Source organism: Taudactylus pleione, unplaced genomic scaffold, assembly GCF_031769625.1.
Source record: "Taudactylus pleione unplaced genomic scaffold, aTauple2 ptg000360l, whole genome shotgun sequence".
Taxonomy (NCBI): domain Eukaryota; kingdom Metazoa; phylum Chordata; class Amphibia; order Anura; family Myobatrachidae; genus Taudactylus; species Taudactylus pleione.
The window spans coordinates 2,966,056-3,038,144 of record NW_028284761.1 but is presented as its reverse complement, the minus strand read 5'-3'; positions in this window follow the sequence as shown (position 1 = coordinate 3,038,144).

The window sequence follows — 72,089 nt, the reverse complement described above, 5'->3', positions numbered from 1 at the left end:
TTATGATCTGTAAAAATAGTCACTGGGTGCTTTGCGCCTTCTAATAAATATCTCCATTCCTCCAAAGCTAACTTAATAGCTAACAACTCTTGGTCCCCGATGGAGTAATTACTCTCAGCACTAGAAAACTTTTGTGAAAATAATCCACAAGACACTGTTCTCCCATCTGCAGCCACTTGAGACAATATAGCCCCAACTCCATAAGTGGAGGCATCCACTTCTATCATAAATGGTTTCTCAACATCAGGTTGAACTAGAATGGGGGCCACAGAAAAATACATCTTTGAGATTCTGAAAGGCATCCAATGCCTCTGGGGACCACACTTTGTGATTAGCCCCTTTTTTGTCACAGCAGCAATTGGAGCTACAATCGTTGAAAACGCTTTGATAAACTTTCTGTAATAATTGGCAAAGCCTAAATATCTCTGAATAGACTTTAATGAAGTGAGCAAAACCCAATCTTGAATAGCCTTTAACTTCTCAGGGTCCATCTGAAGTTCAGAACCGGAAATGATAGACCCCAAAAAGGGTATCACTGGGACTTCAAAAACACACTTGGAGATCTTACCATAAAGCTTATTAGCTCAAAGACGACTTAATACCTCTTTAACATGGGTACGATGATCAGAAAGATTAATGGAAAAAATCAAAATTTCATCAAGATAAACAATAACAAACTGATAAAGTATATCTTGTAAAATTTAATTCACAAACTCCTGGAACACCGCAGGAGAATTACATAAACCAAAAGGCATGACGAGGTTCTCATAATGGCCATCTCGCGAATTAAACACAGTTTTCCACTCATCACCCTCTTTAACTCTGATCAAGTTGTAAGCTCCCTGTAGATCTATTTTAGTAAACAGTCGATACCCCTTAACTCTGTCAAAGAATTCTGTAATGAGAGGCAAAGGATATTTATTTTTTACCGTGATCTCATTTAGCCCTCGAAGGTCGATACATGGACGAAGACCACCATCTTTTTTTCTTTACAAAAAAGAAGCCCACTCCAGCGGGAGATGAAGAAGGCCTAATAAACCCCTTTCGTAGGTTATCTTGCACATATTCCGACATGGCTTGAGTCTCAGGAACAGAGAGAGGGTATACTCAACATTTGGGTGGAATTTTACCAGGAATAAGTTCAATAGGACAATCCCAGGGATGATGCGGTGGAAGTTCGTCTGCCGCCTGCTCAGAAAAGACATCAGCAAATTCGTGATAAGGCTGTTGGAGAGAAGGTGGAACATCTACTTTCACTTAAGCCAATTGTACCACAGGAATCAAACAATTTAATTTGCATTTAGGACTCCAAGAAAGAATTTGAGAACAAGTCCAATCAATATAAGGGTTATGAAGAGTTAACCATGGTAAACCAAGAACTATATCATACATAGAAATGGGTAATACCAAAAACTCTAAACTTTCTTCATGCAAAGCTCCTACCCTCAACTTCACAGACATTGTTTGATGCGTAACATATCCATTAGAAATTCTAGTCCCATTAACAGCAGAAAGGGAACAAGAATGGGTTTATTTGACAACAGGAATTTTTAATTTCTGAACCAAAGACAATGAAATAAAATTGCCAGCTGCTCCAGTATCTAGCAACACAGAAAACTCTTGACATGAAGAACTAAAATCAGGAATGCTCACAGAAATTAACTTTCCTTTTAGGGGGATAAATTAGAAAGTACCCCTAGTTTGACTTCTCCTCCATCAATTAGGGATGATCGTTTCCTGGCCTTATTGGATATTTTGCCAAGAAATGTTCTGAGGATGCACAATACAAGCACAAATTAGAATGCCTCCTATGTTGCTTCTCAACTTCAGACAATTTAGCTTTATTAATTATGCATAGGCTCATCAGATGTACTATGAAAAGAGCAAGACTGGGGAAGAGAACTTTTAGAAACCTCAGAGCGACTCCTCTGAACCCCTCATTCTCGCATATGCAGATCAATTTTAATAGTCTATGAAATTAACTCATCCAAATTCTCAGGAAGATCCCAAGTCACCAACTCATCTTTAAGTCTCTCAGAGAGACCATTCCAGTATGCTGCTCTTAATGCCTCATTATTCCATTTAAGTTCTGCAGCTATAGTTTGAAAGAACCACATACTGACCAACTGGAGCTGTTCCTTGCTTTACTCACAAAATATCTACAGACGCGGCCACTGATCTCCCTGGTTCGTCAAATATCCTTTTGAAAGTAGAAACAAAAGCTTGGTAATTAGACATTAAGGCATCATTTCTCTCCCATAAAGGAGAGGCCCACTCAAGAGCAGCATCAGACAATAATGACATAATATAAGCCACTTTAAAACGAGAGGTGGTAAAACTTTGAGGTAACAATTCAAAATGGATCTCACATTGGTTGAGAAATCCTCTACATGTTTTTGGATTACCATCATAAGAGGTAGGAGTCGGTAAATGTAAATGAGAAGCAGAAACCCCTGATGTACTTGCAACAGGAATGTTAAGTTTATCAAGACGTGTGGAAAGATCCTGTAGACATTGCAAAACTTGAACTTGAGTGTTTTCCTGTACTTCCAAACGAGCAGTCAAACCCTGAAGCACCTGAACCCCAGTAACCTGTTCCATATCCGGATTCATTTTTAGGTCTGTGCAAACTTTCATGGCTGCCGACACTTGAGACTCTTGGGAGGAGGCAGGCCTACTAGGCACAATAAACTGGGGTAGCTTTAGGAATGACCTTTTCATGAAATCTCGATAGCACGGAATAAAAGTAAATAGAATTTATTCACATAAGAAATATAATAGTAACGTCTCACATAAAGTCTCAACAACTCTCAGATTCACATAAACAATAACGAGTATAGGAGAAAACCCCCAATATAGTCTTTAACACAGAAAAGTTAATATGGTAGGTAACCCCGAGTCCAGTGTGAGGCTAACACCTCAGGATGGTATAGAGGAGCTTCACCTGGGTGGAACCCTGTAGTGATGGAGATTTTGAGCCCTGTGATGTGGTGAAAGACAGAGCAGGGTTGAGCCCTGCTATACTGTAAGGTTGAAGCAGGGTTGAGCCCTGTGATGCGGTGAAGTCAGAGCAGGGTAGAGCCCTGTGATGCGATTAGGTCAGAGCAGGGTTGAGCCCTGTGATACGATGAGGTTGGAGCAGGCTTGAGCCCTGTGATGTGGTGAGGTCGGAGCAGGGTTGAGCCCTGTGATGCAGTGAGATTGGAGCAGGTTTGAGCCCTGTGATGTGATGAAATTGAAGCACGGTTGAGCCCTGTGAAGCGGTGTAGTTCCAGAACAGGGTTGAGCCCTGAGGTGTAACTAGAATCTGGAGCAGGGTTGAGCCCCGCGATGCAATGAAGGTTGAAGCAGGGTTGAGTCCTGTGAAGTGGTGTGGTACCTGAACAGGGTTGAGCCCTGTGTTGTGACTAGAATCAAGAACGGGGTTGAGCCCCGCGATGCAGCAATGATAACTGTAATGGTGCAGTTAAGAACTGTAATGAAGATGGATTTGATGTCCACAGGAGTGAGAGGAAACAGGTAAAGTAAATAGTGTAGCAAAAGATGAAACCACAGCAATGGAGCAGAAAGCAATTCTTAGGCAATGGTTATGCTGAGCTCTGTAGTGTGGCTGGTAACTGGCATCAGAAGCTAAGCTGGGACATGAGCAGAGATATAGCAGTCCACAGCAACCCACAGGCATAGCAGGGATCTGGCAGGAGTCCAAGAAAGTAACCCTTGCACCGACACTGAGACACAGTTAGTAACAGGCTTTATACTAGAGGTCTGTGATCCATAGGAAGTTCAGAACATGTGACCCAAACGGAATCAGGTTTGAAATAATGAGCAATCTAGGAATCCCACAACCTGACAACACCTTGGAAACAGATGATCACTTTAACTCTCTATTCCCTGTATGTGAAGAACGCCATCAAGCAGGATAGCTCCTCCAATGACCACAAAGGAACTTTGGAAAATGTAATCTATCTTTATGTACTGAAATAGTCGCAGTCCTGACATACTTACTTAGTTTGTACAGCAACCACCATGCTCGTTTTAAGAATCATCACCACTGACAATAGCTTTCTTCCTTTTTAAACTCATCCTAGACTATCACTTCTTCCTGCCCTCATCCTAGTAATATTAGTTCTAGGAGGCCCTCTCTCATTTCTACTAGTTTTTGATATCTTTTAACTTATGTATATCACGTTTTCCCTTCCTGTTTTTAACTTTATATGCACAAACTATATAATTAAAATACGTAAACTGTTACTACCTATTACTTGATGGCTTTAAATCACACTTGAAACTGTACATATGACAAAACTACAAAGCAATTAACCTGAAATAAAGACACAATACAAGATTTAATAAAAATATTTTATTCAATTAAATTAAATTACTAAAATATTGTCTCAGAGTGGCAAGAAGATGCTCCATATGGAGAAAACAGTCAATCTAATACTAAAGGAAAAATTTGAGGGCTGGTTTAACCCCACCCCTAAAGAAACTGGGCTAACAAAAAACCAATCTCCTTATTTAGCCAGTTCTGGCTCTCTCCCTAAGACAATAGGGCCAGGCCCACCACTAAGGGGCAGTATTGCCTAAATCTAAGGAGAAATGCCCAGAAACTATACTTGTGCCCTATGTGGCCACCAGCTAGCAGTGTCTGTCAGTCCAATCATGTTCAAGCCCTGCAGACCTCCGCTCTGTGCAAATCCAACCACCAAAGAAAATAAATGGTACACAATCAAGTCTAAACCCAAGATGAACTCCATCCAAGTGATTCAAGCTTGAAACCAACTCTGGGTGCCTTTGCCCTGAGACTGTCAAACAAATTTCACAATGGCATTATTATTCTTCTAGCAAACCCCATGCATGGCAGCACAATCCTAGAGCCCCTCCACAACCACTGTGGCACAATATCCAACCAAAACACTTAACATCAGCATTGATGGACACTTAATGTCAGCCTTGATGGACAAAATCAACTGTATCCCCCTTTGTGGTCAATAAGTGGTTACCCTCCATAACAACAATGGCACTACACTGCTTTATGTTTTTTGAAACTAAGAGAAGGCATGCAGACCACCGTATACCATGCATGCCTATTCACTGAACAGAACCAAACTTACATGGGGCCATCAACCATTCAGACCAAACTTATTACTCTGCCCAAAACTGAAATAAGTATCCAAAAATATAAATAGATGGGGGATCCCTGGGCACATGCATAACAGAGAAATTATACACATTAAACAGACTATACACAATAAGCGGAAAGCAACAAAATAATGCCCATTGGCGGAGGGGGTGAGCAAATGCAAGTAAAGGTGAAAACCTTTGAAAACTTTGGGTCTCCAAGCAGCAATCTGGTAACCATTGGAAAATAAATAGGAAGAACATTCACACCCCCAAATCTGGTGAGTAATGTTAAGGTTTGCTCATGCAAGGGAAGTGCTCAAACTAACACGCACCACTACTTATATAATCCTTGTACACAGCAGACTTTCACCTGGCCAAGGTATGAATGGAATCTGCTAAACAGTCCACTACAGAAGTACATGTAGCTGCCTCTGTCCTTAATGAATGGGTCTCATATACCAAGTTGTCCAGAACCAAATAACTTAAAGAGCACTTAAATACAGCACATAATTGAAACTTAGTCAATGGATGAGCATTAGCATGGAGTACAAACTAAGCTCCCCGATGAGGGTGATTCAAAAAAAATTGTGCAAGCCATACTGAACAAACCTAAAGAGATGGATATGGTTTCCATGAACCCCACCCACTCCTTCTGAGTTGGTTCATCTTGGAGCAATGAACGTTACATAGCATAAAGGAATCCCCAGTACAAAGCACAATAACAAACCCAAGGCTTCTCAGAGTCGATGAGGTCTTGATCCAAAAGGCACCCAAAATTCCATCAACAAAGGCAATATGCAACAACCAGAACTCAAGGTTGTCTGATATCAGGCTAAAATACATCAACCAGGGAATGGAGCAAAAAGATAGGACTTAATACCTGCAAGAACTTTTCCTGCACTCAACCCTGCTTTTGATTATAAATATTGTTTAGTGGGGTCCAATCATCCATTCAGTGTGGAAAAATTGGCAATGCTTATGGCATAGAAGCTCTATACTTGCCCATCTGATAATATTGCAATACAATCTGTAACAATAAATGTTGCTGATCCTTATTGGACACATCCCTACCAACAAAGAATTACATTGAATCTTCCAAACCCGAAGTGTACTGTAGGTCATGAAAGAGTTTGGATCAAGAGCTATGTTCCCAGTCCCTGCCATGCTGGCCTATAATCTTCCAAGCCCAGGTCCAAGGGATGGTGCACCATCCACCTCCTGCATATGCCCTAAAGCTGACCAAATCCACAGATACTGACCAAACAGATGCATGGTTTGGAGGTAAAAGTGGTGGAAAAAGAGTCACCATCTAAAGACACTCAACAGTTGGAGGTAGAGAAGAAGAATGAGTCACAACCAAAGTGTAAGATAACCCACCTTGTAACCAATGTCTGCTAGAAGATATCACCTGGACTAAAAGGGAAAGACTCAGATGGAGCCTATCTTCATACTAAGAAATTAAAAGTGGGACCTCTATAAGGGTAAAATGAATGGGCCATAAGCAAGGCAGTAGAAGGAGAAAGAAAGGAGTGAATGTTTGGAGCAGAAAATAAAAATTAAATCACAACCTTGGGCGCCGCTTCACACAGCTGCAGAAATAAAATTATGTGACAATTCACCAGATTTATCTATATAACATACGCATAAAAAATAATCTTACAGTTCCGCGCTTGTCTGTGTTCCAACATAGACACTGAAAAGAAAACGGACAAAAATAAGGAAAAAAGGAACTCAATAAATCAGAAACTTAATTAATAAGACACCCCAGGTGAGGGTTAAATTGTAAATGATGATGAAGTCCAATATTCAGAGAAGTTTTCACAAAGTCCAAACTCCCAGAGATAGGCACCTCACACGTGTCTTGATGATATCAATGATATGTTCTTACATGTATGCTTACTTTGAAAAGCTTGGTAAATTCATATACTGGTTTCTTTGGGTCCAATTTCAGCATTTCCTCTATTGGAACCTCATGTCCAAATCAATAGGACCCCAGGTAACCAAAAAAATAACATATGGAAATCACCAAAAATAGGAGATATAATACTTCTGGGTTTTATTATAAAAACATGAGAAACAAACGCATACCCTATTGTATGACAACATATACTGCGGCAGAAGATGGATCCCGGGTATACCACCTACAGTTATATTGAGTCCCAAAGGGTTTGTGAAGATCTTAAATGGAGACACTACCAATGCATTTCGATGCTACTGCGGCATCTTTTTCAAGATATGTGTCTCTGCAATCTAAATAAATAAACTCTAATAAAATACTTATAGAACATATTCCAACGTTCTCCCATTCAAGGGATGCAACTTACCCAAAAACAGGAGAACTCCGTTATGCGGCCGCCATTTTGGATCTGAAAACTACAGATCCCATGGGGCCATACAGATATTTATACACCTTTCAGTTTCCGGCGACTATGCGCATCCGCAGAGTCGAAAAATATAAAATAAGAAATCCCTTCAGTTTTGTGTTTAGATGGCAAAGTGACATACTTCCGCAGACACTCGCCATCAAGCACAGGGATAAATTTGAGCCTGATATCCAATACACATATGTAATAGGCCCGGGTCACGTTGCATTAGCTCCCGATCACATGACCCACAATCATGAACCAAAAAATGACCTCCCTACAGCATGCACTGGAATGACACACTTCCACAACCACCTGCCATCCAGTGCTGCTATGGATATAAACAAAATAGTAAAATGCTCATGCGCCATGGATCCATGTCATGTGACACACTTCTAATCACATGACCAAAAACATATAAATATAGAATGGTATATGTGGATCCAACTTGTACAGACCTTATATTTTATATAAAAATAAATAAAAATAAAATATCTAAAGAAGCCATTTATTTCGAACTCACTGTTAAGCCCATATGGTTTTAAAGTGCCCAATTCATAAATATGACGCATTTCAGTTTTCGCCAATCTAATATCCCTATCTTTGGTGCGCCAGTTGTCCTTCACCCATGAAATTCCACAACATTGTTTCAAACCTTTTACTGAACTAGAATGTTTCTCCTTAAAATGTGCTGAAAAAGGATGTTTGTTGCAACCTTTCAATATATTGCGTACATGTTCGGCCCAACGGATTTTTACCTGTCGTTTGGTTTTACCAATGCATGCTAACTCACAGGTACATATAATAACATCCACAACATAATTTGTTTGACACGTGATAAAATCTCTAATTTGGAAATTTTTTCCATTAATATGGACTTCTGTTATTTTAGATTGTGAGACCTTACATGCCTTGCACATTTGGCAGTCACCACACCTAAAAAACCCTTTATTCCTGGGTAAGAGATGTATACCATCCATGGGTAGAGCGCTGCTAACCACTTTGTCCTTAATATTTGGCACCTTCCTATATATCATAGTCGGTTTAGATGGTAAGATTTTCTTCAATATATCATCTTTGAGTAAGATGCCCCAATTTTTTCTAAGAATGTTTTCAATTTGTTTATACTTTTTATTAAATTTTGTACTGAAAGATACTTTGAAACTATTCGCACCTTTATGTTCATCTGTTTTTTTAGACTCATCCAATAAAATATCTCTATCGATGATGTCTATTTGTTCTAAATCCTTTTTTAACTTACATGAACTATATCCTTTATTTAGGAATTTTCTAGTCATGTCTTTCGCCTGGATTTGATATATCTTATCTTGAGAACAATTTCTCTTCAACCTTAATAATTGTCCCTTAGGGACATTATCTAACCAGAACGGAAGGTGATTGCTACTTTTATCTATATATGTGTTACAGTCCGTGGGTTTCGTATAATTGCTAGTCTCTATACCACCATTGACTACTTCAAATACTAAATCCAAAAAATTTACCAATTGGTTACTCACATTGAAGGTAAGGACTATATTCCATGAATTATTATTCAAATAAGTACAGAAATCCATAAGTTCTTTTTCCTCACCACACCACACAAACAGGATGTCATCTATATATCGCCACCAGTGCACCAGGCTCGCGCTCGATCTATGTCCAGACCAAACATAAAGATATTGGCCTATCTCTGGTGCCTATCTCTGGGAGTTTGGACTTTGTGAAAACTTCTCTGAATATTGGACTTCATCATCATTTACAATTTAACCCTCACCTGGAGTGTCTTATTAATTAAGTTTCTGATTTATTGAGTTCCTTTTTTCCTTATTTTTGTCCATTTTCCTATGTATGGACTGATACGAGGACAAACGGAGTCTTTTCAGTGTCTATGTTGGAACACAGACAAGCGCGGAACTGTAAGATTATTTTTTATGCGTTTGGAGCAGAATGCCCAAGGATAGAAGGCTGACAGAGAAGGGAAACCGAGGAGGGGGAGGGTGAGACAGAGTGGAGGGGCAAAATAGAATGTAATGTAATGCTATTACAGTGACTTTCCATTTGGGACAGAACCTCATTAGAATTAGTGCTGTCATCATTATGATTTTTCACTTTGCAAAGTAAAGTAAAGGATCTTTCATGGTTTGTGTGTATTGACTATTTTTACAGGTGCACTGCAATGGGCTCTATGTACCACAGCAAGCTGGAATTTGTGGTTCTTTAAGTGCCAGAATACCCTAGCAGCCATTTAAATTGGGCATGACATGATCAGCTATGAGATCTGCAGTAAAAAATTACAATAAATCTATTATTTATATAATTATTCACAACATGCCTACCGCCAAGGATTTTGAGTACTAGACCTAGAGCTTTCAGCATGTGGCTGGTTGTTTCTTGATGGGGGGCAACATTTATTTGTGTTTTGGATTCCTCTAGGTATTCCGGACATATGCCGACCGGCCAAAGTCTGGTTGGCACTGTGGCAGGTGGCTCCTGGCTTGTATTACACAATGGTGGTAATGAAAATGTTGTGGGGATCCCCTACTCTTTGTCCCCAATACTGGCATAGTCTGTAGCACTAATGCTGGTTTTATATTTGATGGGGAACCCATGCCTTTTTATTTTGTTTATTTATATATTCATTTATTTATTTATTTAACAAATGTTTTACATATGGTGCCAAGTTGGATAGCTGCATTTGTAGCTATTTTACTGACCAAAGGGACCTCTATTTTTTTAATGGGTTATTTTATGGTGCTTTTCTGGCGACTATAAAATTTGCAACCTTTTACATCTGATGACTTATATGTTTTTTTATAATTGGGATGATACACCCCAGTTCTGATTGATGCTAGCTTGTTTCTGGTGACTTTGCATCTATTCGCATTCTCTTACATGCAGTGAGTTGAAACACTCCAGAAAATTGCCATAATTGCAAGACATTTTCAAAGCTGGGGGCTATTACTTTCCTTCCAAACTGTGCAGGTGGCTGCCGTTTAGCCATGATATATCCTGCTGAGCGTACAGCTAAAACTAGTATACGAAAATCAAAAAGGTGCATTTAATTTATTGAAGTGACAAAAAATTGTGCTCCAGTGCAGGTCTACTGGCCAAATAACATTAACTGGATATATATACTGTACATAGAATGCAGCTTCCTGTAAATCATATATATGTTACAGAGGCAGTCACTGCTCGAAATATTGTAAGCCTCAGCTACAACTAATTTATTTTATTTCAGTGAGGAATACTGAAAATTTCAAAGATTAAAACTGTTAGTGTCTAACATTAAGCGGCGCAGAAATAGAAATATCGACACACAAAAAATTGGTTATGCCTTCTAATTGGACACTAAGGTGCTGAAATGTATCATGCACCTTTCTGTAGTATGATCTTCAAAGACCTGTGCATTGAAATTATTACTTCCCTTCCTTGCAATGCCACAAGTTGCTGAGTATTGCCTTTGAAGTTGTCAGTACGATAATTTAGTCCTAAGAAAGTTTATGGATTTCTCCAGCAATGAGTTCCTACAGAGAAAGAAGCAAGAGTCAGAAATGAATATTGTATCTGTGCATTGAATAAAATAATTATGAATTACCATTTCTTATCAGATAGGATCATTGTATCTCAAATGAAACAGTCAAATCTCAGGTGCACAACTCCAAATTATTAATAATATATAAGTGCAATAAAATGTTGCAATCAATAGAGGTTTTTAGCATAATCATGGCCAAGGTTATGGGCCTACCCACCATATCCAGGTAACCTCTTTAGGGTAGGTCCCTAACATACTTGGGTTCAAATCCAGAGCACAGGACCCCCCAAATGTATCTCAAATGAATCAGACATTTGGATATGTCTTTTTCTTGGTTATATTATTCATATTATAGAATTGCATGTTTTACAACTTTTAGCAAAATTATGTTTTATGATCACAGTTTGTAGAAGTAAGAAAACTCCATTACCATATCCAGTTTTGTAATTAAAACATAATGCAATCGTATATAATTTTTTTTCTTAAGGTCTGTGAAGTGGAAGACAAGACACGCGCCACCCTTCCAATGGTTTCTACTGCGCTAGATCTTGCCTGTCTCCAAGGGAGACAGGAAAGATCTAGCGCAGGAGAAAAGGAACGAGGACAGGGTAAGTGTGGCAGCAGGGGTGGGGACAGGGCTAGGGGGGTTCATGGAGATAGAGGGACGGAGCCGAACAATCGGGGCTGGGTAGGGGCAGACTGAGATGACTCGGTTCCCTTTACTAGTAAGCATAATAAAATAATTGATAAAAAAATACCTTAGCATATAATTTAAGTGGTATTTTTATTTTTTAATTCTAGTATATTAAGTTCATGTTCACACTATTTTAAGTGTCTGGCGCTGATGTGCCGCTAACAATATGGATTTTCTCCATGCTAACAGCTGCCAAATAATGCAATTTGTCCCAAATAAATGTTTTCATGTATACACCCTGCTGCTAAATGGGTGTAAATCAGTGGTGTGTGTGGTTCACATGTGCATGCCCTGCACACAGTGTAATTACATAACCTGTGACACTGGTACCATATTTACAAAGATATTATCAAATATATAGTGTATGCACATACAATAACAAATACTCTGAGTACTAAGTTAAAGTAATTGAAGCATTCTGTACCCTGATGTGATCATCTTTGGGTACAACTCTTCTTCACATGTACTGTATAATTTAGAAGAAAGAGAGGTGCGTGGCTAGGGTCCTATTGCATTTGGCAGAATTGTCTGTGAGCGCCGACCATCAGGTCCCCCAAAAAGCAACCCTGGCTCTGCATACTCCAATAAAAATCTGCTGCTCTTGCTAAGATGTAGAACCACATGTTGACCGCTAGGTCCCGGCTTCCCATCACTGCCTGTGGCTGATTAAAGCAGTGCACTGCTGACCCACATAGGTGACAGGTGCTATAGCCATGACGTCTAGGTTACAGGTGCTCCCCTAGCTGCTGTGATCCTGCTCCCAGCCATAAGGGAGGATGAGAGAAGTTGAGAAGCCTGCACTGATGCTGCTATTACCTGGCTTAGCTTTGCCTTCCAACCATTGCTGCTTGCTTCGGCCACCATCTTGGAAACTTCTCCTCCACATACCAAGCTGCCTCTCTGTACCCTGCAACTGCTGGCACTTTTCAGTAATTGGCTGGTCTCCACTAGCTGTCCCCTGGATTTCTGGCCTCCACTGTTGGTGATGCTGTGACCTTTGCACCCCATGGCAAACGGGTCTCTCCTGCACCTCAGAACAGACTCTACTCATCAGCCTGGAATGCCATTGTCTCCGGATCTCCGCAGGGCCAGCAACAGAAATCACGGGGCCCGGTACACACATTTTTAGGCCCCCTCCCCCGGGTGAAGCAGAAGGTGACACGGAGAGCATAACAGTTAGCGAAAACAGGGTGAGAGGGAGAAGCAGTGGGTGACAGTGTAAGGGTGAGTGGCAAAGGGTGACAGGTATGGGCTGAGAGCTCAGTAGGAGGGTGTAAAGAGATTAATTGGGTTGGAAGAGTTTCCTTGGACAAGAAGGGAAAGTATCAGGGGGAGGAGAGAGTGAGAGTGATGATGATGACTTTACCTTACCTTTCATTCTCTTGCCAACACAACAGGGTTCTCTGCACCTCAGCTGTTAGTACAGTAGGCAGTGGTGCAGCTGGGAGCAGGGAATGAGCGGCGGCAGCACTGGGGCTCTCAGGATGCTGTATGTGTGCAGTGTGATGGGTGCTGCTCACAGGTAATGCAGCCAGTTTCCTTACCTCTCTTTATTGCAGTTTGAGCCCCAGCAGAAGCCGGTGTAATCTCACATGACAGCCCTTCCTGCTTGATCAGCACTCTCTGTGCCACTACTTTCCACCAGGTCCGCATACCCTTTGCGCCGGGGCCAGTCACTACAGTGTGATGTCAGACCCCCTGCTACAGAAGTTTCAGAGAGGAGCAGGGGAGAGGAAGAAATTGTAGGGGAAAAGAGGGGAGGAGATGGTAGGGAAGGTTACAGCAAATGGCATTACAGTACTGCTGTCAATACTGCTGCAGGCACCCTCATTACCATGGGCCTCGGTGCAATGCACCGGCTGCACCGCTGGACATTATGCCACTGAGCCGGGGATGGACCATGCAGTGATGGGGCCCATATGTGCCTGTAGCAGAGCAGGCACATATGGGCCTCTGGGGCCCCTAGAATCTTGGGGCCTGGTAAGGCTGTGCCCCTAGTGCCCCCCTGTTACCGGGCTTGGCTCTCCGATCCTCCAATCTGTATGTTTTATACTGAGCATGTGACTACAGTGTACCTCCCCATCTTCACTTAGATGTCTCCCTAGCATCACTACGGGGAACAGTGACAACCTCCCTGCTTGGTCCAACATGCAACAGCTGCCGATGCTCTAATACTCTATGGGCCTGATTCACTACGGATCGCTATTCTGCTTATACACACGCAACACAGTTGCTAATATCAACGGTGATATGTAAAAGTTTGCATTCACATTGCAATCGCAGCCTACCATAAAGATGCCCACTTCCACTTACTCACATCCGTATACTTTGCCAACACAGCAAAATAATTGGTAACATTGGACCCATACGCACAGGTAAGGCAGGTCAGACCTCACTCTGGAATTGCTTACTTCAGCACACACTATGAGGCCTCAGGCTGCGTATGGTATCGCAGTGTCTAATATATGCATGCCCTTGCAATGCTGAATGCTGTTGAAACATACTAGCATGCCTGCATTCACCTGACTTCCCCCCCTTTCACCAACCACAAATGGCAAATGGCACTTCCTGTCAGTCACTCTGCCATGGGTCTGTGTATCCTCCGCGATCACTTTCCTGATCTCTGTGGCTAGTTCGCGCATTTGTGTAGTACGCCGATTGCGTACGTATAAGCAACTGCATTCCTTGCTGAATCAAGCCCTATGTCTGTATACCTAATATCACTATGAAGGACAGTGAATAGAGATGGCCTACCTTCAGGCTGACTTTACACATCATGTTGTCTGTGTTGCGACTATGGAGGACCACAGAGAGGTGACTGATGATTTCCAACATCCCATTTGAGATGTGGTAAAGAGGCAGGCTGCAGAGATCCAGATTCTGAGAGAGCAACTTGGATAATAGAGGCCATCAAAACAATTTGCGTATATGAGGCATCCCAGAAGATATCTCACCTCAGGGTCTCAGATGCTCTCACCAAATTTTTCAATTAAATCTAGGAGAAGATTCACCTTTGACTTAAGGCAATAGTGCTGAGGATTATATAAAGCGATAGAAACAACTGAAATTAATTCCTTGTCAGGAGTGAGACTGGGTAGTCCAAAGTTGAAGCAATAGTGCTGAGGATTATATGAAGCAATGGGAACAATGGAGAAGATAGTCCTTGTCAGGAGTGAAGTTGGTAGGCCAGTTGCAGCCTTGAGGGCTGGTTGATGTTTTGGCAAGGATGTGGTCTGGTGACCAAGTCGCAGTCTCGAGGACTGATGTTACTTGGCAAGTTTGTGGTTTGGGGACCAAGTCGCAGCCTTGAGGGCTGATTGACACTTGACGAGGTGGTGGTCTAGTGACCATGTCGCAGCCTTGAGGGCTGATTGATACTTGGCAAGGTGGTGGTCTGGCGACCACGTCACAGCCTTGAGGGCTGATTGATTCTTGGCAAGGTGGGGGTCTGGTGACCATGTCCACTCAGATACTTCAGTGTGACTGAGAGTCCCGTGAAGTAGATGCTGAAAGTCCACAAAGATGCTGATGTGCGGCTAAGTCTACGGGGACGTGAACAACAAAAGACAAATGTAGTAGTGCATTTGAGACTGCTGTAATGGTTAAAGCAGGATATCCAAACAGACCAGGAAAAGCATCTGAGACTGTAAATACATGCTGGACACGAGAATTGGAACACATAGAACTATGAAATTCCACCCACAGGAACCAGAAGGCACGTTCTGGACAACATCACCGGCATCTGAGCAACCAGTAAGTGGGAAAGAAAAAGGAGAAGGAACCAATCCGGTCAAGGCAGAGATGACTGAGTAGCCAGGCAGGAGTATTTCACAGAGCAGCCTCGCGTCATCCACGTCTCCTAGCAATGGTCCTGAGAGAGCTGCCCGAAGAATTGTTGTCCGACAAAACGCAGCAGCGGTTTGTGACATGACCCTACCGATTTGATCGTGTTCGATAAGGCCCATCTTGTATTACAAACCAGAGGTCCCGACTGTCCGAGGGTTGTGATTTATTGCTTCTTTTATTTCACCCAAAGGATGAGATCCACTGATGGCTTTGCAGATCAGATGGCCTGGAGTTCAATTGTCACATGATCGATGTGTTTCAGGACCTTTCCTGACACACCCTCCAAATGCTACTGTTTCACAATATAAAATACCATTGGGCTTATCCATATTGTCTAACATCTGCTAATGGTGCAGGTCGGCTTTCCTCAATACCCCAAAAGACATTGTCCCTTTCCCTTTCTGTTTGGCTCTGGATATTGCCCAGGTCTTTGTTCCAGATTGGCAAGACTGTTGTAGCTTCTTCCAGGTCTCTGAGATGCCGGCCCCTTGTTTCTGCTCCCTCTCCTGCTCCTCAGGTGGATGAGACTTGACTGTGCTGCCAGGACTCTATGCATCTGGCTGTTTACATGACTCCTTATTCATTGTTCCACTGGTATATGCACTCTCTCGAGGGGACCTTGTGTGGACTTGCCATTTATTCCTGATCCTCCTTCTTTGGAACACATGTGTTATGTTACCTTTCCTGGCCTATTTAGGAGTCTGGCAATTTTGATTATTTAATATTAATGCCCTCCATGGTCTTACATTGTTAATTGTCCTGTTGTCTGGTACAGTATGATGGACTCTCTGAGCCTCATTTTACCCTGGAGGGGGGGGGAGATATCTGATATTTTACAGTTCATAATTGATTGCTTTGTTGAAGTGCTTTAAATTTTGTCTGCATGTCTTTGTTGAAGTTTGGCATTATTGCTATATGTTCTCTCTTTGTGGGTATTGAATATTCTCTTGCCTTTGTCTTGAGCCATATTTTCAAAAATGTTCAATAATTCATTTTATGTGGGTTATCGCTATCACTTACCCCATGTTGCCCTCTACACAGCCAGATTTTGTTCCTGGGCCTAATGGCAAAACTGAAGTTTTCCAGTTTGATGCTCAGGAACAGTGTTTTTTCCTCTTTCTATTTTGTGTTTTGTGTTTCCTTTAGTGTCTTGTGGTGCTCCCCCTCTCCATCTCCTCTTGTTCTTTTGTTCTTTCCCTGTTACCTCCTCTGTTGCCTGGCTGCTACCTATTGTACATTGTATCTACATCTTATCACCCAGGGGTGGCCTACAGTTTATATCCTTATGCACTGTTTTTTCTGTTTCATACATATATGATAACTAATTTAAATATTGTCTCTGTTAATGTTAAGATCTCAACATTCCCATCCCAGGAGCTCTGTGAACTGTGGGCGGGGAAGGACGACATTGCCTTTCTCCCGGAAAAGAACTTCCAACATGATGCTGTCCCACCTTTCAGGAATAGGGACATCCCCTGTGGTTATTTCTACAACAACCCTGACCTGAACTTGTCCAATACACTGGCAAGGTATTCTGATAAACTTCATTGAGGGGGAATCCAACCGAGGCTATTCAGAAAAGGTTTAAGTTGCTTATTGAAAAATATCAAAGAAAAGGGACGATAAGTGAGGGGGAAGTTAAATTTATCATAAATGAACGACCAGCGGTCCCGGTGTTATACATACTGCCCAAGATACATAAGAGCCTTAACTGTCTCCTAGGAAGGCCAATAATTTCAGGAGTAGATTGTATCACGCAAATCTTTCTAATGGTGCATACACACGGTCAGATTTTTCTTCAGATCTGAATGATAACGATTTTAAAAATCATTCAATCTTTCATATCTGAAGGAAAATCTGAAATATCTGACATGTTTGAATGATGAACGATGAACAATGCGCGTTCCCGATGGTCAGATAATGATATCTGACGTCTGATGTGTTTGCAGTCAGACTTGGACGATTCCATTCATTTTAATGCAGTCAGAAATCGTTCAATCGTTCAAATCATTCAAATCTTTTGTAAAATCATTCAATTAATTCAATCGTCCATCTGACACATCTGACCGAGTGTATGCACCATAAGTTTATTGACCATTATTTAATGCCAGTAGTATTAACCAACAAATCCCATTTGAAGGATACTGGTGACTTATTAAAATTGGTGCAAAGCTTGAGCTGGGAAGAAGGGTGTTTTCTTGTGACAGTGGACGTTAGTTTGCTGTAAAATATAATATAATAAGCTATAAGGACAGCTTAGAAGCAATTAAATCCTTCCTAGAAACCTCCAATTCAGAAATAAATCTAGAAGAATTTCTACTTGAAGGTATTCAATTCATTCTCACTAATAACTTGTTCAAGAATGACTTTAACCTACAATGTACTGGTACAGCAATGCTAGGTTTGCTCCAAGTTTGTGAACATTTTTATGGGGAAATAGGAGCTTGACACCATATGGTGAAACAACCCCTTTGTCCTATCATAAATACATAGATGATATCTTCTTTATATGGAAGGGAGGACGAGATGAATTTGAAGCTTTTTGTTCTTTTCTAAATAATAACACTTGAAACATTGAATTAACCTTCAATATAAGTAACAGCAAGGTAGATTTCTTAGACGTAACAATCTATATCAAAGAGGGATGGATACATACTAAGAACTACACAAAAACCACTGACTAAGGGACGTACATAAGTACAGGCAGTTGCTATCACCATAATTGGTTGAGTTCAATTCCCAATAGTCAGTTTAAACGTCTAAAAAGGAATTGTAAAGAGGAGAATTTTTTTTAGATCAAGTTACCGATATGGATAATAAATTCCTGGCAAGTGAATATAGGAAAGAAAAAGTGAAACAAACTATTGAAGAGGTAACTAATAAAGAATTGTTAACTAAACAAAAATAAATGAAGAATAACAAATTCAAATGGGCCTACATAATATAGTACAATGTTCAACATAAAAACATAGAGAAAATATTAGGATAATATTGGGATCTTTTAAAAAAGGACCCAATAATAGGGAAAGATATCCCTGATAGACCGCTATGCATATACCGAAAGGCCCCCAATTTAAAATCTAGATTAGTTTTTGAGTGCCCTACCAAGTACATCGAAACTACCCTCAACCTTTACTTCCAGCGGCTTCCACAGATGTGGAGATTGCCAAGGATGTAAAATGGTTAAAATGAAGGATATCAATAATAAAAAGATCGCTGTGAAAGACTTCATAACTTGCAATACTAACCATGTAGTATATGTGATTAAGTGTGAGTGTAGGTATACTGTAGGTAGGATATCACGGCCGCTCAAAGTTCGCATAAGTGAACATATTTGAAACATAAAAAGGGGCTTAGAGACTTATGCCTTATCTATGCACTTTAAGAAAGTACATAACAGCTCAATATCTGCCATTCAAAGCTATTGTGGAATTAGACACATTAAGGGTTCCACAAGATGTAATAATGTTGACATAATACTTGCTAAAATGTAAATGCAGTTAATTTTCGAATATAAAACTTTAATACCGCTTGGATTAAACAAGGATTTTGAGCTGAAATGGTTCTTGTGAAAAAAAGGAAGGTTTAGTTTAGGTTTTATTGAAGTATATTTTATATATTTATGTACTTTTCACACACAGACAAATACGTTCGGTTTAGTGGGACATTTTCTAACATCTTTTATTATATGACTTTTTTAACATAGTTGTTTTCGTATACTTATATTAATTTTTCCCCCTTTTTTTTCTTTTTATGACCCCATTGCTCTGTTGAGTAAAACATCTAATATGGGAAATGAGAACATCATCATTATTATTCATTAAGAAACAAGCCTGCCAAATGAAATAAGCAATTACACCATGAAATCGCAATTACGTTCAGGACAACGAGAGTCATGTGATCGCAAGCTATAGTACACTATAACCATCTCCATTGTAACCAGGACAAGAGTGATGCTCATATGGAAGTCCCCTGAAACAAATTCGATGGAATACGGAATTCCCCAATGGGAATGTAACTGATTATTTTGAATTGGACTGTCCATATCACGGGTTCAACTATGTGAATCACCTTGTGACCGGGACATCAGGAATATCTTGACGAGACATGTAGTCCATTAATGGAGTATAAATTGGTGGCCTTCAATTGGACAATTCACATCACATGACCGGGAGCGGAGTTACATCCAATTGGACTGCACAATCATTTGACATGGAGGTAGGGATTATGGGATTTGTAGTAAATCATATTGACTTAATATAAAAGTGTGTTTTTTTGTACTTTATACTACTCTTGGATGTTTACGTTTATTAGAGCAGAATACTGTAATAAGACAAAACGTCTTTTTTATCTAGATTAATGTTTTAGCATAAGGAAAAACTTAATAAGATATATTATTGTTTGTGATAGAAATTGTCCAATCAGAGAGAAGGAGGAAGCTTAAATACCGGACCTGGCAAACACCTACCTATGTCTTGAAAAAGGTTTTTACAAACCGAAATGCGTTGACAAAGGAGGTGCCTGCAGTATCCTGATACAGACAGTGATTCATGAAAGGATACCCTTGGACTTGTTGAGGAACCTGGGTCTGTTTTTTTACCATCTACCTCTCAGGTCATATGTATATCCATTAAGAGTATCACCATTTGATCAGATGATGGATTGTTTACATAATTTTATTAATTGGAATTTGTTTTTATGTATACTCTTTAATAATAATAATAATAATAATAATTTTATTTATATAGCGCTTTTCTCCTAAAGGACTCAAAGTGCATTACATTTGCCTTTACAGTACAAAATACAAAATAAGCTTAAACAAGGGACATTAAATATTGTCTTTTATCTGGACCTACTTTTAAGTTTCTGGATATATACATTTTTATTAATCCATGAGAATACTTCATCAAAAAAGGAACGTGTGGTAAAGAAACCGTTATGTGCAGGGACCTAGAGGAGTCTAATGTAAGTACTCCTTATAAAAGAAGTGTGTGACGATCGATGAGATTACATCTAAAGATACCTTTGTGTGTATGATGCAAAATGATACAAATATAAGTGTGTATTTTGATGACAATAAGGAGCATGATAGACAGATCTCATTGAAAAGAAGCCTTTAAGTGCAGTAAACAAGACACATTTAATGTGAGTGTGTTCCTATAGGAAATCCTAGGAAGAATATCCCGAGTCATGAGGACTCAAGTCTCCTAGTGTGACATTTATGCAAATTGATGTGCATTCTGTTGAAACATATATATCGTCCTTCACTAGTGGGACATACTTACCTCTTTTAGTGCACCTCTTCAGAGTTCTTGTGGTGGTATATGCTGAATTTTAAGGTGTGGTGAAACTTATTGGTATTGGTTCAGAGGAAGGAGCCACCTCATTGGCGCTAGATATTAATTAATTCTTCTCTATTTTTTATTGTGCTGTGTGGCTCCCTGGACCCAGGGGTCTGTGTGCACTGCACACCCTGTACCTATTATAAATAAGCTAATGTATGGAAGTATCCTACTGGACAACACAACTAATAAAACACAATCTGGACTTAATAACTCAATCTAATACAATGTTAGTACATTACACTCCTGAAATACAGTATATCCTCCTGGTTACATCAAAGATCAGCGTACAGTACACTACTACAGTACATTATCCATATATCTGCCTAGTAACTCATGTTGGTTCACAAACGCAAAAAGCTTTATTGCCTCTTTTATAAGCACACCATGTAGTAATACTGAGAATACTGATTTCTGGTTATTCTCTTTCCATACAGACACATTAGCTGAGTGCACTTTTTACTACAAGATAAGTATATGCCACAATAATAGCAAATATTTATAACTTTAAACTGAATATCAATAGTTTTTAATAAATGCAACACTAAATGGGTTATCCAATTAGCCCCGATAACCCTTTTTTCTCTGAAAAGTTTTCACCGGTACAGTAAATAACAGATTCTGGATCTTCACTTCTTAAAATAATTCCCAAAAAATGTGTCCCCATCTGGTAACAGTGTAAAACCTAGTAACCCTGAACACTGATGTCTAGAATCCAAAATCACTTTACTAATACCCAGAACCAACTATTAAATCCTAATTACTAAATCCCAGTGACCTAGTTACCCCCTTCCCCTTACTCCCACATAACAATATTTTGTGGCCCAAACATACCCACCTCTTACACATTTAATATGTTGTTAACTAGTGACATTTTTTTCCCTAATTCCACAACTCCTTACAACCAACCTCTAACTTACTAATGGTTCTCAGCACTAAAACCCATTGTCACAAATTTACCCAGATCATTTATTGTAAAGACCTGATAAACAATAATTTACTCTTGCAAAGTAAATCCCCCTAAAAAACCTATACATTCATTGCCCTCCAATATCTATGTTAAATAACAAGTGCTGCTCCCTACCTATGGAATTCTCTCCCTATCCTTATCAGACTGTCCACTTCTCTTTATATCTTCAAATGGGCTCTCAAGACCCACTATTTCATCAAAGCCTTGGAGGTGGGGTGGGAGGAAGTAATTTGTTGGCATAAGAGGCAACGTGCTTTTGTTGAGTGAAGAGGGTGGACAGGAGAGTGAAAGGAGATGAGGTCAGAGATGTAAATGGGAGAGGAATGGATGAGGACTTTGTAAGTGAGTGTAAGAAACTTGATTTGGGCAACTGAAGGGGAAAGGGAGCCAGTGTAGGGCGTTTAGGAGAGGGGAGGCAGATGTAGAATGTTTGAAGAGGAAGATGAGCTTAGCAGCAGCTTTGAGGACAGATTGGTTTGAAGAGAGGTGGAAAGCAGGTTTGCCAGATACTGTAGGGAAAGGGTAAAGTAGTCCAATCTGGAGATGACCAGTGAGTGTTTTAGTAGTATTCTGGGTGAGAAAGGGTCTGATCTTGAAAACATTTTTGAGATGGAAATGACAGGATTGCGAGAGGTGCTGAATATGTGGTTTGAAGTAGAGGGAATTCTATGGGTCTGCATTGTGCTAATATGCAGCAATCTCTGGAAAGCTAAACTTTATAGGGATTCTGCAAAATAGGCAATGCCATCAATAGATGGCATTTGCTTTAGCGGCCAAGGAGCTTTTTTACACAAAAAATCACTGTAGAGGGATCCAAAAGATTGCACATATGCAGACAGATGATTGTGCATGCGCAATAAGACTCCCGGGTCCTAAACCTGAAAGTCTTCTCTTCACAAGGGACAGCTCTTATCGGAAGAGTTGTCCTGGCAGGTAAGTGTACCTGCATACCAGCCTCCCTTAGTGAGACAAGTTTCTTCAAGTAAAGTACAGATAAGTATTGGAGCGGACTCCCTTAAATAGGGAGGAGACCCAGGGACACAGGGTTGGGTACTGATTACCTCGCTTGTTCGAGGGGCCTGGGTCAGCTGTTGAGGGAGACAAATGTCTTAGTATTTTTCTTAAAAAATTTAAAGCCACATTGCCACACCTCCTGGATTTGCCTATGCCACTCACCCAGTACAAGGGCCCTTGTCAGCTCTCGATGGCCATAGGCAGACTTGTGACATCAGTACACAGTGGTGATATACTTTAGGCAAGTGGTGATTGCACCTGTGTGTGGAGCTCCTTGACCTCACAGTGGGAAAGAACCACCATGGTACCTGGACATTGCGATGGCAGTGATCAAAGGAAGCCAGTGAGCATTGGATTACCACTAAAACTGACCAGAATGCAATGACAACAGACAACTACCAGAAACTGCCCCTGTGCCTGTGCGATCATTTGCCTGTGGTGGTGAGTACTGTTTTGTGATACATGCAAGAATAGACCATGATGCTGTTTACTTTTTTGCAAGATATTTACATTAATACTATTATTTTATGCTATTTTTTATATTTTAGCATATCTTTCTATTAATTCAGAATATATTGAATTTTATTTAAATTGCATATTTAGGGTATATATTAAATAGTCTCACACACACATATATACTGTATGTAACATATATCTATAATTATTACTATGCAGGCTTCTGCTATGTTACTTTAGTACTATCATTTATATATTGCCAATAATAAAGTACAGTATGTGTTTGTATTATATTTTTAAGTGAGATAATATGTAAACATTATTAAAAAAAGGGAATTAATTTGTATATTATGTCCTATTTTTAGGTTTTATACATACTGTTTCAAAATTCATGGAAAGGGAAAACTGGAATAATGGATCCTTGCAGTCCAACACTTAGTATTATACCAACTAGATTTGGCCCCTTAGTGTTCACCACAAATTCTTGTGTATATTTAAAGGGGGTTCAGCTTTTTGACAACTGTAAGACCTAATACGCCAAAGAAGAGAAAAAGCGTTGTCCTGTTTGGCGCACTAATTAATAAAATGTAACCTTTATTAAATACAATTAAAATATGTAAGCTAAATCAGTGAAATATTTAAAAACAACAGGAAAGGCGCACATCCACATGCCGACTAGGGAAAGACAGTACGACTACAACATCATAATCGAACCGTTGTTCCCCATACACTGCAGTGCCGACACTGAATGATTAGTCGTTCAGTGTAGGCACCCTCCACCTTCCCCGAACATGGCCAATCTGTCGATATCGACAGATCAACCGGCATGTTCGGGCGATGATTGATATCGGAAATGACCAGCGGGAGCGCGCATCGCCGGTCGTTTCCGACATTGGCATGTCCGATTTGTGCCCGGTTAACGAGCGATATGATAACGATGTCGTTATCGTTCAATCGCTCTGTTTAATCAGGTAGTGGATGTGCGTCATAAGTGTATAAAAAAGGGAAAAAAGTTATTAAAAAAACAAATTGACCCACTGTGTGTTTATTTGTTGTTGTACATTAGCAGCATCTATGTTAGATTGGGTGTTGATTAATTTAATGCTGGTAATCCAGTTCAATAATAATATGTTAATATATCACACCCAATAAAGATATTTTATTCATACGAGGGCTGGCTACATTACACATGACATACTGTTGAAGCAGAATCTCCTCCAGCTATTTTCTCAATATAGTGTTATATGTGTAAACACCTAATGCATATTAGGCTGGTTATCTGAGCACGGAAGAACAATCTGAGATAATAAATCAGTATACTGTGATTTAAAAGTATTTGTAATCTACCAAATACCTTCTGTTAAATCAGCAGTTGATTACTGCCACAGAACAGTGTTATGTATCATAACAATACAATCATTGAGCTTTTGTGGACAGGTTAGTAATCATAATTGTTTATTAATCTCATTCAGGGACATTGTAGCTCTCTTTGTGTGGTTTATGGACTGCACCTGGTCATAGATAAAGCTAGTTTCAAAGCATTAATACAATGAATCTGCCTTTATTGATACTTGTGAATGTGATATATCAAGTTCCTTTTGTTAACTCAGCAATTAATTACTGCCACAAATTGATGTACATAAATACTGTACAATAATGATTGAATTAATGTTATATATTTGTTAATTTGTGAATAACCTAACTAAAATAATGACAAACTGATATTTTTTTAAGTTACACTTCATGTGGACATGCATATAAAGACAGGTTTAACTGATTTGTGAGTTATGCATACACACAGAGTTGATGAACGATGAACGATTGAACAATTTTTACAATGATTTTAACTATTTCGTCAACGATGAACGATTGAACAATTTCTGGCAGTATTAAAATGAATGAAATCGTCAAAATCTGACTGCAAACACAGTCGATGTCAGAGATCGTTATCTGACATGCAGGAACGCACATCGTTCATCAATGCATGCCCTACATGTCAACGCTATGAACGATTTAATGATTTTTACAATCGTTGTCGTTCATATCTGAAACAAAATCTGACCGTGTGTATGCAGCATTAAAACCAGCTGGTTTTATACTTGTTAAAAGTCTAGTTTTCTGAATTTTATTTCTGTGAAGTGTAAATAGAATAATGTACATAAAGTAAAAAATTGTATGCTATATATGTAATGTTAACAATGTAATGTTAACAATTTATTTAGAATAATGAAAATATAAAATTATATCCAGTTACAATGTTAAACCCCTGTAGAGTTCATCTGCAGCTTTTATCACCCAAAGATTTTTGTTTTGTGTAAAAATTGTATTTGTTAAATATAATGCATAATTTTATTCAAGCAGTTAAAAAAAATAAGAGAACAAAATCTGAAACAATATTAGTTTTCACATAGGTGGTATATAATTTTACTACATCGTTAGTTATTTAAGAAAAAAAAGATAAAGATGTAGGAAATTAGATATACAAAAGAGAAGGGTATCAACTTTACAATCTACAGAGTCTGTTAAGATATTACAAAGAGAGTAGTAAGTATTCTATCTTTTCAGTTCTTTCTAGCTCAGAATTTAAGTAAAAATACCAATTTCATAAAAAAAAATAAATCTCTTCAAATATATTCACCTAAACCAAATAAGTATACCACTAATTTTATTTTGCAACCACTAGCATTCATAATATTGGGTAACTTTTCTTGATGTTTTCAGGTACTGTATATTTACTATAGGTCGGTTTTGTATTTTTTATCGTTTTTCCATTGGTTTTGCAACCAAAACCAATAGTTAATAAATTTACCCCTTAGTCTGTTTTTGTGAGCCCTAATTAAATGTACATACAATTAGAGTTGTGCAAAGATTCCCATATTTTGGTTTTGGATTTGGATCTGGATTCATCATTGTGTTTTGGTTTTGGTTTTGAAAACCACCCTCAAGTGTTTTTGTTTTGGATAAAAATCTATTAAAAATCAATTAAATCAATAAAAATTTATATAAACAGTTAAAATGTCCAAATCCAAAACCCGAGTTCAGTTTTTAAATCCGAGTTCCAATCTGGCAACAGAACCAAACCAGGACTTGGTTTGAACTCGGACACAAAACTTAATCCAAACCTTGACACGGTTCTACTCAGAACCCATAAATTCAGGTATGTTCAAATTTTAGAAATACGGACCCCCACCTCTACCCTCCCATCTCTACAAATAATGTAGGTAGGTGGATTTGTATCAATTTCGTTTTCACACTTTTAAAATCTCATGTTAAAAACTTAAATATGCAATATTTTAGGTTTACTGTGAAATGTGATTGACATTTCCATATATGTTACAGTAAATAATTATATATTTGGGACTTTACATTCAGCATTGCCACTCTTTAGCGGGTCTCCTAAAATTGTGGAATCCACTGACATCACATCAAACTATGTTTAAACTCAGACTTAGGGCCTTATGTAATAGGCTGTGAGGTGCTGACACGAGCATGGTTACAGCAAGTTTGCTCATATTTTTAAAGTGGCAATAATTACAAAGACAAAAACAGGTCAGTCTTGCCTTTTAAATTGTTGCAGCTTTAAAAATATTGGCTAACTGTTGCAGATTTCTGCCAATGCCTGCCTTTCACAGGCTAAACTGGAGAAAGAGAACTGAACAGTGTGTACACACACAAATATACAACAATTCAGATTTTCATGATTCTGCCATTAGAAAGGCCAGACAGGTGGTATCCAAACTTAGTCTGAGAACAGTAGGGGTGTTGTGTTGTTCCTGTAATTGCAAACACTTACTATTAACTCCAACAACCTTACCTGTTGAGAGCCTCGGAGTCCAGGTACTAAACTCTGCACTAGTCATTCTATTAGCCTTATATAGAGGAACTTGCCATTCTTTTGGGTTTGCAATTTGGATATGTGCCCAAAGTTATTCATGTCCCACAGTTTACCAAGCTCCAGAACCTTCCAGTACCTTCATCAACCATCTTGTCTCACACAAACAGGTCGGCCTTCCTTTGTTATAATCTGAGATGAGTGAAGGCAGTTACACATTGTAACACATTTAATTATGCAAACTAAGAGAAATTATGGTGCAAATGCCTGTTATCAAGTACTGCAATATTCAATAGGCAGGGCATGTGCAGCCTTGACTAATCCCTGGAAAAATACACCCAAGACAGACATTTACGTGATAATGTTCTGCTATCACAAGCAAAAAAAAAAAGTAAAAACTTTTCATGGAGAAAATGACATAATAGTTTAAATTTCAACTATGAAGCATATACGAATATACAGATATATATATATAAATATATATATATATATATTTATATATATCAGTGATAACTGTAATACTACTATCTTATTTTATACAGAGCTAACCCACTGGGTGTAGTTTTGCAAGAATAAATATCTAAGATGACCCAGGATGAAAAAAATCTGGCCCCCCCTAGACTTTGCACATGCTGTCAAAACCACTGGTACTCTGGACCTCATTCAGAGTTGGTCCTTGCGGCCGCTCGGTCATACGCAACCGATGTTTGCTAAACTGCGCATGCGTAAAATTCGCAATGCGCGTGCGCATACTAGCTGTTACGATCACAAATTGCTCTCTCCTTAAGCACAGCCAGGTCGTTAGTTTGAGTGACAGGATGAGGCATTTGTGGGTGGTAACAGGGGAAGGTGCTTGTGAACGGGGGAGTGGAGATCCGGACGCAGGCGTGCCTGACTATGCAAACAGCGTTTTATGGGAGTGCATAATTAACTAAGTAGTGTCATGGCACATGTGACATTGGAGGTTTTTACACTGACTAGATCGTAGTGCTTAAGAGAGGGTATAGTCAACCTTAAGCTCTACGACCAGCTCCGATGGTTGCCGATGGTCTCGATTAATCCTCATATGCCTGCAGATGACGTGTATTGCGAACGATCCCATCTTAACGACCCAACTTGCGAGCACTTAATTTGCATATCCGGCCCCTTTTCCCTTACGACCGAGTGGCTGCAACGACCAACTCTGAATGAGGTCCTCTCTCCCTTTCAGACTCTCTACCTTTCTATAAAGCTTCAAATGGGCTCTCAAGACCCACTTCTTTATCAAAGCTATCATCCTAACCTACTGCTCCATGCTCTTTGCTCGCTGTCTCTCTCCTGTGTGTCACCCCTATCTGTATACTCCACCCCTATAAACTGTAAAATATAATCCTAACCCACTGCTCCATGCTCCTGGCTCACTGTCCCTCCCCTGTGCATGGCCATTACTAGGGGTGTGTGAGCAGTGTGGCCGCAGAGAGCACAGCGCGCTGTAGGCGGCACCACCTCCCACCCATGGCCCCTCTCTCTGGCTATCAGGGTGCCTAGAATGGCATCCTGCAGCCAGAATCTCTGCAGTAGTGCTGCCTAGATCATCCTTAGCATGCTTCAGACGGTCACAGCGCTGCCCTTACAGTCTCCCGGAGCATCCTGAGGATCACCAAGATCCTGAAGATCATCCTGTAATCAACAGAGATTTTGGCCCCGCCCCCTCCACATTGCACCAAGTGGGGGGGTGTGACCTGCACTGTGCACCAGGAGTGCTTCTCACGGCACTGTCCCTCTCTGTAAGCTCTCTCTATTTGCCCTTTCCCTTTAGATTGTAAACTCTTACGAGCAGGACCCTTTTCCCTAATGTGCTTTTTACCCTTTCTCACTTGGGGCCATATTCAATTGCCAGCGAAAAGCTGTTCTTGGCGAAAAATTTTCCCCGATGACGTCATTTCGCCTGTCGGAAACTTTCCACCCCATTCAATTGCAATGACTTTTCGCCTAAGCGGAAAGTCAATGCATTCAGATAGACAGAAAAGATTTGCCACTGACAGGAGGTGGAAAAAAGTGTAGTTTGGGGGTTTTGGGATGCAAAGTTGCAGGAACCTCCGTGCAGTGTTAGGACAGTCCCCCAAAGGTAAACTGCTTTAAAAAAAAGTAAAAAAAGACAATTAGAACATCCCCAAAAAGTACTTTTGTTTTGGGGGCAAAAAAGTGTGAAGTTGGGGGCCAAACATAAAAACTAGCGAAATAGACTCCAGGGGTGTCCCCAAGTATGCCCCAGGTGTTTATTCCTTTGCAGGTGTTTGTGGCAGGTGGTTTTTCCATGTTTATTAAAACTTCATTTTAGGTACCCCAAATTTGCTGGGACTAGTTGTTTTGAAGAAAAAATATTGCAAAATGCTATTCTTCATCCCAAATGCAAATATGCTAAATAGCACCTATTGAGACCACTTAAGTACCCCAAATACCTTCAGCAGGTATTTTCTCGTGTCCTTTGCAATTGAATAGGGCGAATCGTGGGGACGAGCACGGCACTTTTCCCGGAGGCAAAACTGGTGATGACGACAAAAAGTCCGGCATGCGAACAGTCCGGGACTTTCCGCTGGCAATTGAATACGGGCTTTATATCGCCATCTACTGCCTACAACCACCTACTGCACCAAACCTTTGGGTTTGGCCATTCCTCTGCTTATTTGGGTATTATGACGGCTGATGCAGCAATGTTTATAAACCTTGGCCATGTCCTGCAATGTTATGGACTGTAAGTAATGTTCTTCTTGCTTTATTTATACTGCTTCTGTTTATGTACTATGTAAGGAGCTGAAGACCCCTTGTGGCACCATATATATAAAGGATAATGATAATAATAATAATAATAATAATAATAATAATAATAATAATAATAATAATAATAATAATAATAATAATATTGATTTACTAAAATTAATTGTACTACAGTATCTCAGTCTGACATATTTGCATGTCATCTAGTCAGTATGGGATTTTTGGAAACAATTATGAGTTGCCTCAACACAATATTGTCCTCTCCTTGTGAGTACACTTCCACAAAATCTATAGGAATATTCACTATTATCATTCCTGTGATGATGCTCATATAATTTTGCTCATGTACTCACTTAACTTTAGATAAGGGCAATTGTAATTAAGATCTAGCAGTATTGGTTTATTATAACTAATATTAATAACATTGGGTCTGATTCTGAGACAGACCCAAGTAGAAATGCAGATGCATCTTGCAAGTGTCAGCAGACCATGCATACACCGCAAAAAAACCAATTGTAGGCTGGGCAGTCACCCGCACCGTGCATAGACACCCTGACGGAGGATACAAGAGTGGCCAGTTTGCTCTGTCAGTGAAATGTGCATTTATGAATGGCAACTGGGTGAGGACCTTGTGAACAAATCTAAAAGATCCATCTCATGGCACTGATACTAATATACAGTCAGGTGCATAAATATTGGGACATTGACAGAATTTTCATATTTTGGCCTCTATTCACCACCACAATAGCTTTGAAATGAAACAAAAAAGATGTGCTTTAACTGCAGACTTTCAGATTTAATTTGAGCGTAATTACATCCAAATCAGGTGAACTGTGTAGGAATTACAGTGGTTTCTATATGTGCCTCCCACTTTTTAAGGGGCCAAAAGTAATTGGACTATCAACTCAAAAGCTATTTCATGGACAGGTGTGGGCTATTCCCTCATTATTTCATTATCAATTAAGCAGGTAAAAGGTCTAGAGTTGATTCTAGGTGTGACATTTGCATTTGGAATCTGGTGCTGTCGACTCTCAATATGAAATCCAAAGAGCTGTCACTATCAGTGAAGCAAGCCATCATTAGGCTGAAAAATCAAACAAACCCATCAGAGAGATAGCAAAAACATTAGGTGTGGCCAAATCAACTGTTTGGAACATTCTTAAAAAGAACGAACGCACCGGAGACCTCATACCACCTCATCAGTGAAGCATGGTGGTGGTAGTGTCATGGCGTGGGCATGTATGGCTGCCAATGGAACTGGTTCCCTTGTATTTTTTGATGATGTGACTGATAAAAGCAACAGAATGAATTCTGAAGTGTTTCGGCCAATATTATATGCTTATATTCAGTCAAATGCTTCAGAACTCATTGGGCGGCGCTTCACAGTGCAGATGGACAATGACCCGAAGCATACTGCAAAAGCAACCAAAGAGTTCTTTAAGGCTAAAAAGTGGAATGTTATGCAAAGGCCAAGTTAATCCCCTGACCTGAATCTGATTGAGCATGCATTTCACTTGATGAAGACAAAACTGAAGGGAAAATGCCCCCAAAACAAGCAGTAACTGAAGACATTTGCAGTAGAGGCTTGGCAGAGCATCACCAGGGATGAAACCCAGCGTCTGGTGAAGTGTATGCGTTCCATACTTCAGGCTGTAATTGCCTGCAAAGGATATGCAACAAAGTATTAAAAAGTGAAAGTTAGATTTAGGATTGTTTAGTTTGTCCCATTACTTTTGGCACCTTAAAAAGTGGGAGGCACATATAGAAACCGCTGTAATTCCTACACCGTTCACCTGATTTGGATGTAATTACCCTCAAATTAAATCTGAAAGTCTGCAGTTAAAGCACATCTTGTTTGTTTCATTTCAAAGCCAATGTGGTGGTGAATAGAGGCCAAAATATGAAAATTCTGTCAATGTCCCAATATTTATGCACCTGACTGAATATAGGTATAGAGATGTGTGCAGACCCCCATGTTTTGATTTTGGTTTTAAATCACCATCTCAAATGTTTTGGTTTTCGACCTGGATTTCTTTGTTGTGGTTTTGCCAAAACTGCCCTCACGTGTTGTGGTTTTGCTTTTGGATCTGTATTTTTTTTTTAAATGATAAAAACAGCTAAAATCATGTCATTTGGGCCTGTTTTTTTTCCTACAGTATTATCATCATCAATAACGTTCATTTCTAGTCATTTTCAGTCAATTTTGACCATCTCATAGCTCACATTATTGTTTTCGCCAATATTAGCCAAAGGCTGCAGCAAGCTGCCAGGCTAAACTAAGCCACAGAGCAGCAGCGGCACAAACACACGGCGGTTTAAAATAATAAGGCACATCTAGAAAACATAGTGGCACTGCAGTGGTAGTCAGAATGGCAGTTTAATAAACTATACAAACCTAGAGAATGTTTTCATCTATCCAGTACTAATAGCGTAAAAGTAAAAGCCTAGTAAAAAATATAATAAATTGCCAACACACTTCCCCAAACAGAATATCACTGGCCTCGGGCCAGTACAGATGATAGCTGTAAGAGTAACGTCTAGTAGAAAACAAGCTCACTATCAAATTTACTCTAAACAGCAAATCACAGCCCTGAGACTAGTACAAGTGATTTGGGGTGGAGAAAAGATAACACATTTATTACTATAAGAAAAAGTAAATTTGAAACATGGAACACATTATTAAAAACCATGGTTTCAAATGTGAGTTTTCAAATGCAAACCAAATCCAAACAGTAAATCACCGGCCTTAGGCCAATAAAGGTGAGTCAAGCCAGGTGGAGGTGGTGGTGGTGGAGATTTCACATGCTGGTATCTATCTATGATGCTGGTAGCTCATGCTGGACTGCTTGTTATTTTTGAGAAAAAATAATTTCACACAGAAGAGGTGACTTTTTTTATCTTTTGCCCAGACATGACAATGCCCTTTTTATCACTGGTATGAAGTGCTAGCACTAGTGGCTGACTTACTTAATCAAAAACATCATAATCCTCCTGATTTTATTAACTTGTGCTTGTTCAACATATTCATCATCATTCTCCTTATTAGTACCAGATACACAATTATCTCCCTCATCCTGTTGCATATTTGCAACTTTCAAGGCAGCATCCTCAATTTCTATGTCTAAACCATCATCATCATTACTTTTACTACAACTCATCCTCACATTTGCAGAGGGTTCAGAAATAGTGGAAGGAGGCTTCTCTAGGGTTACAGTGTCATAATCAGAAATGTCATAATCACTCTTGTGGACACCCTTAGACTCTCCTCAGGAATCTGTGAAGTTTGTGAAAACACAATTTGTTCTTCAGCCTTAGGGTTCTTTTTGTACACTGATTTGCCTGTGTTATAGGGCTGACACATTTAGACTTAGTGCCTGAGTAACCACAGATCACTATTGTGATCACAGCTGTGATTACACACGCAGATCTGTTACAAAAATATGGCAATGTTTGCAACTGCTCACCCGGTATAGAGACATCCGCTAACGCTTTCATGCATCCTTCATATACAAAAGTTGAGTCCGCACAAGGTCAGTTTACAATTAAGTATCAGATAAATCCCAACATAATGGCTGTAAGGAACATATATAGTACAGCCCTTGGTTTGTGGTGCTCCCAATATTTAAGTATCTAAACTTATTTTCCTTATTCTTTGCAAGAAAGCAACAAAAAACAGTTTTTTGGGGCACACATTAAACAGAATAATTTCATCAAAATTAGCGATTGTAATTTTTAAATATAATTTTAATTGGATGCCACCCCCTAAAAATAATCCCAAGGTTTCAAACTTTGGGGTACATCAAAAAGTATAAATATATAAACAAGTATTAATTGTTGATGGGTTCTGTAAAGTATTGAAATAATTTCCCTAGTTATTTATTCAAAGGGCTGTTACATATACTTCACGCCCTAGGGAAATTATCAAAACACACTCAGGGTACCTCCTAATTAGATTCAAATTGTATATTCATCAAAAACATCTCACGTGTGATCATATCTAGTTAGAATGTAAATTTTAAAAAAAATTCACTCATCCGCAAGACCTCGCAATCCTGCATATACATCAGTAACATCGAGTAACATCAGACCCTCTCACAGAATTACAGCAGGTTTGACCTGTCTCGAAATTGTAACTCTCATCGCACGCAGTGAGTAAGCTGTGAATGCTGTCGCAGTGGCTAATTTATGCATGCCCAGAAAGTGGCATTCAAATGGACAGGCACGCCTGCATTTCTATAACCACGTCCCCGTCAAATGCTGATATCCCGTCACTCACTCTCTGATTCTCTGATGGCTTTGAATCTATGTACGTGATCAAAGTGCAATTGCAATACTGGCCGGTGCACTGCATTGCATATGCATGTGCCGGTTGCACCATCGGGCAATCTGTGTACAGTGGGCCTGATTCAGACCCGCTCGCGAGCGCTGAGCGCTCACAAGTGGGTCGATGGTGCCCAAGTGCACATGCGCACGATGGAGGGAGCTCCGTCGTGCGCATGCGCGAGACCCAGATAGCGACAGCCAAGCTGTCGCTCTGGGTCTCGCACCAAAGGGGGCATGCTGTCGATGTTGAGTGACAGCATGCCCCCTTTGGTGGACGTGCCAGGGGCGTAGCTGCCAGACGGAGGCGTTCACATGGGAACGCCTACCGTCTGGGTCCAGCCCCACTGACATCACTAGTGATGTCAGTGGTAGTGATTTTGGCTCTGATAGAGCCAAACTCACTCCAGGGCTGGTGGTGACCGAGACCCTACCGCAGGGTCTTGTCGCAAGCCCGATGGTCGCGATAGTCTTGACCATCGCGACCATCATCATGGACGCTCGCATAAGCTGTGGGTGGTAACCCACAGCTAAGTGAGCATCCAGGAGGACGCTCCAAAAAAACAAAACGCCCTGATTCAGAGCGGGCGCTCGTTTAGAGCGTCCGGCTCTGAATCAGGCCCAGTGTTGCAGTTGCAATCCATGATAAATCAGGCCTTCAGTTCAAAAATGTTGTGCATGCAATATTATAGAAGATGCCGTACTTTGTTTGGCCCTGGCTTCCACAATAGGAATTCTAGGGCATATAAGAGCAGTAGCAGGATCACAGCTTACAAATAAAGGCCATGGCCTAAGACTTTCCTTGCCACTGCCTGTGGTGTATAAAGTAGTTATATTTTCTTAAGATTATCAAACATAGTTTACAATTGGAGTGCCCTTTCTTACACCTTCTTATTAGCACTTAACCTATTTTAAAAGTAGATGTTGAACAAGTACAGGGACTGCCAGCACTAGCACTGGGATGCTCCTGTACTTCTATGATTCATGATTGATTTGAAGCAGTATTGGATTAAGGCTACAGTACTTGAACTTGCAACTGCCACCAAAACAAGTGAACGTACAATAAGATAGGGAAATAAGGAACTGTTACCTTTACCATGCAGTTTTATTAAAAGACTTGAGATAATTTTTAAACCAGAAAAATATGTCTAATTTTAGCTCTTAATGTTATGGGGTGTGGCTGACAGTAAGTACACTTTGTAACAGCTTGCTGGCAGATATCCACTACCCCTCCAACACACACAATCTTCCCTGGAAATATATATTATAAAGTTTAACTAAGAGACTTCAGATTTTTTTTAAAACCTGAAAAAAATGTCTTCTTTCAGATTTTTATAAATTTGTAGTGCAGTTGACAGGGGTCAAAACACCCAGTAAGTACAGTAATATATGCTGCCTCTCAAACACACAAACTTCCCTTGAAATATTAAAATAAAAATAGAGGATTTTTTTTTAAACCAGAAAAAGATGTGTTCTTTGGGGTGCAGCTCACTCAGACATAGCACAGTATTTTTTGGTCAGCTAAGCTTGCAATCATAGTACCGTCTCTGCCACTAATACTCAAGATATATACCATTCAAATACGTACACAGTAAATGCAGCCCAGACTCAAGCAAAAGCAAGCATAAGCAGGAGCCTGCAGATTGTTTGCTATAGTGTATCTCCCTTAATCTCCCATTGACTATAACAGTTTAAAAGACTGTGCTTTTTTTCTCCACCAAGATGCAACACTAAATAAACTAAATCTTTGGACAGCTAAGCTTGAAATTATAGTACTGTCTCTGCCCCTAGTGCACAAGATATATACCTTGCAAAAGGTTGGGTATGGGATGCTGGCGCTCGGGATCCCAGTGGTCAGAATCCTGATGCTGGCATAATTAACAAGTTAGAATACTGATGCCCCAGGTAAGTAAGCTTAACCTAACCTCTAACCCTACCCCTAACCCTTCCTGCCTGCAGCCTAAATCTAATCTTCCCCCAGTGCCTATAACTAACCCTACCTCCCAATAGCCTAAACCTAACCCCCCTCACAGCCTATCCTTAACCCTCCCCCTAGTGCCTAACCCTATCCCTCCCCCTAACCCCAGTACTTACTTTTGGGATTCCGATGGTTGGGCTGCCTGCACCGGTATTCTGACAAGTGTCGGGTTTCCGGTGTCGGAATTCTGACCAACAGAATCTCAGCAGTTGGCATTCTGACCGCATCCCCTTTCAAATGTGTACACAGTAAGCAGGAAGAGGTTAAGAGAGGAGAGGGCCCATGTTCAGCCTCCCTCATCTCCAGCAGCACAGTAGACTCTGGTTTTGTGCCAGTGCCTAATGCACATGAGCAGGTCTCTGGAAACATGGCACATGTGCTATGTTCCCTAGGACTTCACTACTACACATGCACAAATTGCCAGGAAAATGGCCATCACAACATTTTCCAAGTGGTTTCTGTCTGCAGCGATGGCCAACACAGGACTCTGGAGAGGTAAGCATAATTATAGATGTGCCAATGACAGTGCAGCTCAGACTCAAACACAGGCAGGAGGAGCCTGAGCAGATTGCTTGCTATAGTGTCTGTCTGATTATCTTCCATTGGCATTAACAATTTAAAAGACTGTGCTTTTTTGTCCAAGACACAACACTGAACAAACTAGGTATTTGATCAGCGAAGCTTGAAATCACAGTACTGTCTCTGCCCTTATAAAAAATATGTACTCTAGATAGATTACCATACAGATTAAAATGCCTTCTTTTATACCCTATCCACCTACAACTCTCTCCAGTGGTGACTATTGCTGCACAGCTACAGCCAACAACCTTCTCCATGCACTCTCCTATCTAAACTGGCACCTGAAATCACAAGGTAGGGACCAAAATGCAATTCAAAACTCGTGTGCTCTCACATTTCCAGGAACATGACTTTGTGCCTCGTTTGGAGAACCAAATTTGTCAGGAGGAACCAAGCCATGACTCGATTCAACTTGGTGCCCCAAAATCCAGTTCCATTGGATATCTCTGAATCCAAACCTTTCATCTCTAATAATTTCATATGCTTGGCTTGCTTTTGCAGATGGATAAATCCTATAATTGTGTGACTCTATAGTGGGTGTAATATACAGCTTTCAGTGTAATTAAGACCAAACATAAAAACATAAATGTTCAAATACTGTACCAAGTCGTCAAAGTTTTAAAGGATAAAGATAACAGTATTGTTTTTCTGACTGAGACTTTGTAGTCTGATTCCCATAGAAGCTTGCCAGCTGCGATAACACAGCCATCCAGCATGTTGCAGACCAAAATGTTCATTACAAGGAGCTTTTCCTGCTGTTTGTTAAGTGAATGTGACCAGCGGGAGTTTATCTAATCTCTGTTTTTTTCTGATTTGCTGGTAGAATTGTATTTTATATTATTAGGTAAGAAATCCATTAACATATTATAAATAAGATCGGCATAATCATCTTGATTACATATATAAGTGCTTAGTCTTGATGATAATGAATTAAGATACATCAGTATGAGTGTGAGTGGATTTGACATCTCCCTACCCTCCACATTATTGTACAATTTATTCATTTATAAGAGAACATTGACTTTAGATAAGATTCTTATTTACAGTGATACGGTTGTGGAATTATACTTAGAAGACATGAAATGATGCAAAATATGTTCAATGGAGGACTGCAAAGTTTTTGAAAAGTTAATTTAGTTGTTAATTAGTTTTTCTACCCTATTGTAATGTATTGTTTGGCAAAAATTACATATTCTTTTAGATTATTTTGCAATAATGTGAAACTCACAAAACTCAGCTTAGTCTGACGAGTTATACTTCTCATAATTGTAATAGTGTGTCATTGTTAAACTGAAACGGTCAGTCAAACCGTAAAGTACTGTAAATTACAGGAGCGTAATACAGGAGCATTATCTGGCTATTTGACCAGTGACTAATGGTGCGTACACAATGTACAATTAAAATGCACAATATGAATGATAACGATATCGATCAAATCGTTATCATTCATATCCTGCATTTTTTGGTGCCTCCAACCCACCAACGGCGTGCGATGCGCAGGCACGTATGGACGATAAAGATAACATCCATCGACCGTGCATGCAGGCCAACCTGGTCGATATCAAACAGGTTACTATAGGGACCAGCGATCATTGATCACGGGTCGTTGGCCGTCATTGGTGGTGTGTTGGATGATCGATATCAATCATCCAGCACACCCGGGAGATCGTTCAACAATATCGTTATCGTTGACGATCGTCCCGTGTGTATGCACCATAACTCAGAAACGTTGGCAGCCAGTTACAGTAGCTTAGGAGCTGCCGCAGTAACAGTCACCGGTAATGGGCTGAACCCACTGGGGCTGATTTGCGTACATGTGTTCCAGACTTGCACTTACCTGTTTAGGGGATGGATGGACAGAGGAGGGAAATTCTAACATAGGCGAAGTACAAGAATGGAGTGTTCAAGCAATTGCATACAGATGTAGGATGGCACAGATATATTTATACACCTTAGAAAATCATATTATTTGCAAGTGGCCAAGGGCGGCTTTAATTACTGAATGATAATGAAGATTGCAGCTTGCAATCTGCAGTTCGGCGATATAATGCCCGCTTATGACATACTTTAGCTTGAGGTTTTTTACATAAACAAGTTGCTTCTGCTGAATTAGAGATGCTGTTAAAGTTTTTTTTGATGACTATTAGCCAATATGTACATGGGGTAGTCTATGACCCGGCAGAGGGGCAAGTGCCGAACAGGCGCCTATGATGGCCGTATAGAACGGTCGCGGGAACTGAGAGGCCAAAGCAGGCAGAGATACGCCCAGAAAATGGTTGCAAGACACCTGCGTTTGAGTCACTACTTCCCCATTGCTGCATCCAAATTGTACCTACTTGTTATTATTATTATTACCAGTTATTTATATAGTGCACACATATTGCGCAGCGTTTTACAGAGACTATTTGGCCATTCACATCCGTCCCTGCCCCAGTGGAGCTTACAATCTATATTCCCTACCACATGCTCACACACATACACACACTAGGGGTAATTTCGTTACCTACCAGTATATTTTTGGAGTGTGGGAGGAAACCGGAGCATCCGGAGGAAACCCACGGAAGCACAGGGAGAATATACAAACTCCACACAGTTAGGGCCGTAGTGGGTATCGAACCCACAACCTCAGTGCTGTGAGGCAGTAATGCTAACCATTACACCGTCTGTGCTGCTTGTCAATCACTTTGCAAAGAAATCTTTACTGTGAGTGGCATAAAACTTGATGCAAGCACATTGTGACTCAGGCGCCTGCACAGATTACCGATGATCGCTCAACAGCGTAAACATCTGCCTTCCATCCATTTCTAAATCAGGCCCAATTTTAGGAGAATCAGCCTGGTGTACCTAGGTATTTCACTCAACAACAGCTCATTACTGGGCAATTATGCACTGTCTGGAGGGGATGGAGCCCTGAGGCAAAGGTTTTTTGTAATTATTATTTAAATAATGCAGTTTTAATGTTACATCATTACTGTAGATTTTTTGCATTAAGATAAGTTTTATTTCCCATTTGTTTATTGTCTAGAACGTCTGCACAACTGTACCAATGTGACCTGTAACTGATGACAAATTATATACAGATATATGTAGCACAGAGAGGCTTACTCTCTTGATCAGAGACGCGCATCCCCGTCTCCATGGACTTGAATGGGAGACGCACTCCCGCGATCAAGGATGTACCATAGCGTATCGTGGCGCATAGCACGATGCACGCTCACTTTTGTGGTGTGATCAGCCACAATGAACCTGGGTACATCTGTACTTACAGCATTTACAGTGTATTGTTCACAAACATCAATACATCTAATAAGTATGGAAAGAGACAAAAGAATGTATCTTTGTTTGCCCACTGGAAAAAGAAGAAATATTAAAATATAACTTTTATTATTTTCAATAAAATATATAATGTCTCCTAAATGAAATATTAAAATAAATAAATAATAATAATTTGTGAAAAAATGTGAGTAAAGAAAAGATGTATATTAACTAACATAAAAATCTCGCTTGTCGCTTCTTTATTCCACAATATTGTTTTGATGTGTACTTGTTGATTAATTTAATTGTTCCACTATAAATGAAGTTACTATTCACTCACTAGTATACTATGTATTAATTTCACATATTATCAGGGTATACATTTAGAAAATCATCTTTTTGAGTGTTTAGAAACAGATTCCCCTTGTTCCCCAATCCCCAACAGGAACATCTAATAAGTAATCTGGACTCCAAGTGGTAAATCTCTAAAATAATTATGGCACTACAGCGTTAATCATGGATAGTCTAATTGTTTTTCATCTGATTCTTTAACTCAGTTTTGCTTCTGGCCAATAGTTCTATCTTTTCTAAAAAACATTTAGTAATGGCACATATACAAAAAAGTTAAAAAAAAAACAATTAAGAAAAAACAAAATGATGTTTTAATGGACAAATGCCTATTTATTCAGTTATTTTTTTTATTATTATTTATTAAGATGTGTTGTTAAAAACCTTTTTAAAGATAATGTTGGGCACAAACAATCTTTTCAAAAACAAGTTGATTCAGAATTCAAGCATTGCAAAGTGATGCACTGCTTACAAAGCTCGGATAATTCATAGACACTAAAAATGTAACAAATTGTTCCCTCTCTGATTACTTGGAGAATCCAACTAATCAGTACCAAGGAAATAATTTGAAACACGATTCCTCTGATTTTTGGATATATGGCTGGTGTTGACAGACCTCCTTGCCAATTACTAAAAAGAAAAAAAAATACTAGTACTGTACAAGGGAATGTGTTCCCCTTTTATCTAGTTTTCCCTGCTGTTCGTTAAGTGAATGTGTTCAGCAGGAGTTTATCTAATCTCTGTTTTTTATGATTTGCTGGTAGAATTAAATTTTATATGCTTAGGTAAGAAATCCATTAACATGTTATAAATAAGATCAGCATAATCATATTGATTTTACATTAATGCTTAGTCTTGAAGATAATGAAGATTACAGATATAACATTCTATCATTAATAAGTGATTATTGACTTTACATAAAATTCTTATTTCCAGTGATACATTTTCAGATGGAAAGAATTCTTTTTAAAATGTGTTTTTATCTTATTTATCAATAGATAAATAGAGATCTTGACAAACTCACATGTCGTTAGATAAATAGATAGATAGATAGATAGATAGATAGATAGATAGATAGATAGATAGATAGATAGATAGATAGATATGAAATATTTAGATATATATAGATAGATATGAAATAGATAGATAGATAGATAGATATGAAATATTTAGATAGATAGATAGATATGAGAGATAGATAGATAGATAGATAGATAGATACATATGAGACAGATAGATAGATAGCTAGATAGATAGATATGAGATAGATAGATATATAGATAGATAGATAGATAGATATGAGATAGATAGATAGTAGATAGATAGATATATGATAGATAGATAGATAGATAGATAGATAGATATGTGATAGATAGATATGAGATAGATAGATAGATAGATAGATAGATAGATAGATAGATAGATAGATAGATAGATAGATAGATCGATATGAGATAGATAGATCGATAGATTTTTCAAAACAATTATGTCATGTTCACATGTAGAGAGGAGATTTCATTATTTGCCTCAGCAAGAGATTGGCAGATCTCTTCCATCTCAGATTCTAGAGTGTGACTTTAGATTTTATTGTCTTTGCAGAAGTCAGAAATTGCTTGGCATGTGGAAAACTGAAAAAGCAAATTTATGAATCATTGCATGACAGGGGTTATCTCCCCCTTATAGGTGGTTCCCAACTCGGAGAATGGCTGGCACTGGGTAAAGATGCAGAGGATTGACACATTTTGACATGCAGACTTTGTTTTTCAAAGATGCTGGCCAGTTGTACAATGGGAGTCTTTTTTCCCATTGGGGAGGAATGCATGAAAATGCAGGAGATGTGAGAGAAAGTTGTCACCCCAGCAAGAGGGGACGACTGCATGAGCATAAACATCAAAATATATGAGCTTGAAATGAAATGCAGAGTATGATACAGTTAAACAATCTAATACAGCGGTATTGTGTATGTATATATAAGACTTGCATTGTAATAGCCAAATGTTCTTGTTAATGCAAGGGCCTCACTAGGTGCATCTTTAGAGAGGAGGGGTCCCATGTGCATTCCCTGCCCAGGGCTCCCTCCTATCTTCCCGGCGGCCGACAGCCAACTGCCGCGGCTGGCCAGTACACTGGAGCATTAGTAGACTCTGGGCATTAGAGTGTACCCGGAATCTACTTCACACGCGCAAAATGCAGGATAAATCGCCGTGGCGGCCATTTTTTCACCTTTTTGTACAGCGCTGACACCCGGCGCGGGACCTCGGAGAGGTAAGTTTTAAGTAATATGAGTGCAGGGTGTACGGTGTGGGCCCCCCTGGACCCGGGGGCCCATGTACACCATACACCCTGCACCCATTATAGATAGGCCCCTGAGCCTCACACACAGAGGATCAAGACTACCTAGTGCAGACATGTCTGCCAACAGCTGGATTTCTACTACAGACACATGAAGCTATTGCTTATCATCCCAATTGCATGCCTTTAAGCAATTATTGGAGATATACAATATTCACTACAGTGCCTGCTAATATTTAACACTTTTGCCTAAACATTGGACAACTACACAACTACACAATACACAATATTAATTTAGAAATGCATATATTATCTTATTGAAAACTAAAGAACTGTGACCATTTTGTACACATGATTCCACCTACATTTTAGAAGTGGTGCTCTCTGACCCATTTTTCATTCTACTGTACAGTATGTGTAGATTGTAGCAAAATTGTAGTGTCATATTTATAAGCTTTTTATAATCAATAAACATTTTTGCTGAATTATATATGGTTTACATGGTAAGTTTATACTGTATAATGAGAATTACATGGCACACCAGTCTATTTGTATTTAGCACTTTTGTCTGTTGAAAATGTCTATTAAGCCATGGCTCCTCCTATGCTTTTGATAACTCTACCTTTTAAAAATAACACCAATTTTGTGTAATTTATTTTTATTTTATTTTTTTTATTGGCTGCTTTTATTAATTATAAAAACATGGGATGCAGATCTATTCATTTTATTATAATTTTATTTGGTAATTATTATTCCAATTGTAAACAGCAATTATTTTAATAAAATGTTTTTCTCCTAAATTCATTACATATGGATAGATGTTGGAAGAAAACAACTGTTGGGTATCAAGTATATTCAATTTTCAAAATATGAAATTGATCAACCAACTATTTACACACAACCATTTAATTTATTCACCAGAACAAAGATAAACAAAGAAATTACAATATGAAATATATTAAAATTCAATTCATATAAATTATTTCCACAACTTCCCTGGCTGCATTGTTTACTCTTGAAAGCTGAACAATATTCGTTATAAGTATTAAATGTGCAAATATTTCATGATTACAATTTGAAAATGTATAGTGAAATACACAATAATAATTTAGAAATGCATATATTATCTTATTGAAATCCAAAGAACTGTGACCATTTTGTGCCACAGAGGCAAAGACATTTTGTTTACATAAATGAACAGCAGGACGGCAAAATGAACAGCAGAAATAAAGGATTAGTATGTCTCTCCTATTTTTCTATATACGACACCATCACATTGTCCTACTACCTGAGCAATGACCAGAATCACAACAATCTCATTATGTATTTACCAGGTTTGCTCGCAGAGATCCCACAGGACTATTACTTAATTCCATCTAAAGACTTTTATGGTCTACCTTGACTTAGCTGGTGGAGATTCAGAAATTACTTGGTGGAGATTTTAAAAGAATATGTTATATGCAATAAAAACAAGCCTACTTTGTGTAAGCATAACAGTCTAAGGGGCACACTCAGGATAATTAGGTTCTGTGCACTCTTCGGTTCTGTGCACTCTTATTTTCAAAAGAATGGTCTGCATCTGTCCTCATCTCATCATGCAGCCTTTTTCACCTTTCCAAGGATCAGAGTGTGTTGTGCCACAAGTGGTATTAATTATTCATTATATTTGCTACACTATGATACTGTATGTTCTCTCTCTCTTTCCATTTAAACATGGGGAACAAAAGAATGAATATGAAGATGTTTTGGTGATAAACAAAAAGTGCTTGAGAGTTGTACAATTCAATTTGATAGTGATGGGTATGGGTTGCCGGTGTTCAGGATCCCGGTGGTCAGAATCTTGACTCCTGCATCCCGACAGGGTTAGAATACTGACACTTTGTCGGTTGGTATCCTAAACCTCCCCACTCCATACCCTACCTCTAACCCTCCCTCCCTGGTACCTAACCCTAACCTTCCCATCTAGTACCTAAACCTAACCTCCCCCTTCCTGCACCCTAAACCATCCCCCTAGTGCCCAACACTAACCTTTCGGTTTTGGCTCTGAAACCATTTTCACATTTTGCTTTCCTATTTGACCAAAATTTCTTGTGTGCTTTGATTTTAGTTTTGGAGTTCATTAACAATGGTCAAAAACAGGTAAAATTATGTAATTTGTATTTTTATTAGCTCCTACATTACTATTACTATAAATGAACACTGATGATCTTAATTGTATTAATAAATTAGTGTTCATTTATAGTAATTTAAAGACAATTTTACAAATGAACAACTCAAAACTGTACATACAGTACAGTACTGTACCGTACAGTAAGATCTTATAACAGGATGCAAATCACTGCACATACAGTATTGTACATACGGTATGGTGCAGTAACTGAACAGTAGAGAAGTTGCCCGAGTTGTTGTCACAGTATAACCGATACTGTAGATTAATGAGATGCACGCACAGCTTTCACTGAAATGGGATGAATTACAGTATGACAATTTTTTGTTTTTCTTAAAAACAGCAGCGGGAGGAGTGCACAAGGATGAGGCCGCTCTGTGAGGTTCACTGTAGCTGTCGTGTGGGCTAGTGGTTAGGTGATCACTTTGGTAGAATTATGGTCCCGGGTTCGATCCCTGGAAAAGAATATACCATACCGTATACTGTATATTTTGTTTTATTGGCACTGTCTGCTCTGGACACTATAGTGAAACTACTTTAGTAGTGTTGTACTGTAATACTGTAGTATTGTTGTTTAAATGGCTGCTTAAAAGTAAGACATTACAAACTGTTTGTGTGTTTAAATAGTGCAAAACTTTTGTCAATTTCTGCGCTGTGGTGGCTGTCTGCTTCGAGGGGTTGCAATGGGATTTCATGCGCATGCCCAGTGGAGGGGTTACAATGGGATCTGTATCGCCAAGAAAGGGCTCTGTATTTCAAACTGTGCGCTTAAACCGCAAAACACAAACATGCGACAACGCAGATGCGGTCTCGGTCTTACACACTATACCAACATCTCTTGGACTGTGTCTGAGAGTGGTTTCTGACTGCGAGAGAGCTCTCTGTGTTCAAAGCTTTTGAAACGCAAAATAGCGTTGCATCGCAAACTTATGACAATGGTGATGCTCTTTCAACCTTGCACACTAAGTACGGTAGTAGTGGGATCTGTATGAGAGAGAGCTCTCTCTATTACATGGTTGGCGCTATGGTGGCTGTCAGCCACCTGCGATGGATTAGAAATGAAGGGGGTACCTGTACAATGGGATCTGTGGCGCCAAGCCATACGCCATGTAGCGCTATGCCATGGCGTATGGATGATCATCACTGAGCATGCGCAGTTAGTTGGCTATATTACTGCAGTCGGTATGCTGTTGAATATCTATCTCTGTGGGTGCATGCCCAGTAGGAGGGTTGCGATGGGATTTCTGGCGCATGCCCAGTGGGCCGAGAGTCATACACAGTGCATCAGATCCCTTCCCCCAAAGCAAGCAACAGCCTCTCATTACCATAATAAAGGACGCTTTGTTAATCCATTTACTGTAAGCAGTCAGCTCTGCCCTAGTGTCCTGAAAAATGCTACGAATAGTGACCATTGCCAAGGACACCATCCCCCGTCTGCTAGGACAACTAGTGTGCAGCTATGAATGTGCCTGTACTGTATATTAAAAACTGATGGTGCCATTGAATTTTGCACCACACAATAGTGATTTCATAACTGCAGAAACTGGTAGTGAATGGACTGTATAGAATGAGAGACAGGGCTCTGTAAAATGCAGAATGCAAACATGCGACAACACAGATGCGGTCTTGGCCTTACACACTATACCGACGTCTCTTGGACTGTGTCTGAGAGTGGTTTCTGACTGCGAGAGAGCTCTCTGTGTTCAAAGCTGACTGTGCGTTTGAAGCGCAAAATAGCATTGCATCGCAAACTTATGACAATGGTGATGCTCTTCCAACCTTGCACACTAAGTACGGTAGTAGTGGGATCTGTATAAGAGAGAGCTCTCTGTATTACACGGTTGGCGCTATGGTGGCTGTCAGCCATCTGCGATGGATTAGAAATCCAAATTGAAAGAAACGGTCAAGCAACTGCTATGTAGCTTATACTGTACTGTATATAATTAGTAATGTGGAGGAGGGGTTTAACTTCCTCTTTTCAGTTTGTGATCCGGACTGCTAAGTACTGTACACTGTGTCCATACTGTATGTACAGTATTGTGGTTGTGCTTTCTGTCTCTACATTATACAGTATACAGTATTCTCCTAATTTATTTTATAAGCTCTTTATTTACAATACCTTTCCCTTACTGTACCTTATGTACTGTACTTCATACTTTTCCTCTTTTCCTTTCATTCTTTAATTTCATTAATTTCTCTCTTCCCCTCCCCTGTCCTTGCGTTTCTGCGTTACCTCTGTTCATACAGTATTTAACCCTATTTCCCAGCCATGGCCCATCACCACCGCACTGCTCCCCATCCCGGCCACCTGGTCAAAGCCGCGAGACCTCTAACGGTCATTGCAACCACAATTAGTGGGGATTAATCAGCAGTTTTGCACCCCCTCCTTTCCTCATGGCCCAGTACAAATCTCACCGCATTATGTCACTGCCCCTACACTGTTTAACCCTTATGCACAGCATTTTCAATACAGTACAGTACAGTATGTGCCTAGTCAGTGTGCAAACCCGCAGCTAATGGTTCAACCACCCCTTCCACTGGCTCCTACAGTACATCTACTTTTACTGTACATTGCCCCCTGTTCCAAGGCACACATTGGCATCGTCACAAATTGTGCTGCAGCTGCCAGTTTCTGCTACTGCGCTTGATGTTGCTGTTTGTAATGCAGATGTTTCAAGTTTTCAGGTTCTGTTGGTTCATATACAGTACAGTAGTAGTGGCTGCTTCAACATCCACATCCATAGTTGCAGACATACAGTACTGTACAGTAGTGGGTGCACCGTGCATTGAGAGACAGGCTTCTACTGTACATCTACTGTATGGTTGGAGTGGCGGTCCCTTCGACATCAGGATCAGGTGAGAAAAGCATTTTTGCTAATGTTAGTGCTCTGTTATCGCATTCAGACAAATCTTCTGATACTGCTAGCTCCCTGCCAGTTTGTTCTTTGGGAAACCCAGGGCCACCTGCTGCTACAGTAGGGGGGGGGGGTTGGGGGGTTGTAGTTATCTTCACTTTTGACCTCAAAATGACAGCTGGTGTTCACCTCCATCTGGGACACCCAAATACTGTCTTGTTTCATGTATTTTTTTTTTTATCGTTATATGGGCTGTGGGCCTAGGAGCACTGCTTACAATATTTCACCACCAGGCTTAATTATAATACAATTTCGTTATTAATAAATTTGTTAGGCTGGTTAGTTAGGGCATACAGTATATTAATATGGAGAAGTGGATTAGTGTGACACTGTTAGAGCAGGAAAGGGCCCTGCACAGCGGATTCTCTCTCCTACAGTACAGGGTGTGTGGGATCGAGCAGAATGAAGAACAAGAGCATCTCCGGTGAGAACCTGTGTGTCTGTCTTTTACTGTCTGTTTGTCTCTGCCTATCCTCCTTTCTTCAGGGCGTACAGTGGACCTTGCACTCCGATGCAAGGTAGAGTCTGCACCTGGTATAGGTGAAACTCTGGATCTGAGGCCAAAAGTGCCAGTGATGATTTTAACTTAAAAGCCTAATCTTTTTGTGTAGTCCTCGGTCCAGTAGGGTGTATCGGTCGGCATTGAGGAAGGACAGTTCTCACGTCATCTCCTTCCTCCTAGGTACTGTACAGTAGTCATGTCCGTGTCCAGCTTGGAATTCCCCTAAAAGTTCTGTAATGTGCGTAACTTTAAAAAAAAAAAAAAACAGTCAAAACACACAAAAAATTCACTTTCATTTTGGGGGCGGAAGAAAAAAAATGGGGGGGAAAAAGTTAAACATGTAGGGGTAAATTTACTAAGATGGGAGTTCTATTTAAGAAGTTATTGTACTGTATGTTGCCCATAGCAACCAATCAGATTCTACTTCTCATTTATCTACAGTAGCACCTTCTAGAAGATAATACCTGGAATCTGATTGGTTGCTATGGACAACATCAATTAATAGAACTCCCATCTTAGTAAATTTACTCCCTAATATATAAAATGTACTGAGTTTAGTAAGGGTTGGATAACAATACTGAACAAAAGTAGCGAAGACTTAAAAAAAATAAAAAAATAGGGTATACCTTAGATCTGGGTATACCGTAGGCTACATGGGTATACCGTAGATCTGGGCATGCGCCTGAGATACGATGACATACAGTATTGTAGGACACACTCAAGCCAGGTGCAACCTTGGTATTGCAGGCGGCTGTAGTGTAATGGTAAATAATCAAACCAATACATTGCGCTGGCTGTACAACCCTTTTGCGGGTTCGAAACTTGAAAGGTTACACTTTTTATTTTTTATTATTATTACACAGTCTAGGTTACACTTTTTTGTCATAAAGTACTGTGGCATAGAAATACCAGAATTTCTGGATAATGTATTAGTGAAGATTTAAAACAAAATAAAATTACCGTATACAGTATATATTTTAATGGTCTCGTACCAGTGGCACAAGAAAATGGTAGATGCAGTAGGGCTAGGCATTAGCCCCCTAGACTACTGCATCTACTGTACTGTAGTTCCTAGAGTCATGATCACTACAATGTCTACTGTAAGTTCGGGACAGGGTCGACAGTATTGTACTTACTATAATACAGACAACTGGGCATGCACAGTGCTATGAGACTCAATACGCCACAGTGTAGCGCGCAACTAGCAATGCGGTATACTGTATGGCGTACCGTATGGAGCAGCAAACGACAGTACTGTAGCTGGGCACATCTACAGTACATACAGTATAATATATTGAGTTTTGTAAGGGTTGGATAACAATACCCAACTACAGTACTATAGTGAACATTAAAAAATAAATAAATTATCAAGGTCTCGAACATAAGGAGAGAAGTGTAAGCAAGACGGATCACCTAACCCCTTGCTCACAAGTCTCTCCTACTAAGAATTGCATCTGTCCTCTACAGTACTTTATGTGACATTTACAGTACCATACAATAAAGTACTCAGGCGTCTGTAGCGTAGAGGTAAGAAATCGAACTTCTACATTGCAGACATCTGTACAACCCAGGTTCGAAACCTGGAAGGTTAAACTTCTTTTTTTATTTTTTTTATTATTATTAGACAGTCAAGGTTACACTTTTTATTTTTAATATTATTATTACACAGTCAGTGTGTAATATTGAGATCCCAATTTCACTGTGTGTGAATCATGACCCGCTACTGTATGATCTTCCATACTGTACGCCATGGCATACTGTAGCGCTACAAGGGTATGGGTATGGCTATGGCGCAGCACCACTGGCAATGCATTGCAACCCCGCCACTGGGTACGCGCCAGAGATCCTATTTGTACTGTAACCCCTCAGAACTGGCTATAAGTCACCACAGCGCCAACTGTGCTGACATTGACGCAATTTTGCGGTTTAAACGTCAGTTTGTAGTGCAGGGACTTCTCTCTCAAACAGAGTCAACTATCAGTTACTGAACACTTTTAATCACTAAAGTTTCCAAGTCTGGGACAGCATTGCCATTGACATAAGTTTGCGCTCTAGAGCACAGTCAGTTTGTAATACAGAGACTTCCCTCCAAACAAATTCCACTACTATAGTACTTTATGAAGTCATGAATTTACTATTGTGTATACTGTAAGTCTCGGACAGTGCAGAATGGCACAAGTGTGGAAATTCAGCAGTACTGTAGTAATACAGACAACTGGGCATGCGCCATGGCATAGCGCTACTTGGTTTATGGCCTGGCTCCACTGGGCATGCGGCACACATTCCATTGTCATTGTAACCCCTCCACTGGGCATGCACTGACAATGACACAATTTTGCAGTTTAAATGCACAGTCAGTTTGTTATACAGAGACCACTCTCTTTAACAGGACCCATTACCACTTGATGGTCATACAAAATCACTATAATGTCCAAGTCTGGGTCAGCGCCGGCATTGACGCAAGTTTGCGTTATAAGGTACAGTACTGTATGTACAATAATAAAAATCCTATATTCGCTGTTTGACTCCCGAAGCACTGGGCATGCGCTCCACATGTACTGTATTGAATACTGAATATTTTAAGTGAAGATTTTAAAAATAATTAAAAAAAACATATTTTCAAGGTCTCGGACCCACGGAACAAGAAGAGGGGAGAAGCAGTGAGACTAGGCATTAGACCGCTAGGCCACACGCGTCACCCATTACAAGAGTTCTGTAGTTTGTAAAGTAATGAAACCTCTATAATGTCTAAGTCTGGGACAGTGCCGACAGTATTTACATTTGCGCAAACACAGAATGATTTCAACCGTACAGTCAGTGGGTAATACAGAGCTTAATGATTTCAAACTGTATTAGACATTCTTCTACCGCTTTATTATACCGTACATTCCTGATTCCATGTGGAAAACGCTGTAATACTGTATAGTGTAACGAATCACCGCTTCTGTCAAACAATCATCGGGCAGTGATACAGAACATACCGTACGGTACATTGGAAATCACACGCATGCGCTATGTAGTTTAGGAAAAGTGACACCTGGTGGGCAAAAAGTTGTATTACACGTAATGAAATCAGACGCATGCGCTATGTAGTTTAGGAAAAGTGACATTTGGTGGGCAAAATGTTGTATTACACGTAATGAAATCAGACGCATGCGCTATGTAGTTTAGGAAAAGTGACATCTGGTGGGCAAAAAGTTGTATTACAAGTAATGACTTTTTTCATTACTAATCTTTCTTTGTGGCGCAACTCATGGTGTGGTGTGTGGTGCACCATGCGTGGCGTGAGAGATAACGCTGTGATGTCACGTTATAGCTGGGCACATCAGTATTTTTTGTGTGTATATTGTATGTTAATTGTTTTATTTCTCTGTTGTTAAAGTCAAGCAACAGATGTTAAAGATGTTAAAACACACACATAAAAAGTACTAAGAAAGACAGTGGGCATTACCCTTATCTGTAATTTTCTTTTTTCAATAAAAGTATAAAGAAAGTTTAAAACATGATTTTGTGGTAAATATTTTTTTTTTCTTTCTTAAATCAGATTTTAAATGATCATTTTTATTTACTAGTACTATTTGTACTTACAGAATAATTGACCAGTTCATTATATTGTGGGCACAGTAGCAGTATACAGTATGTAATGCCCTAGTCCAGTTTGTTGTACATTCATAGTCACTTTCATACCTTTTGCTTACCTTCCCATTGGGGGGAAAGGTCTTCATTATGGGCCTGCTCATCAGCAAGGATGAAGAATGTTTGGCTCTGCTGCTAATGTGAAAATGTTGCAGACTTGTGGAAAGACCCCTCTCCAGAGCACTGGCTGTCAGGGTGCTGACAGCCAGGGCTCTGGAGAACATTATTGAGCATTTTACAGTCATATTTTTTTTATTTATATGCTGTATATATTTTAAAAAAAATAACACTCACAACAAAAAGAAGAAATCTGAATCTACTGTATAACCACACAGATGATGGTCATTTTGAAAACTGTAAACCTCCAAGTTACAACAAGAAAACTCATAGAATGGCCAATAATCTTGATTGGAAGGATTTGCCACTTCTGCTGCAACAGAGGGGATGGAATTATTTAGGATAAAAGACAGTAGGCATGATTCAGAGCCGCTCGCAAGCGGCCGCTTTTTCGCTCCGAGCGATGTTCGCACATCTGCGCATGCGTATGGGTTTTAGTACGCATGCGCGAACCAGACAGTGTGGTTGAAAATCGTGTGCTCGCAAAATAGCGAATGCCTACTAAGTTGAGTGACAGAATGAGGCGTTTGTGGGTGATAACAGGGGAAGGTGCTTGAAAACGGGGAGTGGAGATCCGAATGCAGGCATGCCAAAAGGTCAAAACGGGCGTTTTAAGGGTGTGCATAATTAACAAAGCAGCGTCATTGACCACGTCACTTGGTTGTCTTTTAGCCTGAACTGCTCGCATGATTGCGGTAGGAAAATCCAACCACAAGCACTGCGAGCAGTTCATACGCCATTTGATGTAATCGAATTAATCAAATAAATAGCGGAGATGACGTAGGATGCGAGCGGCCAGGGGGCGTTTTTTCCTAAATAGTGAGCGTTCAGACATAGAGGTGTAAACAGACCGCAAAGAGCGAGCGCTTAATTTAAATAGCCAGTCCCTTTTTATGAATGAGCGTCCACAAATAGCGTCCGGCTCTGAATCAGGCCCAGTGTTTTGTTACTTTTTGTGCCCCCACAAAAGAAATAAAAAATAAGTTTAACATGACATTTAAAAAAAAACAGTTCTTGTTGCAAGGTGAAACAAAATAAAGGTAACCGACATACTGTATTATAAAACTGTGAGTTAAAATTTGAACACCCAAGTCACAGATTAAAATTACACTATTTTGTAATTAAAATATTATTTTATTATTGTTTGATCTCTCTATAATTTATCTCATGAAAATTAGAAATTAGTGGATCTATTTTTAAACATAGTTTATTAGAATTACCCTAAAATTAGAGCCCTCAATTATTTAGGGTTCACAATTTTTGGTGGTATATTACATATTTATTATATAATTTTTGGGCGTCCCTAGTCCAGTGCCACAGATAAACATATCTATCGTACTATGAACATAATAAAACCTTTAAACTTAGTCATATTGAAATGATAGCAACCTGTAAGCTTTGCTATTATAAAAACATCACAAGCCATAAACTTAGTTACTATATCTATATTCAATGTTTTTCTTTGTGCATAAAACATAAGTAAAATTCAGCTTGCGCTGCTCTCCATAAGCTTTATAATTTCCCATGTCTTCATACACACAAGCATACATATAATCACCGAACAGTCTACAGTTTGAATATTAAATGCAACAAAATGACAAAATTACTATACAGATGGTCAACTGCTTATAATGGTTGAGAGCGATAACATTGTCATACTCATGAAATTCATTGTTGCATTTTATTAAACAGGGGAAAACATTCTTATCTAAGAGGTTTGTAGAGATTTCTGTTCATTATATCATTTCAGAATTCAAAATTAAAATTTACACCCATTTCAAAGAGAATCATAAATAATGCATACATACTGCTGAGGAATAAATAATACCCGACAGGATGTAGATGGCCTAAAGTCACGGTCAATTATTTTATGATCAATCCGGAATATTTTCTGGAGCATGGAAATGGCCTGTTAGGAAACCAGCTTACACATAACACTTTATCATCATGATGGTAGAATTCAAAGGACAATCCAATGGACTGTTTCATATGGGAAAGTTCGAGCTGACAGCTAGACCAAATGCTATTTGCAAGATGCATTACCCTTCAACTGCGAACTTTAGCACATTTATGAATTTTATGATCAGTATGCAACACGTCCCTAGAACATTGTTATTTGAAAAACATTTTCATAATGAGGTGCAAAAAAATGGCTGAACATCTGACATGGGCTAAATAATCTCTAAACTCTGCTACATATCATCCCGTAACCTTTGTCATTGCTACTAAACCCATTGGACAATTTTATGGGTTGTTTTAGTTTTCTTTCATAACACAGTAGAATGAAGGATTTGGATATATTATTAAATGAAGTGTTACATTTATAAATAGTCTGCCCTCCCGTTAGTCCTATTTTTAATGTCACTAGAGAGAAAACTAATCCTTGTCACAATCAGTGATTATATTCATAACAGCAAAATGTGTTTCACATTTAGGATTTAATAATGCGGCAATTTCTGGGGCTGGAACACATCTCACAGCTATTAAATAGTATAGAGCTGAATAGTTTTTGGGAGGTCTTTTTATTAATTGATCTATTGTTTAAAGAAGAATGAATTCTACAGCAGTTTTCACATATTTCCGATTTTTATTAATTCCAGTTATTATTTTTAAAGGATATTTATTTTATTATTTTTAATTTGAAATGGTTGTGCTACTTAGAATATGACTTGTTTTGTGTTGAATATTGCACCCTTAGCAAAGGAATGGTGGTCTCACACTGATCTACTCTCACACAGTGGAAAATACCAAGTGAAATAGGTATTATAAGAGCTACAGTATCCACTTATTTATTTATTTATTTATTTATTTAATTCACGCTCTTCAAACTCAAAGATATGCTACTCCATTACGGTTGAACGCATATTTAGAGATCTATTTGAGACCCCTTGCAATATTATCACTTATTTTTTATATTGATGGGCAATATTAGTGGTGATAAAATGAATTAAACTATGTAAGTCTGCTTGTCGGTGTTAGAACCTATTACTCAAACCTGTGCAGCCAAGGGTCTTATCTCAGGTTTTAATAATAATATTAATAACATACAAAAGAATACATACATAATCTTTGAGTCTCTTCCCTCTTATTTCTCTTCTCTCTTGGGCTGCCCGACTCAAGAAGTTGTTCTCCAATATGGGATTTAACTTCACAGTTGTAGCCTCAGTCTGGGCTCTAGCTGGTATCCATCTGTGCACATACAGTAAGAGGATGGACTAAATCTGCACATCTGAACATGTAAACAACTGCAGTAAAGGTGGAGAGCAACACACATGGGAAGTCAGACAAGGAGTGAGAGGAACACAAAGGTGGTGACATTAATCAACTGACTCTACAAAACACAAAGATACAGACAGACATAGGAAAATAGAGACAGGGACAATGGTACATATGGGGAGACAAGCACATAAAACCAAATTAGAGACTCATATACATAAGGAAGAGCCAGAGATGCTGATGGCAACAGAAACAAACATGGAGAGGAAGATGTGATCAGGGTTGGGCTGGGGGGATAGGGGTCTGGGGCAGAGCAAATATACCATATCTTATGCTATGTTTGGAGCAGATGAGGGCCACTGTGCCATACATCTCATTTCATGACACATTATCCATTCACATACTTCTGCCAGGACCCTGTGGTGCTTGAACAATCCTGGCCAATAAATGATGTAGAGCAGGTGGAGAAGAAGCAAAGCACAATAGCAGGAAAGTTATAAGTCAGTGTGGGACAACTTGCACAACATAAGACTGTTACTGTGGAAATTAGATGCAATTGGCAGTGAGCAGTCCATGCAGTACACATAGATGCTGCAAATAGTACCAGCTCATGGGGCATCTACCATGGTGCCACCTGGCCCAGCAGCTAACCCCTGCTAGGAACTTTATAATTCTGGCTTTTTTGGTTCCTCTCAGCTTCCATCCCCACTTCCCCTTACAACTTATTTAAGCCCCTTTCCTCTTCCTATACATATCCTTTTTCATCACACTATTTTTCCTGCTCCTCCCCTACTGTTCTTTCTTACTTTTATAAATCTAAACAATTTAATTTAAATTTAAAAATTCATATATTATGACCCTACTGCAGAGATCTAATCTGTGCCAATTTGGGATCTCTAAACATTGTATTGATTCAGTTAGTCTTACCAGCATCACCAGAATATTGACCTCAAAAGAACCAAGCACATGTGACATCTACATTGCAAAGAAAATAATTTTTACTGAATTATATATTATTGACAATCATTTTGTTTCTGTGCCTTTCCCTTGTGTTGTGTCTTTCTTCCATTTCTCCTTGTTATTTCATCCTCTGTACCTCACTTTCCCATTTTAATAAAGAAAATATCAAGATACAGCTCGTCCCTGCTTTTTCCAGTTGTGGCAATCAAAATTCCTTAGCTTCTATAGATTGCAATGAAACAGTGCCCCAAGTGGCTAGATCATATATTTGCTTGGCTTAGCCAATCAATATTGTTAAGCAAAACGAAGCTCCATTACATTTTCATTATATATCCTACTTTGTATGTAAGCCTTCAGCTAAATATGATTTTTTTCATTCCTTTGTATGCTGGTATTCATGAAATGTACATTTGGTATTGATTTACTTATGAGATTGATCAAATAATTCTTAGTTTTCTGTCTCAAAGGTTTTGGACTCAGTGAAGTAGGATTGATTTACAAAGTTTTCAAGCAATCAGCAAATAATTAAATAGCATTTATTTCTTAATTTGGTAAATATTATTATTATGTCTACAGATTTTAAAATATAGTAATTTTTAAGTATAATAATATAAAGATTTTTCCAGCTACTTTCTAGGTGCATTAAAATGTAATTTTCTATTTCTTCCATTAGTTTTTATTTCAATTAATGCAGCTGTTGTGTTTGACTTAAAAAATAACCTGGGTAAGAAGGCAAAATATTCAACATTTCAATATTTTTTAAACTTGTTTAAAAACAATTAAAAATCACATTGCATACATTCTTCTGTTCCTTAATATAATCTAAAGGATTTTTTTATTTGCTTACTATCTACTATCATTTTTCCACTGTTAACAAAAAAAGGTGAAAATCAGCCATGTGAAACCTTTTAAGGACCTAAAAATTTAGAATATGGCCACAAATATCCTTATGTAATGTCATCCAATCTAATTTGCCACTTTTGCGGGAGGGGTTTAAGGGTGATTTCCCCACTTTCACATGCACTTCCCACTGGTCGCGAATTCAACATTTAGGGTTTTCAGATCTGAGTCAGGATCCTTGGACTGGGCTGACGAGTAATCGTGAAATAGTGGTGGTTGAATCAGGAGTCTACTCATGGGTGTGGCCCATGTGGTAAATGCCTGGTGGTATCAGAGAGATCACTGACACCTGGAAGGCTCCCAGTCTGCCCCTGGAAAAAATTGAGTAGAACCCAAACCCTTATCATGAACATAGGGATAATGTGCCAGAATCAGTATTTGAGAGCTTAGTGGACAGAACACTGAGTAATACTTGTATTCTGTTGCCCACCTGTAATTTGCTAACAGATGCTGTAAGCCAATTACCAGAGCTAGGTGATTGGAGCATAGACCCTCAAAAGTGAATCAAGATCTTCTACCCAGTCTCTAGCAACAGAGTGAATGCTGAAGCAGAGACACAGCATGAACCCTAACACTCAAAGGGAATGCATTCAGGGCAACAGCTCCCATTGATAGTGGTACTGATTGTATGGTAAGTAGATAGTCTCAAGAATAGTTCAGGAGCTGCGATGCTGAGAATAGGCAATCTAATTGCAGAACAGCAAAGAAATCTGAAGTGCAGTATAGGTATAGTCCACTTGAACTCGCAATAAGCAGGAGAGTTTTACTCAGATGACTTGCTTGAAATTAGGATCACTATAGGCTGAAGACAGCACTTGAAGCACTAAGAATGTCTATGGCATGCCCACTAGACCATAGGCTACTTCGCAGGCTGGTACCAAGAGGTTACACACTTGCTTGGGCCGAACTGGAACCGGATTGGGACCAGAGTTTACTGTAGTAGAATCGTAATGAAACCAGAGGTTTGAACCAGATTGGGACTGGATGTAACAACAACAGAACCGGAGTGGAACTAAAGGTTTAAACTGGGCTGGGACCAGTAATAGCAGTAAAAGAACCAGACCGGAAGCTTGAACTAGGCTGAGACCAGTGATAGCAGTATAACAGAACCAGAGTAGGACCAGAGGCTTGAAATGGGCTGGGCCCATTGATGGCAATAACAACTGGAGTGAGACTGGAGGCTTGAACTAGGCTAGGACTAGTTATACAGCTGCTTGAACACAGGCTGGTAAGGTGCAGACTGGAGTCTGGTCACTAGCAGGACTACAGAGTAGATGAAGCAGCAGCGGCTTGCAGAAATCCAGCAGCACAGGTTCAGTCAGCAGATAAGTTGACACATTGGTGAGTGAGCACACAGAGAGGTAGTGAACTTTATTGTTCCGACAATGTGCTAGCGGCATGTGCAGTCTTAAATAGGGCATTTGTGCAGGGGATAGGCAGTCATGTGAACACAGTAGACAGAGACTGAATACTGGTGCTCACTTGATCAGAGACAAAATGGCTGTGCCTATGACCTTCAGGAATGTAGTGACAGCGCTCTGGGATTTAGTGACCCCCCTTGATAAAGCACCACTGGACAGAATAAGTATGACCAAATCCCAGTTTTGTGACAGCGCATGTAGAATTACTGTGCCTCAATGCCATGGGTGCTGCACATATGGTTTTTCAATTGAATTGCATGACTCTCAGGAGTATGTTTTGTGGTGAAAATAACATGCATAGTGTCCCATAATGCACAGTGACTCTTGTCAGGTCTAATAGAATTGACCCCTATACGTCACTTGAGATGCAGCTACATTGCAACAAAGACTATAAATTCATAAGTAAGTAGAAAAACCGAGAATCACAAGCCATGGAGGAGCATCTAAGTCACACCATGCACCAAGGATCGGTGTATTAGGAAACATCTGTACTAATGGATATTAGCCACCAAAACTCAATAAAGACAGACATTGTGTAGACTAAAATGACATCCATGAGAATACATATTTTCTAATTTACTAAAAACAAGTGATATCATGTGTTTCTCCATTTCCATGTGTACTGCTAGGCTGACTTTTCATGATAACAAATTTCATAGGCTGCATTGTCGTAAGTAATTATTCACCCCAAAAATATCTGTCTCCAAAGGGCCACATTTATGAAGCACACATGTTAATCTACCTTGGATTTTGCAATTGCCCCTGAATGGTCTGCCCAGCACACAGTCCACTTAGTTGAGTGTCCCTATGTTTCAGTTTGACCATTGGCAGAAATTGTGAGCTATGCCATCACATCAATCACAATCAAGCTAAAAAATGTTGGTCTTATAGGTCTCCGATGTAGGATGAAAGATGTGCCAATGCTAGCTGCAGCCTTTGGCAAGTATTCGTGAAAATATTGACAATTGTGTGGTGATCTCGAGAAAACTGACTGTAAATTAACTGAAAAATAATGGTAATGATATAATTACTAATGCAAGAATTAAAAACAGCCACAAGCACATGGTGCTACCTGATTTTCACCATTTTTAATGGAATCCAGATTCAAAACCTAAACCAAAATACATCAGGGTGGTTTTGCCAAAACATGAAGATCACATTGGAACCAAAACCAGAACCAAATCTGGAACACGGGGTCCATTCACATGCCTACTTTTAATTTTTTTTGGCAACTACTCTCCAATCGTTGAATTAGGAATGGAGCTTTTATCATCATCATCATCTTCATAGTTTTTATATAGGGTGTTACAGATTTTGTAGCACCGGCCAATCATCTAACAGATATGGCATGCATCTTTTACTACTCACACTTCAGATGCAAATGCGTCAATTCTGAATGGGGTTTTAAGAATGTAAGGGAAGTATCTCATATTTCCCAGTGACAGGGGTCCCAAAGATGAATCTTTGTTAATTGTGCTCGATACCCAACTCTTTGTCACATTACTATTATACTTCCCTTTATCTAATACACAACTAACTGAAGAGATATACTGTATGGTACTTTATTTTCTGTGTTGTTTTATGTTTCACCTTTTTACATACTTTGGTTCCTGTATGGAAATATCTATAGAATTGATATATTATAAGGCAAAGGAAGTTATACCCCATTGAAGGTCATGGATAGGCAGTGAATTACCACGTGTCTGATTGTTAAAATCAAGACCTTTGGCACAAGAAAAAGTTCTTTGAATCCTGCGTAAAAACAAGAAGCAAGGATTAAGTACTATGTTTTACTAATTGCATGTAACTTTCTGTGTTTTTAATGATATTGTTTTGCCAAATAAATGTTTCTTTTCCAAAGAATTTATGGCACAAAACAGAAGCAGCATTCATTCCCAATCCTCATTTATGACACTTTATCAGTTTTACAGGTCCTATCTGACAAACTGAGTCAACATTTAGCAAATGTGTTCTCCTGTTCTTAAAGAATAATCATTTTTTTACATCCTTCCTATGCTGAGGGTTTTGTTATGGCTGTATCCCTGGTGTACTGTTAATTGAGTTTGTTCATTAATTCAAATTCAGAGCTTCTTATTATACTACGTTAATGCACTGTATTATAATTGCATAGTTGGCCACATGGTGCTAAGTTGTATTTTAATCATTATATACTTTGACATAAATAAAGAAAATGAGAAACCAGTAAAACTTTTACTATCTGCTAATCGTGTGCATTTTTGTAGAATGCTTTTGAAAGTTTCAAATTGATTGTGTAATGGATAATGCAGTGGTATATATACACCACAGGACTCACTCTTTTTAATTAAGTTTTCTTCTTGTTTGTTTCCAAATGAACATATTTGATTTCAACACAATATAAGAAATGACATTTGAGATTCTTAGATCTCAAGTGCATACATGTTATTTTGAAGAATCAGCCAACGATGAAGAAATACAAGGAATGCTCATCGTTTCAAGAGACACATATTTTGTGAATGCACTAACAGTAGAATGTAACAGGGTATTGCTGTCCGTCCATAAGCCACAAGACAAATATTTCCCCCAAGCAGAACCTTCTCTCCTGTACTCCTCATGTAGGATCTGATTCAGAGGTGGATGCACAGAATTAAGCCTCTCTTTATCACTACGCATGAGTGAAAAATCCCTACCGTGCATGCGTTACACAGAGTAAACACACAGAGGCGCTGTTGCAATTGAGACACAGTATCAGAAATGTCTTGGAAAAGTGTTGGGCATTACTGGCCGGTGACTGGGTGGTGGCTAACAGATGCACGTAGATGGTCGGTCTTATGGGCATGTTGTGGGTGTGTTTCTGAAGTGTTTGCATGCACAGACAATCAATAGTTCACTTTGGAGGCCATACTCAGATAGAAAATCTGCAATTGCAACCAGGCTGGTGCAAGTTTTCCATGGTTCAATGGTGCGAGAGATGGCCACTTTTAAAAATGTACAAGGCAGAAAACCAGCAACTATGGACATTAAAAGTTGGCATCTCTGGTCTTGCACATTCATACACATTAATGTACACCAGGGAAGGACTTTGTAGAGGCATTTGCATAAAGTCACGTTAGTCGAATGAGGCCTATAGTGGCTGAAGGAGGAAGTCCATAAGCCAATTACTGTACAGCCAGCAACAGATTTGTTGTTCAAAAGGGACTGTACATGCAAGAAGATCTTTCCAATACTTATACCTCCTTCACTTCCATTGCCAGTATGTTCCTCGGTCATGGCCAAATAAAGGACCTGGTTCAGAGTTGGATGCAATGCCGAAGTTTGCACAGTTGAGCTATTACTTGCTACTGTGCATGCATGAAAATTCTTTATTACCCCTATGGCTCATGCATTTGTCTGGCTTTCCGCGGTCTCCGCTGTTGCGTATGGAGGAGCTGGCATTAGAACCAGCGAGGCAAAAACATTGATGCTTGTGTGTGGTATCAGAAGGGTAAAAGGCCTGTCTCAAGAGCGTGTTGTGGGCATGTCAGTGAAGGCTTCTGCATAGGCAAACGCAGGGGGTTTTCTGTCTGCCTAGAAACCCCCCTCCCCAGCACATATCATGACCACAGTAGAAATAGTAATATAATAGAATTGTACTGGTGCTACATGTTCTTTTCAGTATCACAAATGAAATAATTAGCACCACCTGTGGATCTTTTAACATGTATCAGCCAGTAATAAATAACCTGTGCACCACCTAGGAGATCTGGAAAACATGCACTGTTAGGGATGCACTGCTATAGAGCCCAATATGTACATATATGTCCAGGGAAGTGCTAGGTTCTTCTGCTGCTCCTTCAGGCTCTCAGACTTGCTCCCATGCTCTGGAATGGTGCTCACATCTAAAATAAAAACATTCAGCTCAGGCAGGATGGCTTACTGCCGCATCAAATGACTTACTGTGATCCTGTATATGCTGGAATTATGACACACAATACACATTGTATTAAAGCTGGATAAGTACTAATTCTGCCCTCTTCATGGACTGGCCAAACTCACTCTAAAATCAGGCATTTGGAAACCCCCCTCTAGAAATCCTGCGTTTGCCACTGTTCTACATTCCCAAACTGTAGCCACAGAGGCAGGGGTGTTTATTTGTAGTGAGGAGGGGGTGCGAGGGCAGTCTCTGTCACTGGCCCCCTCCTCCGTCTGGCGGCCGGCGGTGCACTGAGCGGTGCGCAGCCAACGCCACACTCATAGGCTCTGGGCACTATAGCGTGCCCAGAGTCTATAGTGCATGTGCTGGTCACCGGGAATATGGCCGTGGCAGCCATTGTCCCTGTACTGCGCATGCGTAAACAATAGGAAAATGGCCGTGGCAGCCATTTTTCAGCTGTTGTTTACAGTGCAGACACGGATGCTGACGTGGGACTCAGGAGACGTAAGTATAATATGGGTGCAGGGTGTGCGGTGCAGGCCCATTATAAATATGCCCCTGCACAGAGGCTATGTTTAGAAGGAGACACTGCACCAACCAAAGGCTGGTGCAAGTGTTGGTAGTGGATGCAATGGTGCACTGATGGTGGAGTCGTCAGAAGCACCCGCAGAGTTACACGAATCATGAGCATTAAAAGTGAGCATCTCAGGGCTTGCACAGTCAGACACACACTAGTGCACAAAGGGAAGGTTGAAACTAGCATTTGCATATTATCACCACTATGATTTCTTTATAAAATTGCAACCATGGCTACAATGGCATCCACCTCCAAATTTGGCCCAAAATGTACAACAAATTCCATACATGGAGAACTTAATCAACCACCCCTAGGCTTCTCTCCTCATGAGAACAGACCTAACAGTATCACATATGAGGAAAATGAAGCTTCCAGACTGTGGGCCATTGAGCATGGACGAATGCCACACTGCCCACGTGTAGCGACTGTATTGCGCTTACGCTCGTGCAGAGGATTCCCTCGCGAAGCGAGTGACAGGTAGTCAGCGTTTTGAGGAGGTAACAGGGTGGGGATAGGCAAACACAGGCATGTCTGACTGTTTAAATTCCAGCGCACATAAATTTACCATTGTGATCTCCTTTGCACCATGACAGGTCTCAGCGTGTCAGGAGAGCTGCAGTATTTGAGGCAGGTCAAAAGCTGTGTGGCTGCCCGATCTGCGTCAAAGTTTACACTGTTATTGGATGGATATGAGAAGGCAGCAGTGGGCGTCCCTATGTTTGGGTAAGCTTTTGGCGATACAGTATTAGCATATTTTCGCTATCGCGGTCTGTACAAGTTTGCACCTGCGGTTGCATTAGCGTGGAGCTCGGAATCAGGCCCCTGTGTCCAATCTGGTTTAGTCATATTTTTATTACTTATACCTTCTTCAGAGTTCAAACTTAAGATCCTGGTAATTTCCAGACCCATCAACCCGGCAAATTCCCGGGGCTCAGCCTGACACTTGTAAAGAGTAGGGTCGTGGACCTCATCCCAGGTTGTTTGATGTGTGAAAGGGGTATTACTTATCTTATTGACTCATTGACATTGATTGTATTGTAATTATTTATATAACAGCATGTGCCACTGTCTAAATGAAGAACCAGCAATGTGATCAACAATGACAGTTATATTGCAGTAAAGGTATTTCTCTTCTATTTGGACTGAAAGAACTAACGATCTTACTTTTTACTGGGTGTCATTAACAAATGAAAAAAATTAGCCTATTCAGTGCCTCTAATTATGTACAAATGGGCCTATTTATCCACCTTTCACATAAATTGACACCAACAGTCTCCATTTGATATCTCTCCCAATAAAATCACTCTATCTTATCCTGTGACGGATTTCAGACGCCCGTTTGGTAAAATGGTCACCGTCAGTCATGCAGCGGCTTAGGAGGCACTGCGAGCAATCTTACAGACACTGACCGATACATGTTTAGTACCGATGCTGCATATGAGCCAATCGGCAAACATCGGAGTTGCATGCAAATCACCACATTTGCGCACAACTCTTAATAAGGCACTCAGTACTATCAGCTTGAGAAGTGAATCTGCAAACATTCAGTCAGAAGTGGCTGGTTAGTGCTGATGACTGTCCCCAAGCTTCACCCAAGCTAGGTGGCCCCCATACAGGTAATTGCAGGATAGTATATGCAGGGCCGCAACTAGGGGGGGGGCTAGAGGTGCACGTGGACCGGGTGCCGGAATGCAGGGGGTGGAAAAGGTATGACTCACGGTGGCTTGGGGGCTGGAGATTCAGAAAACGGCCAACCAAAAATGGCCACCACCAAGGAGGAGACAGATGCTAGAGGTCCTTACTGGACCTCTATTGTCTCTTAGGCCAGCGCAAGTGCCGGGAGAAGATGCTGAAAGCTGCATCTTCTCCCGTGAAATCCCCTGGCAACGACCATAAAACCCCTGACAACTAGCAGGTAATTTTAAAGTAATTAGAAGCCTTACTGTGGTGCATAAAATGGTGTCGGGCAAATATGTAAGTGGCACTTTGGTAATAGGCATTACAGTGTGTGGCATAATGTGTAATGGGCATTATTGTGTGTGGAATAATGTAAGTCACTATACCAGGGACGTTTGACTAGTGCACTGCCTTACGGAGGAGCAAGGACAAAATCCAGTTACGGGAAGGGAGGGGGCGCAAAATTGCTGCCTTGCACCGGGTGACAGATATCCTAGTTTCGGCCCTGGTATATGCTAACAGCCATTTCATATGTTGGGCCTGATACAGATTTGGGAATAGAGTAAGTAACTGTGTACCAGGAGAAACCATGTTGCAATGCAAGGGGTGCAAATACATACATTGTTTTGCATGTGGGGTACATACCGGATGCTTTTGCCTGTAGCCCACAAATGTTGGACAGCTTCTTTATTACACTGCAATTTAGATCTCAGTTTGGACAGACCCCTCCCAAATCTAGTTTCTCTCTGCACATGTTACATGTGCCCCACCTGCAATGCAGCATGGTTTTACCAAGATGCACAGTCACTTGCTCTTTCTTAGGGCTATATTTACTAAGGTGCAGGTTTTCAGAAGTGGAGATGTTGCCTATAGCAACCAATAAGAATCTATCTATTATTTTCTAGAGGGTGCTAGATAAATGTTAAGTAGAATCTGATTGGTTGCTTTATTTCTAAATCAAACACTATATTTATGTAGTATTCTAAGGATTGCACTTTTTATTCAAAATCACCATGTACCAAATATTATTCTTTCTTATTTCACTCCATGGCATCTTCTCTAAAGCTTGCCACACATCTAAAGATTATCTGTCCAACCAGCCAACTAGTTGATTGGTTGGAATGAAAATCTGGTAAGGTATGAAAGCAAATGACAATCAGCAATTTGCTCCCAAACGCCGGAAAATGGACAAAAACTGTTGTTTGAACAAATTGTTTAGATCAAACATTTAACAAACTTGTCTGATGACCATTTTCATCTGTTTTCTGGCATTTAGGAGCAAATTGCTGATCATCATTTACTCCCATTCCTTAGCAGATTTTCATTCCAACCAACCAACTAGTTGGCTGGTTGGACAGATAATCTTTAGCTGTGTGGCCAGCTTAAGGCTATTACATCCTTCACTCTCCCTGCAGCTCACCCCTCTATACACATTGCAGCTTCAGTAATCTACTCCCCTCTTGTGAACACACATGAGCTATTTACTTATCTATATACATTGACAATAACATCCACAACCTGTCGCCATAAAAAACTTTCATACAAAACCAACAACTATATTTATATCTCTCTCCTTCTACTTCTTTTAGCTGGTGACAAATCACCAAATCATGGCCCTACCCACATGCACCACTCACAATACAATATAAATCCAGCAAACCTCAGACACATCACATGCCTCCCATCACCCTCCAAGTCACTACAATGTGCCTTATGGAATGCACGCTCTGTCTGCAACAAACTAACATCCATCCATTCAAATAATTAAAATAACCTCAACCTTCTGGCAACAACGGAAACATGGCTCACACAATCAGACACTTCCTCCCTGGCAGCACTCTCACACGGTGGCCTACACTTCACCCACACCTCCAGGCAGGGTACCAGTAAAGGAGGTGGAGTAGGAATATTACTGTCCCAATCTGTTACATACACAGTTCTTCCACAGGTACCATCACTCAAATTTACATCATTTGAAGTTCATTCTATTAGGACTTTCACCCCTTTCTCTTTGCGCATTGCTACTATCACCCACCTGGACCACCCAATCAATTTCTGGAACATTTTTCTGCCTGGCTCCCTCACTTCCTATCCTCATATATCTCTACCATCATCATGGGAGATTTCATTATCCCAATTGACAGTCCACAATCTCCTCATGCCTCCAAACTTCTCTCTCTAACCTCTTCCAATGGACTGACTCCTCTACTCATCAGGATGGCCACTTCCTTGATCTTGTATTCACCAGACTATGCTCAGTTTCTGATTTCACTAATTCTCCTTACCCTCTCTCAGATCATAACCTGATCACCTGCATACTCTCCTCCATTAGGTCAACCTCAATGTCAATCAAATCAACCAAGCTTCCTCAAACCCGCAGATATTAATGCTATTAATTTTCAACAACTAGTCACCTCTCTGCAACAATTACTCTTACCAATTTCTAAGTTAACTTCTCCTGAGACTGCTGTATCACACCTGAACTAGAACCTAGAACTACCCCTTAATGAAGTAGCTCCAGCTACCCATCACGCTCTACGTAGACTAAGACGTCAACCATGGCATTCCAAATTGACAAGACACCTACAAAAATTCTCACATAAAGTAGAGTCAGTGGCGTAAATCTCGTACTCCAAGTCACTTCCTCACATATAAAACTATCTACCACTGGCTACTACCACACAAACATATTTTCAATCTGTCATCTCTGTCCAACCCCAAGTGACTTTTAATACATTTAAATCACTTCTTACACCTCCCTCACTCAACCCACATGCTACTATCAGTGCACAAGATCTTGCTTCCAATTTCAAGGACAAGATTAATAATATCCAAAATGAAATGGTGGGCTTTTCCCCAGCCAGTGACCTGCTCAGTTCCCTACCTGAACCTGCTGGCACATTCTCTTCATTTGACCCTACTAATTAAGATAAAGTATCTACACTCTTCTCATCTTCCTACTCTACTACCTCTCTTCTTGATCATATACCCTCACAAATCAGTAAAACTCTGTCTTCTGTGCTTATCCCATCCTCAACTAAAATGTGTAATCTCTCCTTCTCTACTGGTTTCTTTCCATCACTGTTCAAGTACGCAGTGATCACTCCCATTTTGAAAAAAAAAATTCTGAAACCAATGCTCTCTCAAATTACCATCCTATCTCCCAGCTCTCTTACCCATCCTAGCTACTGGAGAGACTTTCCTACACTTGCTTCACACACTTTATTAACACCCACAACTTATTGGATCCACTACAGTCAGGATTTCATTCCCAACACTCCAGAGAAACAGCACTGACTAAGGTAGTAAATGGTCTGGTCACTGCCAAGGCTAAAGGCTATTACTCACTTCTAATTCTTCTAGGTCTCTCTGCTGCCTTTGACACTGTTGACCACTCTCTTCTCATACAAATACTACAATCCCTAGGTCTTCAAGACACAGCCCTTTCATGTTTCTCATCCTATCTAATCGCTCTTTCACTATTTGCTTTTCTGATTCTACCTCCACTTTTCTACCTCTATCAGTTGGAGTACCGCAAGGCTCAGTCTTAGGTCCTCTGATTTTCTCAATCTATACCACCTCTCTTTGCAAACTAATCAGCTCTTTTGGTTTTCAGTATCATCTGTATGCGGGCGATACTCAAATATAATTATCCTCCCCAGATTTGTCACCATCTGTGCTGGACCGTGTCTCTGAATGTCTCTCTGCCATTTCATCTTGGATGGCATCTCACCACCTCAAACTTATTATATCCAAAAATGATTTAATTATATTTCCACTGGCCAATAGTAGTTACCAGCTAGATATCTCTATCACTGTTGACAACTCGACAATCAACCCCAACTCACAAGCTCGCTGCCTAGGTGTCATCCTTGACTCTGAACTGTCCTTTGTTCCCCACATTCAATCTGTCTCAAAATCCTGTTACATGCATCTAAAAAACATAGCCAAAATTCATCCATATCTTACACAAGACACTGTAAAAACGCTAATCCATGCACTCATTATTTTCTGCATTGACTATTGCAATAGTCTCCTTAATGGTCTTCCTAAAAATAGGCTCTCCTCACTACAATCCATAATGAATGCAGCTGTGAGGCTGATCTTTCTTCCTAAATGTTCATTGTCTGATGATCCACTCTGTCAGTCCCTCCACTGGCTGCCAGTCTTCTACCATATTCAATATAAAATACTTACATTTACACATAAAGCTATTAACCAAACCACACCAACATACATCTCTTCACTTATCTCAAAATATCTTCCAACCCGACATCTCCGCTCTGCACAAGATCTGCGTCTCTCATCCTTACGCATTACTTGTTCCCATGCACAGTTACAGGACTTTTCCGGACTGCACCCACCCTGTGTAATGCCCTCCCATGCACAATAAGACTTTCCACTAGTCTCTAAACATTCAAGAATTCTCTGAAAACTCACCTCTTCAGACAAGCTTATCTGATTCCAGAATCACCTACATAACCTTTATACATACCCTATCTAACTGTCTTCTTATAGTATACACATATTCCATTTTCTCTTTCTTCAATTTCACATCCTCCTAACCCTAGGCCAAGTTTCCTGTGTGACTGGATCATACAGCTCACCAAGAACCTTTGCAAACGGGCTGGACTAATATGCAATATGTAGCACCTATCCTTGTGTGTATCAACACCTATTTCCCTATAGATTGTGAGCTTGCGAGCAGGGCCCTCTCGCCTTTATATCTGTCTCTTACAACCCAGTTTTATTCTATTAATGTTGTTTCAAATTGTAAAGTGCAACGGAATGTGCTGCCCTATATAAGAAACTGTTACTAAGTAATAATACTGATGCCAATTTCTATTTGCAGATGACCTTTTGCATTGCAGATATGGCACGTGTGGATTAATATTGAATGTGGATACAGCTGTAGTTTGGTCATTTGGGTTTTTTACCATTATACAATGTGTTAAACTCTGCTGCATCAGTGGTAAGAAGATTTCTCAATTTGGTATCTATCCAGTATTAGTGAACATTTATGTGCAATTCTAATCTGCTGGGACTCCCATAATCATCAACTCAGCATCTGGGAATTGCTGCTTCCCTAAAAGACTATATCCATCTGCATGCTGTCTGAAAATTGCCATATTGGGTTGTTTTCACTGTGATATTTTTTAATTAAAATGTATATCTGTAATTACAGTAAGTTAACCCATTGTATACTAATCTAAAGCGCACACACATTTGTGTATGTATGTGTGTGTGTGAGTGTGTGTTTGCGTGTGTATTAGGACATTGTTTTTTGAATACATTAATGTCTCTTGTATATAATTTGTTATTAAGATCATTCAATAATATGTCACTGTCATGAATTGGAGCTCTGCTCCATCCTACCGGGTCCAGTCACGTGGGCTCTACACCTGCTGCATCCTCTTTTATGCATGGCAGCCATTTCCCTTGCTGCTGGCCAGTCCTGGGGTCACCACAAGTGCACCCTCTAGGGGCAGGTGCATGGCATTGTATGAGGTGAAGGATAACTGATTCCTTATGTCAGAGTAGTGCCAGATTTGAATCTTGCTGCTTATTTAAACTCACTCTGAGCCCTACACAGGGCCTGAGTTTCATGTCTCCTCCCTTGCATCAGCTTCAATGTTATTCTTACAACTATCTCTGTGTACCAGATCCTTACCTACTTCACTGTTTTTTAATCATCCTTGTGCCTCTGACCATTCAGTCTGTCCTCCGCTACTGAACCATTGCTTGTCACACTTACCATTGGCGTATTCTGACCACTCTACTGTTTGGCTTTGACATGTTTGCTCTGTTCATTTTCTGCTTGTTGGCTACCCACCAGTATATCTTACTAGGTAACAACTCAAATCTTCTTACAAGGTTTGCTGTGAAGATAACCATTACATTAGACTCTGCACCCCTGTAATTGGTTGCACCAGTCCTATTATACAGTAAGAATCCATACAATATGTGCCCAATTACAGGATACTCTGGAAAATAGCTGGGAACCCTTTACCAAACTATTTGATGCTGCATTTAGTGTCTTGAGTGGGAAAACAAGAAGGAAACCAGCAGCAAGTGATTCAATGCACGCAGGAATTGGCACTCCCTTTGGTTTCCTTACAACCAGCAGAAGCATCTACTCTGAAGCAACCATTCACTATAAAAGCCTCCCATTTACATAACTCCAAAATAATTTGTGGATCCTAACAATTACAGTAAGTTCCTAAATCTGTGTTCAATACAATTCTAGAGAATGTAGTATCCAATAAGGCCAAGATTGAGTTTGTTATCTCCCTCCTCTCTAATCAAGCCCTTGCATCTTCATAAATGCACTGGAGGTCTTTCTGAAAGCTTTTGATGAACCATATCAAGTTTACTCTGCAGTATTCTCCAGCTACATCAAGGAACATCCACTCTGAGACAGTATGCATTCCAGTTCTAAACTGTCGTCTCAGATTTGACCTGGAATAATGAGGCTCCGGTGGCACCTTCTGGTAACGGCTTAATGAAACACTTAAAGATGAGCTCACGTCTCAATAACTTCCTGCTTCCTTAGACAATCTGAATCCATTTTGGAGAGAGTGCTCAAGAAAGAAACTAAAGCTTTCATTCTTTGTTCAAGTTGGCTTACCATTTTCAGTCCCTTTTGGCTTCCCAATTGCCACCACCGGAGGCATATCCTGAAGGGCCTACTCTTTGCTGGGCAGCGCCAGACTGACTCCTGAGGAGCATGAGAATTGGCTTAGAAAGAGTATGTGACTATAATGATGGGTGTGAATGTTTTCACACCCTCCGGTGCTCATTTGGTAACTAGAACACCTGCCACAAGTGATTTGATAGACTTCCTAGGTCTATAACATAGAAAATACTAAGAAATACACAATATATCACTGCGGTAGTGAAAAATAATATTCTATATGTGTATAAATATATAATTCTGTAAAACAAAATACAATGATCAATTATTTTTATCATTGAATATAATAAAAAACAAAACATAAAAAATATGTACCAAATACAATAAATGTGATAACAACAATTTTTTCACAATAAAGCGCACAGTATATATAAAAACAAATTATCTATGTTGCAGTCCTCCGGGAATTCCCCTGTGTATGTACTCAAAGGAACCAGTAGTATCACAGATATGAATGAAGCAATTGTCAGCATTGCTTATAGTAAATGCTACCATGTGGTCAGTCACAGTTAATTCTTCTGGTTCCAAAGTCTTAATACCTCCACAGTATAGAGACTTCTCTGATGTCTTCTGCAGACGAACATGCCAAGAAGTTCCTCCCTTCCCAGAGAATGGAACTATGCTATTGAGCTGAACCTGGGGAAAGTACCTCCATGTGGATGGATGTCAGACTACATTATAGAAAATCTTGAACATGGGTTTATCAACCCATC